This window comes from Gastrolobium bilobum, unplaced genomic scaffold (genome assembly GCF_033153095.1).
Source record: "Gastrolobium bilobum isolate Gb01-03AN ecotype WA unplaced genomic scaffold, APGP_CSIRO_Gbil_v1 utg17070, whole genome shotgun sequence".
Lineage (NCBI taxonomy): Eukaryota > Viridiplantae > Streptophyta > Magnoliopsida > Fabales > Fabaceae > Gastrolobium > Gastrolobium bilobum.
In genome coordinates this window covers 112795-184883 of record NW_026895873.1, presented here as the reverse complement: position 1 = coordinate 184883, position 72089 = coordinate 112795, and the positions used below count along the sequence as shown (strand labels likewise).

The following is a 72089-nucleotide window of genomic DNA, read 5'->3' as shown; positions in this document are numbered from 1 at the left end:
CTCAAGTTCATGCAGGCGAGTCAGCATTCATTCCAGACTCATATGATAAAGATGCTGACTGATATCTGTGCGGCCCAGGGTTTGGAGCCAGCTGTATTCCAGCCTGCTATTTTTCCACATTCTGAGGAGGAGGACGCATTTGAGACAGATGTCCGCACTTACTATGACACTCTGGCTACTATGGGTGTGACTACTGATGCTGCACCTCCTACCCAGCCTTCTGCTGCTGCTACTTCTGCCCAGACTGCTACTGATGCCACTGCTGATGATGATCCGATTGCTGGGATACTGCTGCTATGGATGAGGACAGGGATGCTGATGCTGAATACAACCCCTTACCTACTGCCGACCCAGGATCTGATTTGCTATTTTCTGATGAGGAGTCAACTGATTAGATTTTCTGTTTTCTGATTTTATTTTGGGTTATTTAGTTACATTTTCATATTGGTTTTAATTTTGTGAATTGGTTAAGTACATTGTAGTTCTCTGTTTTGAATGATGCACATTTTGAAATAGTACTGATGCTATTTGATTATATGTGAATGTGTTTCAGACATGATCAACTACTATTTTAGATTTAAATTAGTTGCTGGGGACAGCAACGTTTAAATATGGGAATGGGGTGTGAATGAATGACATGCAAAATTCCATGGAGATATCACACAGTTTGATGATGACACACAGTTGATGAGCCACAAACAGGGAAACATCTCAATCTTTTCTTTTTAGTTTCTTGTGTGATGTAGTTAGGTAGTGTAGTTTTGTATGTATAGAAGTTGGATTTTGAGTGATGTGATGTGAAATTTCATGAGTATAGGATAATCAAAGTTTTACATGATTGATCAAAGTCTAGGATACAATCCTGAATCTTTGCATGTGTTCTTAAATGACGTGATTGCATGACTCATTCTATGTGAAGAGTAGAGAGATCAGTTTGATGTATATAGAGGTAGTCAAGCATGCACTCTGAACTGTGAGGAATTGAGCCTATACAGAAATTTTTGTTCAGAGAGTACTTCGCAGCATGAGTAACTCTAGAACTTGCCCTGTTTCTTGTTTGAAATGGTTCATGATTTGTAAGGTAGATTTGATTGAGGCATTTCCCTTTTGAACCAAATGTTTCCATTGCATGAAAACCTTGAGCCTAATTTGTTGTTGATCAAATCAAGAGCCTGCATCTATTACAGTTTTCAGATTACATGTTCAGATAAGGGGTAATGGATGAAAGTTCTGTTTGGAGAAAAGGTGTTCCTGCAATGTATAAAAACACAAAGTGTTGGAAATTTGGAGAAAAAGAGGAAGAAAAAGGAAAAGAAAAGTAAAGGAACAAAGTGCTTGGTTGAGAAAAGGGGAAGAAAAGGAAACAAGAAAAAGGGGGAGTTAAAAACACAAAGTGTTTGGAAGAAAATGAGGAAGAAAGTTTAAGAAAAAGAAAAGTTGTAGAAAAGGTGGTGTAATAAATGAATGAAAAGAAAGAAGAGAATGAGAAGGATTAAGGAGCACATAGATAAATTCAATTGTGATCCTCCTCTTATCTGAATCTGATTCATCTAATCTGAACCCTTTTGCAACATTAAATCCTACCTTTAGCCAAACCACATGCCAAGATATTTCCCTCCTCCTATACAGAATCATATTCCTAGCCAAGCCATACCACCAAAGTCTCTTTTGATCTACTTTATGGATCATTCACTGTGGAGAGTGAGAAGATGGGCAAGCTTATGGTAGTTTGAGTGCAGTGAAGATTGCGTGATACGTACATCCTTAAACACTAGTGTGCAAGAGTGTTAAAATTCTCACAATTTTTGAGAAATTCCTAATGAGGGGGTGTTTTTTGTGTTGAAAGTCTCTGCATTTCATCTTACTGGTGTGTTGAAAGTCATGTGATGAGGTTGAGCAAGTCATAGGAAATGATAGATTGCTTGGTTGTAAGATTGTATCAATGAAGGTTGATCTATCATAATTCAAATCCATCCTCATAAGTTTCATGTGTAAAGAATCTCAATCCTTCTCTATTTTTAAAAGTTATTGCTGAGGACAGCAATATTCAAATCTGGGAATTGTGATAAACCCTTAGTTCATCAAGTTTTTGAGCATGAATTAGTATCAATTTGTGTGATTAAATGATGGAAAAAGAGGTTAATGTCCTAGAATTTCCTCAACTACAAGTTCAAGAAGCTTTATTGAGAATTTGTATTGTTCTTGTAGGAAAAGCAAGCTAAAAAGGCAGCTGGAGAAGGAAGCAGATTTTGAAGAGGAGAAAAATGCCTAAGTGTTGAGCGCTAAAACGTCCACACAGAACGTTTTAACGCCCTGCTGCAGAAAGAGGCCAAAACTTGCTGGTGCTGAGCGCTAAAACGTCCACACAGAACGTTTTAGCGCGCTGCTGCATTCTGAGGACGAAAAGTTGCTGGTCTTGGGCGCTAAAACTTCCTTCAACGAACGTTTTAGTGCCCTGATGTTGGAAAAAGCCTCTGGTCTCCAACGCTAAAACGTCCAAACCAAGTGTTTTAGCGCTGGAGTCAGTTGAGGACAGTTGAGCATTCACAAGGCATGGACGTTAAAATGGCCATTCATGAACGTTTTAGCGTTCAAGTTAGTTGAAAGCAGTTGGGCATCCGTCAAGCATGGACGCTAAAACGCTCATTCTGAACGTTTTAGCGCCCATATTAAATTTCTGTTTTAAATTGTAAAACTATATAAGACAAAGGCCTTCACAATTTGGAAAATCTGGAGTCTCTCTCTCTTGCCTATATCAGATTCTCTTATCTGACTTCTCTCTAAAATTCTTAGAACTTAATCTTTGTATTAGTTAGTTTCTCTATTGTAATTGCACTTGGAGATTAAAGATTCACTACATGGAAATGGAGTTTGATCTTTCTTCTCTTTTATCTTCCTTAGTTATGTCTGAGTAGAGTCATTGTAGTTTGAATTCAATGGAACTCAATGATATTCTTATGTATATTTGATTAATATGATGAAGTGTTTTTCATGTGTTGATATGAGATTTTCTGATTCAATTCTTTCTACTAAGGGAGGAATGTAGAACAGGAATGTTTACACTACTCCTATATCTGACAATCTCATCACCAGGATTATAGTACTCAAGGAATTGATGCTATAGTTCTGATGTAATCTTAAGACCTTAGTATTTCATGCATATATTAAGAAAGGAATCACCAAGGGATTGGGGTTTCTGATTAATCTATCTATCATGGTAGTAAGGGATTACATCTTGAGGATAAGTAAAAGGTTGATTAACATCACAGGAAAAAGAGTTCATCATATGATCAGTTTACATGAGTTTATTGTTGAGGAAAGTTGTTTTCTGACTACTTGTTTTTTATAAATCTTAATTCAAATTTTTAGTATTAAATTAATTTACTTTCAAATTAACTTTCTGGTGACAAAACATTCATGATTTTTACAAACCTTTGTTTAATTCAAATTAGTTTTCTATGGTTCATTGGTGTTTGAATACAAATCTTTGTGGGAACGATCTTTACTCATCATTTTATTACTTGTACGACTAGTACACTTGCTAGATACGCAACACAAACTGAATAAATTGGTAGTGATTGATGACTTTATCACTTGGGGTATCCTTTTCTGTTTGACGAATCTATTTGGGGGATCTTTTTATATTTCTATCTACTTAGTAGGTGAATCCAAGGCACCCTGACTTCAAGAGCAAGGATGGCAGTCTTTCCCTCTGGCTTAACCAGGCTCCAACATGGGTTTCATCTGAACTGGAAGGACTGGACTTTGATGATGCAGTTGTTAAATCCAAAAAAGCAAACAACTGTAAAGGTCTATACGAATAACTTCCTTTTTCATAAAGACCTTCCTGTGCATCAAAAGAATAATTGTGATGCATGACAGACTTGGTACAAAGAGATTCTCAGTATGATTGGGTTCATACCAAATTCAGAACAAACTCAATTTTTTATTTTTGTAGCTTGGAGATATTCTCCATTTTTATATTTTGTTCAACGTCTCATGTTTGTTTGGGCTTTTGCAATTTATTATTCCTCATGTCCTATTTCCATTTCATTTTTCTTCCTATATGTTTTATCACCATATTATGTTTTATTACATACATCCCAACTAGGTTTAGGTGATCAGTCCTGGAATGATTTGGTGGAAAATCCAACTGAATGGTTGGATAATAGATCAGATAAGGTAACCCCATTTTCTGCTTTGTCCTTGGGTTTTTAAATCTAAACAAGTTTATTTATTAGATTTTGTTTATTGAGTTAATGGTTCATATTGATCATAAGACAAATGAAAGAGCTCTTGATTTCAAGCACAAAGAAACTGGTCTAGATTTCAAGCTCAAATCAATGGTACAGATTTGTTATCAATTGTATTGGCAGACAGCTCACCTTAATTTGAATTTTGGAGTTCAAAAATTAAATTTCATTTTTTAAATCTGACAACTCATTTAATGTTCAGCTACTTTTTCCATTGGAATTGCTAAACATTTAAAAAAATATACAAGGCTTCTCATTGTTCTATGCGATTGTAAAAACACAGTCATTTTCTTGCTCCTATTGTCTAGATTCATAATATCAAATTCAAATTTCTAAATTATTTTCATCTTTGTGTTCACACCCACAAGAATTTGAAATGTTTCCTATTATAATAACTTTTCAAATTTTTATTTTAACTTTAAATTTAAAAACTCAATTAAGATCTCACTAACTCCTGCATTGGTATTTATCAGGCCTATTAAAATCCCACTAACTTTTAAAATTTGAAATTTAAACTTAATATAGGAGGAAAAAAGTTCAGCATTAATTGGTGGCAAACATTTATATTAATATCCACTACTTTTTCAAAATTCGAATTTTTTTTTTGGTAAGTGTATTTCAACATTTATATTAATATCCACAATATATATTTATAGGTGGGAAAATATTTCAACATTATTTAGTGGCAGACAATTGTATTAATATCTCATTATATTCTACATAGGAATGGGAATTATTGACTATATTAATAATATTTATTGAAAAGTGTATATTGTTTTAATACAAAAAATATGTTCAAGAAACCTTCTTTATTTCGTTGAAAAGTTCATTAATGTATATTGTAATTGTCTTGATTTATAATATCAAATTCAAATTTCTAAATTTATAATTATTTTCAGCTTTGTGTTCACCCTCACAGGAATTTGAAATGTTTCCTATTATAATAAATTTTCAAATTTTTATTTTAACTTTAAATTTAAAAAATCAATTAAGATCTCACTAACTCCTGCATTGGTATTTGCCAGGCATATTAAAATTCCACTAACTTTTAAAATTCGAAATTTAAACTTAATATAGGAGGAAAAAAAGTTCAGCATTAATTGGTGGCAAACATCTATATTAATACCCCCGCTACTTTTTCAAAATTCGAATTTTAAACATAATATAGGAGGGAAAAGATTTCAACATTAATTAGTGGCAAACAATTGGATTAATATCTCATTATTTTCTACATAAAAATGGGAATTATTAAGTATAATAATAATATTTATTGAATAGTGTATATTATTTGAATCCAAAAATATGTTCAAAAAATCTCCTTTAGTTCGTTGCAAAGTTCATTAATGTAGGTTGATGGAATAAAATTAAAACGATTACCAATTCCCTAAATTTTCAACGTTTGAATTCATTAATGATTTTGATGGTCAGATAACGTATGCTACAATTAAAGTTTACAATCAAATACAAGTGAATGCATTAGTATATATTCTCAATGGAGTTATATAATTGTGACAAAAATAATACAAAACGATAAGAAATTCCCATTAAAATAATATACATGTATTTTTTAAAACAATATTTAACATAAAAATTTTAAATATACATGTATAACCAATTAAAATAATATACATGTATTTTTTAAAACAATATTTAACATAAAAATTTTAAATATACATGTATAACCAATAACAAAAATATATAAAAATCATAAATTAAAATAGAAAAAAAATTATATAAAAAATATGCATAATTAATATAAAAAAAATTAAATTTAAATAAAAAATGACGTCTGTCATTCTATAAAAAAAATTATTAAAATTTAAGAACTATAAAAATGAAAATTTTAATTTAGTACATAAGAAAGAAATTAAACTTTCATTTTTTTATTGCAAGAGTGTAATTAACACAAATACTTGCAAAATATAATTATTTGTATAAAATGCTGACAGTTAGAGGTGAAAACTGGGCTCAGCCCGGAGGGCCGGCCCGCCAATATGTTTTTATAATTCAATTGAAATTTTATTTTTCTTCTTTTATAATTCAATTACTAAATCTGATTTCAATTTTTGTAAATACAAATTTGTGAAATTCCAAAGACTAACGACACTAATCCTTGCAAAAAAAATTATTTATATAAAATGCTGAAAGTTAGAGTGGAAAACTGGGCTCGGTCCGGAGGGCCGGCCGCTAATATATTTTTATAATTCAACTAAAATTTTATCCTTCTTCTTTTATAATTAAATTACTAAATCTGATTTCAATTTTTGTAAATATAAATTTGTGAAATTCCAAAGACTAACGATACAAATCTTTGCAAAAAAAAGTAATTATTTATTATTATTTTATAAATCTGATTGTAGTAAATGAAAGTTCATTTCTGAGATAAAATATAAAAACCTAGACGCAGCTATAAAAAAAAAATTTTTGTGGATAAATATAAAAACCTTTTACATGCTGATAGTTAGAGGTGGTAAATTGAACTCGGCCACGAGGGCCGACCCACAAACACATTTTTATAATTAAATTAAAATTTCATCATTTTTCTTTTATAATTAAATTCCTAAATCTGATTTTAATCCTTGCAAATAATAATAATTATTTTTTTAAATGTTATTGCAATAAATGAAAGTCTATCTTAAAGATTATTGTAGTTGTATGCAAAATTATTTATCGCTCTGAATAGCAGATTTTTGTTTGTAGTTGATATTTGCAAAGTTCTGTGTCAATGCTGTAATTTTTTCACCTGAAATATAGAACAAAATAACAACACAATTTTTTGTAAGTAAAAGGTTTGCAGTGTGATTAACCAACCACGACAAACGACAAAAAATTTGATATTTTTTTCCCGTGCATCGCACGGGTAATATGCTAGTAATTATAAAAGAAATACCATGACCATATAATAAAATTTTAACCTTGTTTGAAAACAAGAGACATTTAAATAATGAGGCAAGAGTAAAAGAAGAAAGTATAATATAAGTTTGATTTCCTTAGACGCTGTAACCTTTGCAAGTGTGTGCGGTAGGGTAAGAATATAGGATATCAAAGAGGTTATCTATGACGCAAAGACTTTTGTGGGGGTGCTATCTCTGGAAAATATTCAACTGGAGAAACAAGGTGTAGGTCAATGGTTTCCCATTGCTGAGTTTAATGCTTTCAATTTTCTAGTGTTTCTCAGTTGAATGGTTCTCATTTCTTCCTAGCTATCTAGTTTCTTCCCCCCTTAAAATAATGGAAGTAAATATCATGGAAGAAGACAAGGAATTTCAAAGAACATAAGGTTCAACTAATACTTTTTTTTTTTTTTAACATAAGGTTCAACTAATACTGATATTAATCAATTACACTAAAGAACTATATAATCGTTATAAACTCTCTTTTTTCCTTAGCTTTCCTATAAACTCGAAGTAGCAATAAATCACTCAAGTACTGCCTAGATGCTTGCTTATGCGGAATTCTCGCTTGAAATTATTTGTGTCCTCATGTTCATATCAATGATGATACAACCCTTCATAGGGTTGCTTGCCTGGCTAGAAAACAAAGTAACCAATTCCAATGAGGTCAATCACTACTCTAAAGGAGAGGAGCAGGTGCAGACCAGTGATGAAATAAACCTATTCTTTGAACACGATGAGGAAATCACCTTACCCGGCGTTGTCTGGGCAAACTGTGCTTGCTCCTTCTGTGGAAAATTAAGCCACATAACCACCAGATGCTCACGCTGCAAAGATGCTTTATATTGGTAAGCTTCCTAAACCTATATCTATGTGTTTCTGATTCTTTAATCACGTGATTCACTGCATATAAGTGGATCAATGATCTAAAATAAGTATAAAACTTTTTTATTCTTATATTAATATAAAAATAACTTGCCAACCTCAAAATAATATCGTTTTAGGGTAACAAGAGAAAATTTCTATCTCATATGCTAGGAGAAATATTTTTTTGAGTGCAGGATATAAAGTGATCTCCATGTTACATTGTTACAGGAGCAACAATATATATATATATATATATATATATAGGGCAGGATATTCTTACATCGGTGTAAGAGTTAGAAGTCTTACACTCAATCTTGACCATTGATCCACTTGTATCCTAATGGTTCACATTACTAAAAAATTTGAGCCCTTAGATATAAATGGGATCAACGGACAAGATTAAGAGTGTAACTTACACTGGTATAAAATGATCCTGACCCTATATATATATATATATATATATATATATATATATATATAGGGCATGATATTTTTACACCGGTGTAAGAGTTAGAAGTCTTACACTCATTGATTCACTTGTATTCAAATGACTCACATTACTAAAAAATTTGAGCCCTTAGATATAAGTGAGATTAACGGACAAGATTAAGAGTGTAACTTACACTGGTATAACATGATCCTGACATTATTTATATATATATATATATATATATATATATATATATATATATAAGAGAGAGAGAGAGAGGGATATTATGGTTCCGGTGTAAAACTAAAATTCTTTACTCCTCATCTCTGCCGTTGATTTTCGTCTATCTAATGCATGTAATTTATTTGAAATTATTAGTTAATTAATTTATATAACTCAATAAATTATAACCATTTGATAGACGAAAATCAACGATTAAAAAGTGTAACGCCCGACCGCTTCAAGAATCAACGACTATCTCCACATACTAACACGAGGCTTTTCAGTATGTTTTTTCCTCACCCGTACACTTCCCAAGAAAACTTTCCAAGAGGTCATGCCCATCCCAGAATTGCTCCAATTCTAACACGCTTAACTGTGGAGTTCTTTCGTTCCGGGCTACCAAAAAATAGATGCATCTTGTTAGTATAGGTAGTACCAATTAATTCTTATAAGTTATCTCAAACTGTGCAGTCTCACACCTGCACAGTCTTTGGACTCCCTCTCTTTCGGATATCGATTCGATTCATTCATGCATGTAACCCCCGCTGGAAGGCTGTCAGAAGTCACTCCTTGTCCATGCCCTTTCGCACCGGCGATCACTACCCGCCCTCGTCAGCGCCCCGAATGTTACAAAAAGCGGAATAAGACTTTTTATTCTTATATATATTGTTTGCTTTTTTCTCATTACATTTTTAGATGTCGTGTGAGATATTTCACCTAGTTTTGAAGTTTCATTTTAGTGATTGGTTTGATAGTGGAAAGAATTAATTCAACTCAAAAGAGCGTGGATATTGCACAGGCCCTGATTACCTTTGCTTACTTAATTCCATTAGAAAATGGAGACGGTTAGGATCAAACTCGTAGTCACTAAAACTCTAATACTATGTAAAGAACAATTTCAAACCAAAAGTTTAAGTCATTGAGTCAGGTTAAATTAATGATTTTATATTACTGTAACACAGCCCCTCATGCAAGTAATTGATCGAGACTTTGATATCATGTAAAGAACCAATTCAATTTAAAAGTTTAAGCGGCTGGATGAAGGGCTTTTTTAATGATTTATATTATTCTCTAACATGCATATGCATTCTTTATTGATTTTACCAGCTCAAAGTTGTGCCATGTTATGCACGCGAGGTTTTGGCATAAATACGAATGCGTTGAGATAGAAGCCGCAGAAGATGAAGAGGGATCACCTTCTCATGGAACTCGTTGCCTTTTCATGGAGCCTCAAAACGTACGTAATGTTACTTTCGTAAACTATCTTTTTTAGGAGCTTCAATGCTTCTTTGTTTCAATGTTGTCATATTCAAGTTGAAATGAATTCTGACTACCTCAACACAGCCATCGAAACTTTTTGTTGGGCTTCAAAAAATTAAGTTCTATTTAATATGGAAAATGATGTTGGTATTTGCTCAACAAGAATTCCATGTTGGCATTTAAGAAAAGATTACAACTATGTTGTTAATTGTATTTTATGCAAACTACTTCTAGGAGAGAGAGAGAGAGAGAGGAATTGGTTAATTATAAAATTATAGAAAAGGCCATTTCTTTATTTTTTAATTTTACCTAATTTAAAATTGAACATTTTGCAGGAAACCTCTGAGTACTTATTCAATGAGTTCAGCGATGAAACAGCAACGCATAGGCATGGCATTGTAAGTGGTTACGATGGTTGCGCTGTGTGTGGCAATCCAAGCTCTAAAAAATGCTCAAGATGCAAAGCTATAAAATATTGGTAAGTCTCACTATTTGCCTAACCTTGTCCACAGTCAACCCAAGTACCCAACTAAACCTTATGAGGTCAACTTAAAATCAAGTAAACGCACCCTTTCGTGTTTGTTTACTTATTTTATTCCTCTCAAGACTTATAGTTACAAAATCAAATCAAGTACAGTGGGTTATATTTGTTTAAATGAATGTGTTACAAAACAAGAAACCTACGAAAGCCTTCACCATTTCTTAAATCATATCATTCTTAAAATAATATTGTGAATAACTCTCGAGTACTATTGAATTATCTTAGCTGATTCATGAACTCATGCCTCTTAAATTTGTTGATCAACTAGATTAGCTAGGTTTTGATATTTGACTTTCATTAAAAATCCCAAACCACGTCAACTGAATAAAACTCAGTTCATCATCAAAACGTCATTCTTTAAAATAAAATAAAAAGTACAATATTGATACGACCAAGTTATAAGTTGACCGAAATGGCTGGATGGAACACATTAAAATCCGATTATTTCGGTCATTTTTTCATTCCACATCATATTGCCAGTCTATGCTATGGTTGCATTCGAGCGCCTCACCATTCACCAATCCATCTACTAGATTATTTAGTTGTCAACTATATTTATTCCTGTTTCTTAATATTTTTTATCTCGTTTTCTGTGTTGTAGATTTTTTTAAAAATTAAAAAAGGAAAAAAATAAATAATAAAAACGCAAAACAATGTGCAAGAGACCAAACAGAATAAGTAAGTGTTAGATACATAATATAAAACAATCATAATATAAAACATTCACTTACTAGCTTATGATTTGATCTTAATATCTAAAACAATCATTTCAACCAAATAAGTTAAGCCAGTAAGTGTAGGCCCATCAATAATATTTTATATTTTCTCTCTAATAGTAAATCATACTTTATTCACTATAAGAAAAACATTTATTTGTGACCAAAAAATTTCGTCATAAATTTTGTCACACATGACAATTTTGAACATAAATAATCAAATTTCCTCACAAATAAACTTGCGACTCAGAAATTTGTGACAAAATTTCATAAAATTTTGTCACTAATAAGATTTTTTCTTGTACTGATTCTTAAATGGTGTTTCTTATGCCATTATATCTTTGCTAAAATTCCCATCCAAAGTTAACATTTATATGTAAGCATTCGTCAATTTGTGTCATTTACCTTAGGAATTTTGTATACAAGAACACAACATAATTAGGATTTTAGGAATTTATGGTTTTCACACACATTAAGGTTAAGGGTACTAACGTTTGTATATGATCCTAGAAGATTCTTTGATCTTTAAAAGCCTCTTGATAATTGATCGATCTCCTGAATTTTTATTTTTTATTTTTTTATTTTTATTTTTTATTTTTTTTGTAACCCCCAAGGGTAGCTCAGTTGGCAACTGAGCTTCCAAGGGTTTGCTTGAGTCAGGGGTTCAAACACTGCCTCAAGCAAATTCTTGGAAAATCTTTGGGGGCCAGAGGATGTGTCTCTCTCCTCGATTGGGGGATTAGTCTCATCCTTCCTCCGGTAGCGAAGCTCAATGCACCCGTTGTTCCAATGAGGCGCTAGCCTACTGGGCCGTATCCCGAGGGAAAGGTGACCGGAGGAGGTTGAATGAGGATACCTCCAGGTTATACCAAAAAAAAAAAAAACAATAATAATATGTAAAATCTTATTCCTGGTGCATAATGGATAAGGTAGATTTTTATTCCAAACCAACAATCGCAAAAGGATAACTCTCAATAACAATGAGATAATTACTCCAATCAAGTGATTATGAAACATTTCCCAAAATCAATCCAAATTATCATTTAGCCCTTTATTAAATCATATACAATTACATATTTGTCGTTTATACCTGAGTTATATCTTGCATTGTCATACTAGACATTTTTTGTTTATAAAATAAATAAATCATATGTGTATCTTATTTTACGTTTTGCTTTAATACTTATGTAGAATAACATTCATGTATCTCCTATCAGTAAGACACATTTTATAGATTCATTCAATGTTCTTGATTTTCCTTTTAACTTACTTTCCATTAGATGTTTGACCAAATCCCTTGATTATGTGGTTTCCTTTATACATGTTTTGTTCATCATCTCAGTCCCGACTTGGATAAACTAGCTCCCAAGTCTCATAAATGTATTTTTCTGAGTTATCCTTGGTCTCAAAAGGGTTACCGTTACTACTCTTCGACTCTACGTTAATACTTTATCTCGCCAAATGTTTCCTTCCTTGAATCAGTTCCCTTTTTTGGGTCCACTAATGCTCTTATGGACTCTGATTCTATTCAGTCATCTCTCCCTGCCGACTCCTTTGAATACCTTCCGTCTTTTCCGGTCCTGTATTTGACTCTCCTTCGGTCACCTTTTCTCCTGATAAGTTACAACATGTTTCTCCAGATGTTTCTGCGGGCTCACATCTGACTGCATTTCCTCCCTCGACTTCGGTCCCACCTTCGACTAGTGACCTTCCCATTACTCTTCGTAAAGGTACCCGTGATACCCACCCTCTGGCCAAGTATACAGTTAATATTAGTTATCATCGTCTTTCTCCATCATATTATACACGTATTTCCTCTTTGTCTTCTGTGTCTTTTCCTAAGAGTATAGATGAAGAACTTTCACATTCTAGATGGAGACTGACTATAATTGATGAAATGAATACTCTTTATCACAATGGCACCTTGGATCTAGTCCCTCTTTCGTCTGGAAAATCTGTTGTTGGCTGCCGCCGGATTTACGCTGTTAAAGTTGGTCCCGATAGTCAAGTGGATCGCCTTGAAGTCGCTTTGTTGCAAAGGGTTTCCTCAGGTGTTTAGATTGGATTATGATGATACTTTTTCCCCTGTGGACGAAGATAACTTTTGTTTGCCTCTTTATTGCAATGGCTGTTATCCAGCACTGACCTCTTTATCAACTTGATATTAAGAATGTTTTTCTTCATGGTGATCTTTGTAACACCCCGTTCTAGAATCGGTTTGTTAACATTACGTATGGCATTAAGCGCAGTTACAAATACAACAATTGAATTAAAGTACGGATAAACTTTTTCCTTATTATTTATAAACGTCTTTGTTTAAAATCAATTTCGTAATTAAAACAATTCCCATAATGTGATTATAACTTAAACTATATGTGGAACACCTATTGTAAGTTTTATTTAGATCAGATGTTGCTACCATAGCGTGCCAAGTAGTCTCCTTAGACCACCAAGGCTTAAAAACTCGATTTTATTGTTATTCAACACTAAACACCTTTACCTTTTAGTTACCTACGAAATTTTATATTACTTATATGGTCCTCATGTTCCAATCTGTTATAGATCTCTTCGTTATCTACATGTAGGATCAAACCGCGCTCAAATCAGAGCACCGTAGCCCAAGTTATGAATTTTTTACGAAACGAGTGCTGAACCCACTGGGTCCCGCGGGATTTGTGCCATGAAACAGAAGCTTTCCAGACATATGGCGCAAAAGGCGCCAATCATTGTGCAAATAGCGCCGGAAATGCGTTTTCCCAATGTATCTTGGCGCGGTTTGCACCACCACGGCGCTAATAGCGCCAAAGTTTAGGAGATTACACATAGCCTTAGTATTTTGCCCCTAACTGGAGATGTACTTATCCAAATGACGCAATCCTGGTCTCGTTAGAAAGCTAAGAAAAAGATCTACAACTTCCATTTAGGCACAAGGGTCCAAATATATCATATAGGATATGAAAAATGGGCAACAAGACATGTTGTCTTTATTTTTAGATGGATTTTCAACCTAAAGGTCTTCTTTCACCTAATTGACATCATATAACCACTTCAATACATGACTCTTAGTTCTTTCAAGGTACCCATTCATCAAAAGAAGCATCCATGCTCTTCCATCATATATATACAATAAGCACAATATTACACAATCTCTAAATGTCTTCAATACAAAACCATGAGACTTAGCTGCAAAACACTATGATCAATCCTTTGGCTCCCATCAACAAAAGAGACACCAAAGGAGGTGAGCATAAGTCCATCAAAATAAAGCATGATATACATATAACAAATGGCTTTCAAATATAAATCCTATACATAGGAACTACAAAATGACATGCATAACCAAATTGATGTAATATCCTCATGCATCAATCTAATCCAAGTATGGCCACTTGCCATTAGAGGCTCATGTAGCATCTGTACATGAAAGGGGGACCCCACAACACGGGGTGAGATATATAAATACATCTCAGTAAACCAGGGGTCCTTGGAGCATCTCTCCACCCTATAGTTCACTCACAGTATAATAGTAATAATCAGCAAATAATGCAGTAAATACATATCCATGCAGTGTGTAAGAACATCTCTAGGAGACATCCCTCGAGCTCTTAAGGATACTCAGATGAAAAATATTCCTACTGGCCAGCTAAACTACCAAGTATGAATTACGCATCGTCATGCAACATACAAAACATAGGGAAACACCATCCTATGCCACACAAAATGCAAACACATTCGTATAACAAAGCATTAAACTACCTTATTGCGTATACAACGCTATTAATAACCACTACCCATTCCAGGTTTGGTGGAACAATAAATGGATCAATTCCCAAGGTTCGGAGGCTTACCTCAATTGCTTCCAATCTCAACCTTTGTTCTTCACCAACTCAAGCAACCAAGCTTTACAACAATACCAACAATCAATACCTACATCAAGGTACTAGAAAATCTATCAAGACAATCCAATGAATACCAAAATTGTCATCAACCAAATAAACATATTCACACCACAATAGGTATGAACTTACCAATTTAAGTGAGCTAATCAAGCTCCATGGCTTCATCCAACGGTTGGTCCTTCAATGTTGGTCCACGAGGCTCAATCCAAGCCATCACATGGACACAATTAACATCCAACCAAACCATTGTTTACCAATGCAAGAAAATCCACAAATCAAATATATAATCTTGCAATTTTCAAAGCATAATCAAATGACTAACTAAGTTCATTTCTACCATTTATTTATCATTTCTAACAACTTTTACAAAGGGCTTAAGCTTAAATCAAACCCAAACTCATACCACTCATCATGACACTATTCATCATCTTCCTCAACCATGCAATCTCCATGAAAACAAAGTTCAAGGAGTGGAAACTTACCACAAATGGTTGCTCAACCAAGGGATGTTGACCTCCTAAGCTCCCATGGAATGAACTACCTTTAAACTCCTGCAATCACCAAATAGATCGAATTTTGGGAGGAAGAAATCTCCCACCACAATGCTCCCCACTCAAAACCAAGCTAGGATAATGGATGATAGCAAGATTATGAGTGTTTTAGGCTTTCGAATCACTAAATTTGGTTGAGAATCAATGGACCTAGGGTTTCTCACTCTCTCCCCTTCTCTTTTTCTCTCTCAAGTTCAACGGTAGGAAGAAGAAGAAATGAAGCTTCTTCTTGTTATTTCAACTTAACATAGGTTAAGTTATTTCCAACGGGTAACAACTTATCTATCTATTCAATTTCATTCACCACCAAACTTTACCCAAAGGTCTGGAATATTTTTCTAAGAATATTTTCATTTTTATTTTCATATTTTGAGTACTTTTGTCTACACCAATTTTTACCCCATAATTTTCAGTGAGTGCACTTTTTACCTCAAAAGTGACCCTAAATCATTTAATTAGGCCTTATGCTTAATTTTACTCACTAATACATGCTTAATTACTTAATTACATGTAATCTACTTATTAATTAGGCTAGGGCTATTATAATCTTGCGCAGGAAGTTTATATGAAGAACCTCCTGGATTTGTTGCTCATGGGGAGTCAGGTCTTGTTTGTCAACTGCAATTCTCTATATGGTCTCAAACAATCTCTGCAATGTTGTTCAACAGTTTGGTATGACTCAGAGTGAGACTGATCATTCTCTCTTTTATCGTCATTCAGCTTCTAGGTTTATCTACTTGGTGGTGTATGTGGATGATATTGTCATCACAGGTAGTGATAATCATGAGATTACTCAGTTGAAGCAATATATGTCATTAGTTTCATACCAAGGATCTTGAGAAACTTCGATATTTCCTGGGAATCAAAAGATAAAGTTGTGATATCTCAGAGGAAATATGCTATGGATTCTTGAAGAGACTGTTTTATTGAATTATAAGTCTGTTGATATCCCTATGGATCCAATTGTCAATCTTATACCAAATCAGGGGAGCCCTTTTCAGATCCTGAAAGGTATAGAAGATTGGTTGGAAAACTGTACTACCTCATAGTCACTCGCCCTGACATTTCATTCCATGTTAAGAACACTGGAATGCTATCATTCGTATTCTCAAGTATATCAAAGCATATCTAGGAAAAAGGCCTTGAATATGAAGATAGAGGTCTTGTTAAAGTTGTTCGATGCTCTATACCAAGTAGAATAACAAGAGACGAAAGGAACATTGAATGAATCCATATATTGAATTGGTATAGAAGTGTACAATATATAGAAACACTAATGGGCTTAGCCCAGATCTAACCCGAATTCCAATGAAATATGGATTTACAAGTAATAAAGATATTCTTTCCAACAACTTATTACATTTTTTTTATTTGGGAAACTACACATATATTGACTTTATGTAGGGTTACAAATTTAATTCCCCTTATAGATAAATAAAATAAGGAAAATATATACCTACTTTTCTGGACAAAATGGTGTTTCTTTGGTGTAATAAAGTACAAATTAGAAAATTCATTGTAATCATCTCTTATAATCTTTATTCTTCAATATTTATGCATAAATTTATCGGAAAACTTGAAACAATTATCGTGTAATATGTCTCCTTGAGTTTCAAATAATAATACAATTCAGATATGAAATTGTGTCTTATTAGATTTCCAGGTTGGGTTTACTTCACTAGGCTTCAAGTTTTTTATGGTTCTTTTTCAGCTCACAAACATGCCAACACTTGGACTGGAGATCAGGGCATAAATTTCAATGTATTGTTGAGAAGGAAAATTCAACTCAAGGAAGGCCTGTTCATGGGAATGTAATTTTTCATTCTTAATAAAAATGAAAATGTCAACTGTCAAGGCTCTGTTCTTAGTAAATCCATGGACAAATGCCTCTTTAACCATTAGAAAAATGAATTTATTGAATAATAAATTTATCATTAAGGATTGTAAAACTTCACTGTTATAGAGCATACGATATGAATGATAAACAATCAATTCAATATAAAAGTTTAAGATAAAAGGTGACTTACTTATATTAAAAAATTTCACAATATTTAATTATTTTTATATGTAAAGATCGAACTCGTAAGTACTTGATCTGAAACTATATAAATAACTAACTTAACTCAAAACCTTAAGTTGTTAGGTGATAATATATATATTTTTTTTTTCAGAATTGAACACATACCACTGCACTACACACACCTAACACACCCCCCACATCACTGGGCTAACCCTAGTATATATCTCTAACAAGAAGTTTTGGTTTTTCACTCTTTCTTCGCAGGTTGTAATGCCCACAAATTCATATGGGGAGGAAGGTAATGCTCATTCGTCTGGTTCTCTTTGCTTATCCATTTTATAATAAGCGCTATCTTTTATGTTCGTATTTTGGTTTCATTCCAGTTTCCATTCATTTATTGCTGCAAATCTAAATCAGAATAGTTAATTGCTACGAAGCACCAATTCCGACGCGGCATTTTCGATACAACCGTTAATTCGTTGATACGACCGTTAATTCGTTGATACGATACAATGCGTGTTTTCGATACGCGTATCCAATGCGTTGGAAAAAAAAATTGGAATATCGGTGCTTGATAAGTTAATTGTAATACGGGTTCGTTGATTTTTACTTATATCTCTTTGCTTGGTTTGATGCAGAAGAAAACATCAACGCCAAGGCTCTGATTCTAAGTTCTCAAGTACGATTGACATTAGAACTTTACCTAAAAAGATAATTACTTGTGACTTCAACTTGAGTTTTAATGCAGGTAGCTACCAATAAACGCCATAAGGAGGTTGAAGAACAATTGAGAAGTCTAAAAGAAGAATTGGCAAAGATTAAGTACAGTTGTTATTTGTGATTCTAAATATTTTCTGAGTATGCAATAATTGTATAAAAAATCACAATCTACTTTTTTTTTTCATCTACTTTGATATAGTTTTCTTAGATAGAAGTGGAAAAATGAGGGGAGGAAAAAAAAGCATTTTCTTTTGTCATACATTTTATCTTATTTGAAAGTCTTCCATTTTCATTTGTTTGAGAAATATAATATACAAATTATTAGTTGACCTAAAAGCTTAAGTTTTGGTTTGAAATAACTTTTTACATAGCATTAGATCATCTGTGATAAAGAGGTCACCCCATTCCGTTAAAAAAATAATTATATATTGTGGAACTTTTTTTTTCTTTTTTTTTGAGTTTTTGGATTGAAAGGGTTATTTATAGCATTTCATGTAGTTGTACCAAGTATCCATTTACAGAAACTATAAAGCTTTCTGATGTCAAAATATTTGATCGTGTTCTCAGAAATGAGAATATTTCACTACAATCAGAGCGTGAAGAATGGGAAAAGAGAGCAAAGTTTGAAGTAGGTAGACTTTACAGCTTCAGAAAAGAGAATGAACACCAGGTGATTGCAAAGATATTTTAAAATTGAAGGGTGCTTGTACATTGCAGCCCTTTATAATGATTTTAAATGTTTTTTGTGTTCTCTATTTGCAGTTGTTTATTCTGAAGCATGAAAATGAATTGTTATCAAATGCTGAGAAACAAGCTCGTCAAATGATTAATAGTTTATCTCAGAGGCAACACTGCTTGCAGGTGATGGTTGAAAAACAAGAAGAATATATACATATGCTAGAGGTGAATTTTCATAATTGGATACTTGTCAGCATTTTCATTCTAATTTTCTTTGCTTCAAGTTATTATTATCCTTTGGTTATTGTTAATTTACAGAGTGAATGTTCCAAGGCTAGGACAGAACTGGAAGAACAGAACAAGTGTGTTGAAAGGCTTACACTGGAGCTTGCTGGGGCCACTCAATTTCCTATGAGAGGAGCTGAAGAGACAAGACAAAAGTTAGCCAATGGTTTTAGTGCAGTTGCAACTGCTGAGGTATTTGTTGGTGTTTGTGTAATTTTCTTCGTACCCTTTAGTTGGATTATGTTAGGAAACCACCTATCCGAAGAAGAATAACAAAAAGGATTTTCTATATCTGAGTTTCTATCATATTAGCTCTCCTGTTTTAAGGAATACGCCTTATTCTAGATGAACTTAACCATTGACTTTTAGTTCTCAATCTTGATTTGACCCTCCAAGTTAATCTCGACCATCGTAAGAGAAAAAATCACAAAACTGGATAAGGTGAATTTCCTGTCAAAATGCTCTATGTAATTAGCTGGCATTTGGAAGTGGAGTTCTGATGAGATGATGCCAATTATTTTGATCCAAATATTACTTGAATAAGCATCAGACCTCACATGACATGAGGTCCATTATTGTTAAATCATTCCTCGTTAAATCCCGACTAACGAGAATAACAATTAGCGTAATTCTTGTACGCAATCTTACACTTGTATTTTGCAAATATGTTGTATTTTGCAAATATGTTGTTCCTTGGATTTGAACCCATAACATTTTAATCACAAAGGAACAATTTTACCATTGCTCTAAGCTTGCCTTCTTGAGGACCATTATTGTTATCCTGAAAATTAAAAATAAGAGTAAATACCCTTTTTGCCAATACAACAATAAATGACTAAATAAAAACTAAATAATAACTAAATCAATATTATTTACAACACTCCCCCTCAAGCTGAGGAATAGATATTTATCATTCCTATTGAAAAGAAGTTTTTGTATATTGATATTGAATAAATTACATGAGTGAGTATTTATACAAGAAAGAATCGCTAAGAATGACTAAGCGATGACTAATCAATCCTATCACAATCCTAATCACAATCAATTCTAATCAATCACAATTAATCCTAATCAATCATAATCAATCATAATCAATCCTAATTAATAGGAAATAAAAACGGAAACATGTTTGAATTCTAATTTTCTACATTCCCCCTCAAGTTGGGAGGTAAATATTGATCATTCCCAACTTGCCAATCAAGTCTTCGAATGCTGGACGGTGTAGGCCCTTGGTAAGGACATCTGCCGTTTGCTCTTTGGTTGGAACATATATCAAATGCACACTTCCATCATCTAATTTTTCTTTGATGAAGTGACGATCAACTTCCACGTGCTTTGTTCGATCATGATGCACAGGATTTTGAGCAATGCTAACAGCTGCCTTGTTGTCACAATATAGTTTTATTGGTAGGGAATATGAAATCTTCAACTCTTGAAGAAGTCTTCTCAACCAGATTCCTTCACAAACTCCATGAGCTAAAGCTCGAAATTCTGCTTCAGCACTACTTCTTGCAACCACTGTTTGCTTTTTGCTTCTCCAAGTAACAAGATTTCCCCACACATAGGTGCAATAGCCTGAGGTAGATCTTCTGTCTACTGATGAGCCTGCCCAATCTGCATCAGTGTAGATTTCAATTGTCCTTTTATACCCCTTTTTAAAGAATAATCCTCTTCCTGGAGTATTCTTGAGGTATCTAAGCACCCTATAGACTGCACTAAGATGCTTCTCCTTGGGTGAGTGCATGAATTGACTAATCATACTCACCGCAAAGGCAATGTCAGGACGCGTATGAGATAAGTAGATTAGTTTACCAACCAATCGCTGATATTGTTCTTTATCCACCTCATTCCCATCTTCAATACCTAACTTGGTATTAGGTTCCACAGGTGTCTTAGCAGGTTTACACCCTAACATTCCTGTTTCCAACAAAAGATCTAGAACATATTTCTTTTGTGTTAGAGTGATGCCTGTTTTGCTCCTAGCAACTTCCATACCAAGGAAATATTTGAGAGTGCCAAGGTCTTTGAGTTCAAATTGAGCTGCTAGAAATTTCTTCAAGGTGTTCAATTCCTCAATATCATCACCTGTAAGAATTATATCATCTACATATACAATAAGAATAGCAATTTTACCATCCTTAGAGTGTTTGTGGAAGAGAGTATGATCAGTCTGTGCTTGAATGAAGCCTCTTCTTTTGACTGCTTGTGTGAATTTGTCGAACCATTCTCTGGGAGACTGTTTCAATCCATATAGAGACTTTTTTAGTTTACACACTGATTCATTTCCCCTTTCAAAACCAGGTGGAGGATCCATATAGACTTCTTCATGTAAGTCACCATTTAGGAATGCATTCTTCACATCTAACTGTTGCAGAGGCCAATCTAGATTGGCAGCAAGAGATAAGAGAACTCGGATGGTATTGACTTTAGCAACCGGAGCAAAAGTCTCATGATAATCTATCCCATGAGTCTGAGTGAAACCCTTTGCAACCAATCTTGCCTTGTATCTGTTGATGCTATTATCTGCATTGAATTTTATTGTAAACACCCATTTGCATCCTACTGCCTTTTTTCCTTTGGGTAGGGTCACTATCTCCCAAGTTCCATTTCTTTCTAAAGCATTCATTTCTTCAAAGACAGCATCCCTCCATTTTTTATCATTGAGAGCCTCATGTATATTTCTCGGTATCTTTGTACTATCCAACATAGTATTGAAAGCACGAAACCCTGGGGACAACTTTCCATATGAAATATGATTAGAAATAGGATGAGTAGTACAAGATCGAGTACCTTTTCTGAGAGCAATGGGCAAGTGTAGATCATTTTCACCATGACACTCAAGTATTGGGGTGCTGGAACTAGAACATGGTTCAGAATCCTGGCAGTGTAGAGGCTCTGGGTTATTCACACTTTGAGGAGGCTTTCGCCTGCTATAAACTTGTCCCCATTTTGAGGAGGCTCCTGATGGTGAGGATTCTGTAGCTCCCCCTGTTTCCAAAAGTAGAGGTAATACTGTGGCATTAATAGGTTCCCATGACTGATCTTCATCTACTCCTATAGACTCCCCCTGAAGAGAAGTCGAGGGGAAGAAAGGGTCATTCTCAGAAAAAGTGACATCCATAGAGACAAAGACCTTACGAAGAGAGGGTGAATAACACTTATAGCCACGTTGAGTAGGAGAATAACCAATAAAGACACACTGGAGAGACTTAGGATCAAGCTTAGACCGTTGATGGGAGGGAATATGGACAAATACAACACAACCAAATAACTTGAGAGGTAAGGAGGAGACACCTCGGAAGGAAGGGAAGATACGAACAAGACTAGAAAGAGGAGACTGAAATTTCAGAATGCGAGATGGCATTCGATTTATCAGATACGAGGCAGTGAGAACTGCCTCTCCCCAAAGATATTTAGGAACACTCGTGGTAAACATAAGAGCCCGAGCAACTTCAAGGAGATGTCGGTTTTTTCTTTCCGCAACTCCGTTTTGTTGGGGTGTGTCAGGACACGAGCTTTGGTGAAGGATGCCATGTTGGGAAAGATATTCTCCAAGAATAGAGTTAAAATACTCTTTGCCATTATCTGTACGAAGAATTTGTATAGCAACTTGGAATTGGGTTTGAACCATGGCATGAAATTTTTTAAACACGGATGCAGCATCGGACTTATCCTTTAGAAGATACACCCAACAAACTCGAGAATGGTCATCAATGAAGGTAATGAACCATCGAGTACCTGAAATATTTTTAACACGGGCTGGACCCCATATGTCGTTATGAATTAAGGAAAATGGGGAAGAGTCATGGTGAACTTTAGAAGGATAATGAGCACGAGTATGCTTGGCAAGTTGACAAATATCACAAGAAAACAAACTTGGACTTTTATTAATAAATAAGTTTGGCAACAACTTCTGAAGATAAATAAAATTTGGATGGCCTAGCCTACGATGCCACAGCATAACATCATTACATGAATCAAAAGGAAACATAGAGTTTTTTTCTACGAAAACAGCTTCATGAGTCACATCCTCCTCAAAGTAGTAAAGTCCACCATCCTCTCTAGCACTGCCAATCATCCTCTCCGAGTCCTGTTCCTGAAAAACACAACCATGTGGAAAGAATTTAGCAAAGCAATGCAACTCAGAGGTGAGCTTGCTAATGGAAATGAGATTACAAGTCAGAGAAGGAACATAAAGAACTGATGTCAAAGTAATCAGCTCAGAAAGTTTAATGGTTCCGTGTCCCGCAATCTGGGAAAAACTGCCATCGGCGATCTTGACCCGAGAAGGTTCAGAATATGGAGTGTATGAACAAAACAAGCCAAGATTACCTGTCATATGATCAGAGGCTCCAGAATCAAGGATCCAATGATTTTGACTATCAACATGGAAAGTTGTACCTTGCTGGACCACATGACTAGTGGCCTTAGGAGGTTGCTCGTGGTAATAAAAAGAGTGTTTTGAGGAAGCCATGAATAAAAAGAGAAGGGTTGACCGTTGATGAAAAATCAAGTTTTGTAAACTTTTGATCTGACCTCTGGAACAGGAAGGGGATAAGCCGGCGAGAAGGTCTGTGCAAGTCGCGACGGAAAAAAAACGTCTGGAAGGCGGCGCGTGGTGGCGCGTGCAGCGGCTGACGGCGATGGGTCCAGCGGCGGTCAACTCGTCGGATCCTTCTGAGTCGAATGGTCACCTCACTTTTTTGATCGGAGGTCAGTAAACTAGGTTTCTGTGTTGGACAGATTCAAGGCGGTGTTTAGGAGGTGTTTGACGGTGATGGAAGTGTTTGGATGGTTATTTCAGATTTGAATTAGGGTAGGAACGAACCCGCTTTGATACCATATTGAAAAGAAGTTTTTGTATATTGATATTGAATAAATTACATGAGTGAGTATTTATACAAGAAAGAATCGCTAAGAATGACTAAGCGATGACTAATCAATCCTATCACAATCCTAATCACAATCAATTCTAATCAATCACAATTAATCCTAATCAATCATAATCAATCCTAATCAATCATAATCAATCCTAATTAATAGGAAATAAAAACGGAAACATGTTTGAATTCTAATTTTCTACAATTCCCAGCTTGCTAGTAAGTTCTTGAAATCTGTCTGAAGGAAGCCCCTTTGTTAATAGATCAGTTAATTGACGCCCAGTGGGAATGTATGGAGTGGTAATCAACCCGCTATCAAGTTTCTCTTTGATGAAATGGCGGTCGACCTCAATATGTTTAGTCCGATAATGTTGAACTGGATTATGAGCTATACAAATAGCGGACTTATTATCACATAGCAGCTTCATAGGTCCCTCACATTTTATTTTGAGATCATCAAGTACAATTTTCAGCCACAGTAGCTCACAAATGCCTTGAGCCATAGCTCGAAATTCAGCTTCTGCACTTGATCTGGCAACCACATCTTGTTTCTTACTTCTCCATGTCACCAAGTTACCGCAAAGAAACATGCAATAACCAGTGGTAGAACGACGGTCAGTCACGGATCCAGCATAATCAGCATTTGTGTAGACTTCTAAAGATATAGATTGCCATCACGTCGGAATAACAATCCTTTACCAGGAGTACCTTTAAGATACTGAAGAATTCTCTCTACTGCCTGCATGTGTTTTTTCTTTGGATCGTGCATAAACTAACTGACAACACTAACAGCATAAGCTAGGTCTGGTCTAGTATGGGCCAGATATATCAATTTCCCAACTAGCCATTGATATTGTCCTTTATCAACTGGATGACTCTCTTCTTCATAGCCCATCTTGTGATTCTGCTCAATAGGAGTATTAGAGGGTTTACACTCGAGCTTTCCTGCTTCTTTGAGAAGATCAAGAACATATTTCCTTTGGCTGATAAAAATTCCTTTGCTTGAATGAGCTACTTCTATCCCTAGGAAATATCTCAGTTTCCCAAGGTCTTTGACTTCGAACTCAGAGGCAAGCCGTGTCTGCAGAATCTGTCTCTCCATAAAATCATCACCTGTGATAATAATATCATCAACATATACAAGGAGCACAGCAAGCTTCCCGTTTTGGGAGTGCTTGAAGAAAAGAGTGTGATCTCCTTGACTCTGTCTATATCCTAAGGTCATCATAACCTTAGTAAACCTTCCAAACTAAGCACGAGGTGACTACTTCAATCCATACAAGGCCTTTTTTAATCGACAAACTTTATTTTCCCCCTTCACAGAATCAAAACCAGGCGGGATTTCCATGTAGACTTCTTCTTCTAACTCACCATTGAGGAAAGCATTTTTCATATCAAATTGATTTATATCCCAATTGTAATGGGCAGCAAGGGACAACAAGATTCTCACTGTATTCATCTTTGCAACTGGAGCAAAGGTTTCTTCATAATCAATGCCATAGGTTTGAGTGTAACCTTTGGCGACTAATCGAGCCTTGTATCTCTCAAGAGTGCCATCAGAATTATATTTTAGGGCATAAACTCATCTGCACCCTACTGCTTTCTTTCCGTTGGGTCTATCAATAACCTCCCATGTTTTATTTTTCTCCAACGCATTCATCTCCTCTTGCATGGCTTGAGCCCAATTCCCATCTTTCAAAGCTTCATGTACAGATTTTGGGATTGAAGTAGAATCTAGTGCTGAAACAAAGCTTTTGTGCTGCACAGAAAGATTAGCAGAGGAAACAAAATGGGAGATAGGGTATTGAGTACAAGAGGGACAGGAAGAACAAGATTTCTTGGAACAAGATCTTTTTCCTTTTCTTAAAGCAATGGGTAAATCATCAGAAGCAGTAGTAATGGGTAAGTCATCAGAAGTATCATGATTAGAAATATGAGATTCAGGACTTACCAGTGATTCAGACGATTGAGGTTGCTGTTGAGGCAATGTGGGCTGTTTCCTTCTTTGATATACCAATTCAGGTGTTACAATCTTCCGTATCTCTTGTGTACTTGATGTATCAGTCATAGGAGGATCAGTCACAGGAGAATCAGACATAGACACATTAGGAACAGGAACAAGAGGAAGAGACACTGACATAGGTGAAGGAGTAGACACTGAAGTTTCAAAGAAGGAAGGTGATGAGTCTTCTGGTGAATCATTCTCCCCCTGAAGATGAGGACCTTGGAAAAAGGACTCAGATTCCTGAAATGTAACATCCATAGAAACAAAAAATTTCCGACTTCCAGGGTGATAGCACTTGTAGCCCTTCTTATCAGGAGCATATCCAAGGAAGACACATTTAAGAGCCCTAGGATCCAACTTACTGCGATGCTTTTTATGAATATGAACAAAGACAACACACCCAAACACTCGAGGAGGAAGACTTTGCAAAGTTGGAACAGAAGGAAAAAAAGAAGTCATGGAGTGAATAGGACTTACATGATCGAGAACCCGAGTGGGTAGACGATTGATCAAGAATGCTGCAGTAAGAATGGCATCTCCCCAATAGCATTTGGGTACATGTGTTTGAAACAATAAGGCACGAGCAACTTCAAGAAGATGACGATTTTTCCTTTCAGCAACCCCATTTTGTTGAGGGGTGTCTACCCAAGTAAGTTCATGAATCATACCTTGATTTTGTATAAATTGGGAAAAAGAGTGATTGACATATTCAGTACCATTATCTGTCCTTAGTCTTTTGATTTTTTTACAAAATTGAGTCTCAATCATTTTATAAAATTGAAAGAACAGTTTTGGTACCTCAGACTTTTCATGCATTAAGTAAACCCAAGTTACACGAATGCAATCATCAATAAAAGAAACAAACCATTTATTTCCAGAAGAATGAGGGACCTTAGAAGGACCCCAAACATCAGAATGAATAAGATCAAAAGGTTCAACACTTTTAGTAATACTAGAAGGGAAAGACACACGATGATGCTTAGCAAACTCACAAACATCACAATGAAAAGACTCAACAGACTTAGACAAAAACAAAGATGGAAATAAAGACTTGAGTAAACTAAATGGAGGATGTCCCAAGCGCTTATGATGAAGCCAAATTAGAGAATCAGCAGTTGACTGGCCATGTGACAGTAAGATGTGATCCTTAACATGAGTTGCAGGAGATTGTGACACCAGATAATACAGCCCACCTTGCTCTTTAGCACCCCCAATCGTCTTTCCTGTGGCGAGATCCTGAAAAACACAGTGAGTAGGAAAGAAGGTTACAGTGCAATTTAAATCTTTTGTGATTTTATGAATAGAAAGAAGATTAGTAGAAAGTTTAGGGACATGAAGAGCATCTTTGAGATGTAAGGAAGGCTGTAATTTTATGTTACCAGAACCCGCAACTGATGTATGGGAGCCATCAGCTACGGCTATCGTATGAGTGCCAATGGTAGGGTTATAAGAAACAAAGGGGTCAGCACAACAAGCCATATGATCAGTAGCACCATAATCAACAACCCAAGAATGTTTAAAATCAATACATGAAGTAAGAAAAGAAGAAATTTTGGAGCTCATACCAGTCATAGCCAAATCACTAGTACTAGATGGCTTACTCAGAGAATCAAGTATGGTCCGAAGTCGTTCCAACTCATCTGGACGAAATGTAGGTTGGGTCTCATTAGGTGTAGGAGCTATATCAGAAGAAGTAAAATGCGCTTGACCACGCATCCTTGCCATCTTTTCTAAGACGGTTTGTTTTCCATGGAGGCGATAGCATAGATCCTTGATATGACCTGTTCTTTTACAATAAGAACACCAGCGATCATCTTTCTTAGGTCTAGAAGATGCTCCATCAGAATATTTTGGAAAGGAACTCCTGTAAGTAGAACCATCCTTTTTTGTTGAAATCATAGCAGACCCATCAGTGGGTTTAGAAGCAGCACCATCTTTTGATGATAACATGACAGATTTATCAGGGTTCATCATAACACCCCGACGATTCTCCTCTCCCCGAACAGTATTGAAAACAGCAGAAAGGGATGGAAAAGTTTCTTTTCCAAGTATCTGAACCCGAATAGGATCATACTCGGAATTCAAACCAGCAAGAAAACCAAAAATATGCTCCTTTTCCACCTCCTTGGCTAAAGCAGTAGCATCTGCAGTACATTTCATCTTCAAACTCTGAAATTGATCAAGTTCAGTCCATAACTCCTTCAAGGTGCCATAGTACTCAGTCACGGATAAAGAATCTTGTTTTGTAGTGAATATTTTATTGCGCAATTCATAGCGCGCAACCATATCCTGTTTCAAGGAATAAGTGGAGCGGACAGTTTCCTAAATCTCCATAGCAGAAGACAAGAACATATAATGACGACCCACTTCAGGAGTCATCGAATTCCACAACCAAGTCATGATAAGAGAATCCTCATTATCCCAAACAGCAAAATCGGGATCCGTGGCAGCAGGAGCAGGGCCATCAAGATGAGCAATCTTATTGCGACTCTTGATGGTAGTACAAATGAACTGAGACCATGACAAATAATTTGATCCGTCAAATCGATAACTCTGATGTAGACTTGGAAGATCATTGTGACCAAGAGGGGTCACCACAGATGGGGTAGAATTTTTTTCAGATAAGTTTAGAGTTGAATCACCGTCGGAAGCGGCCATACTGCAAAACAACTCAAGGAATAGTACCAAGAAGCCAAAAAAATCACGAAAAATTACCAAACGAGGTCTGATCAAAGAGGTGAGCACAGATCCAGAACGAGCTTAGAGAGTCGATCAAGACTGCACCGGTCCGCAGCCAATAGCAACCGTCACGCGCTGGTGAAGCTGGCGGCGCGTGGGATTCACGCGCAGGGAAAGGAGCGGCGCATGGAGGCGGGTCTGACGTCCGATCGGGCTGGGCTTTTCAGGCGAAGGTCGTCCTAGGGTTGCGAACCTATCTGGGGCTAATCGGAGTTGAATGGCCGCCAGAAAGAAAGTCAATCGCGATGAACAGTGTTCTTCGTTAGTGAAAAACACTTTCTGTTTGGAGGTGACGTTGAACGGTTCAATTTGGGGTCTTGTTATTGAGGAAGATGAGAGAAAAACAAAGAGAAGCAGTGATCTCTCGGTCCAAGAGGTCCCCAGAAAATTTTTCCGGTGGCGGCTGATGGCAGCGAGAGATGGAAAACAAAAAAAGGTTTCGTAGGCGCGAAAGCAGAGCCCTCAAGATCGAGAGCTCTGATACCAACTTGAAAAAGGGTATTCTGATATATTTTAGAATTGTAAATAATCTGTACAAATGGTTCTCTATTTATAGAGAATATTTGACCTACTTTTAACCTAATGGGCTTGGCGCAATACAACAATAAATGACTAAATAATAACTAAATCAATATTATTTACAACAAGTATTGCAAAAGAATTCTATTTCAACAGAGAGGGAGGCATATGTTGTGAAGGAGGCACTTGCTGACGTGGCTGAACAAGTTAGTTGAGTGGTTATATGGGGGGTATGGCATGGGAATGGAGATAGGCTGGAATTTGGGACTGGACTTAGTAGAAAGTTGCACCTCTCGAATGTGCTGCATTATTGTTTCTTCCTTTTCTATAATCTATAGCACGTAATAGTTGTTTTGTAATTTTCTTGCTTTCATACTCTTAGTTATAATCTGTCTTTTACATAAATACAGAAAATCCAGATTTATCTGGGCCAAAATCCCTTCTTTCCTTTCGTTTTATGTTATTATCAGATCGAATCTTAACCTGCAAGAAAATAACATCATTCTGATCTGCAATTAAGGCGTTGGCCCAAGAGGGGTAAGGATATGTGGTAGATTCGATGTGGTCTTCTGCAGAAAAATATGAGGTACCAGAAATTTGGAGAGAACTGGATCGTTTGCTAGTGGAGTTTGAGGACATTTTCCGAGAACCAAGCGGTCTTCCTCCAGTTCAAAAATACGGTCATGCTATCAACCTCAAACCAGGAAGCCAGGTACTGAATGTGCGGCATTACAAGTATCCCCATTATCTGAAAAATTCAAATGCAAATTTGGTTGTTGCAGTCTGGGATGATAAGGCCTAGTGTGAGCCTTTACTCCACCCCAGTAATTTTGTTTAGGAAAAAAGAGGGTAGCTGGAGGGTGCGTGTTGACTACCAAGCTTTTTAAACAAATTGATCGTTCTAGATAAATTCCCTATACGTGTTATAGAGGAGCTATTAGATGAACTAGGGGGTTCTAACATTTTTTTCAAACTGGACCTTAAATTCGGATACCATCAAATTAGAATGAGGGAGGAGGATATTCCTAAGATGGCCTTCAAAACTCATGAAGGCCACATTTCAATCTCTCATGAATGAGGTCCTCAAGCCATTTCTATGCAAGTTTGTTCTTGTTTTTTTTTATGATATTCTCGTTTACAGCAAGGAACGAATTGATCATTTGAGACATCTTCATTTGGTGTTTGAGGTGTTCAGGCATCACTGTTTGTTTACGAATAAAAAAAAATGTAGCTTTGGGAAAGAGCACATTGAATACTTGGGACACATAATTTCCAAGAGGGGGTGCACGCATATCCTAAAAATATTAAGGCTATGACTAAGTGGTCTCCCCCTAAGGATGTTAAGGGACTTAGGGAATTTCTGGGGCTAATAGGTTACTATAGGAAGTTTGTGCAGGAGTATGGTAAGGTGGCTAAGCCATTAACAAACTTACTGAAAAAGGACAGCTTTTCTTGGACAGATGAGGTACAACGGCCATTTGATCAATTGAAGACAGCAATGTGCTCTGTTCCTGTTTTGGCTCTCCCTGATTTTTGTGTGTGTAGGTTATAGGAATAGAACACACAACCACACACTCACACACACCCTATTACACACACCCACACCACTAGGCTAACCCTGATTTTACCAAGCCATTTACAGTGATAACAGATGCTTCTGGTCGAGGGGTGTGGGATTTTTTGATGCAAGGAGATCATCCCATAAGTTTTATTAGCCAGAGGTTCTCACCTTGAGCCTAAGAAAAATCTATTTATGAAAAAGAATTAATGGCTATTGTTTTTGCTGTACAAAAGTGGAGGCCTTATCTACTTGGTTGTCATTTTATTATTAAAACTGACTAGAAAAGTTTCAAGTTTTTGACCGATCAGAGATTGCTGGGAAAGGATCAATAGAAGTGGATCTCCAAGCTACTTGGATATGATTTCAAGATTCAATATCATCCTGGAAGGGAGAACGTGCTATCAGATGCACTCTCTAAGAACCTACAATTAATTTCTTTAACTTGTGTTGATATTACAGCTTATGCACAAATCGAGAGTGAGTTGCACAGGGATTCAAGAATGGGGGGCATTATTCAGGATTTACTTCTCAACCCCCAGGCTCAACAAGGGTTCTGTTTCCAAGGAGGGCGTCTGTTTTATAAAGGAAAATGGTGCTAGCTAGGCAATCTACTTTTATTCCCAAGGTTCTACTGGAATTCCATGATTCTTGTATTAGTGGCCATTCTGGATTTTTGAAGACCTATAAAAGGATTGTTGGTGTTGTTTATTGGGAAGGTATGCGAAGGTGTATCAAGGACTATGTGGCTGCCTGTGCCATTTGCCAGCAAAGCAAGGCCCAAACTCTATTTCCAGGACTTTGCCTATTCCCTCACAGGTCTGGACAGATATCTCCATAGATTTTATAGGGAGTTGCCTAAGGCTCAAGGGGTGGATACAATCTTTGTAGTGGTAGATAAATTGTCAAAATACGCTCACTTTATCCCTTTGGCTCACTCATACATAACTAAGGAGGTAGCTTTACTTTTTATCAAAGAAATTGTTCGCTTGCATGGGTTTCCATCTTCCATTGTGAGCGATAGAGACCGAGTTTTTATCATCTCTTTCTGGTCAGAATTATTTCGCTGTAATGGCACTAAACTGAAGTATAGTACAACTTATCACCCACAATCTAATGGGCAAACTGAGGTGGTCAACCGCTGTTTGGAGAACTATTTGTGTTGCTTTTGCAGCCCAAAACCCAAAACTTGGCCCTCTTGGTTGCATTGGGCCAAGTTTTGGTATAATACATCATATAAAAGCTCCACAAGTACAACTCCTTTCAAGGTTCTGTATGGGTGTGATTCTCCCACCTTGTTCAAGTCTAGTTTCATGGTTTCTCCAGTGGTGAGGTTTCCCTATTACTGTAGGACCGTGACTCCATTCTGATTGAATTACAGCAACAGTTGACAATTGCTCAAAATCGAATGAAAGTTCAGGTTGACCAGCACAGGCATGACTTAGAGTTTGCTGTTGGTGACTGGGTGTATCTCAAACTTCAACCTTACAGACTTAAAAGCATCGCTAGAAAGGTGAACGAGAAGCTCAGCCCTCGTTTTTATGGGCCTTATCAGATTATTGATCGTATTGGTGCTGTAGCTTAAGTTAGCACTTCCTGATGACTGTCGAGTTCATAATGTGTTTCATGTATCCTTGTTGCAGAAGGCTATCTCTCCTTCCACGGTGGTGCAGCCTTTGCCTTACATGTTAGATGAGTAAGAACTACAAGTGGAACCAGAAGCTATCTTACAATGGAGAAAAACTACAATGGGCAGAGTGGAGGTCTTGATCAAATGGTTACACTTTCCTTCCTTTCAGAATTCATCAGAGGATTTGGCCCAGCTTAATTCCCAAATTCCAGCTTTCCACCTTGAGGACAAGGTGAAAGTCATGAGGGGGAGTATTGATAAGACACCTCTAAAGGTGTATACTAGAAAGAGGCGTAGAGGATCAGTTGGATTGGATGACTCAGCAGTGGGAGAGAATATTCTAGATGGAGTATTGCAAAGGAATTCTATTACAATAGAGAGGGAGGCACATGCTGACATGGCTGAACAAGTTAGTTGAGTGGTTACAAGGGGGGTAGAGCATGGAAATGGAGATAGGCTGGAATTTGCGACTGGACTTAGGAGAAAGCTGCACCTCTCGAGTGTGCTGCGTTATTGTTTCTTCCTTTTATGTAATCTATAGCAGGTAATATTTGTTCTGTAATTTTCTTGCTTTCATACTTTTAGTTGTAATCTATCTTTTACATAAATACAGAAAATCCAGATTTTTCTGGGCCAAAATCCCTTCTTTCCTTTCTTTTTTTGTTATTATCTGATCCAATCTTTAACGTACTGATTATTGAACCTAAGTCTATCTGATATTTTTGCAACCTATTTTAGTTTGTCATTTGTGATTTTACTTTGGATTTCTAAATTCTATTCAGGTGTCCCAGCCAATCAGTTTGAGCAGAAATCCAACCTTTACTAGACAGGTAACTTGAAAAAACAAAGTCTAAAAGCAGAATAGAATTTGCAGTGTTCCTGTTTATTAAACAGCTGATTGATTATACTATTGTGTATCGTGAGCAATGTATTTCAAATAGCTGATTCAAGAGAAATCACATGGCCTCTTTTAGCAACAAAATTTATGATTGTCTCGAACAAGAATTTAGTATACTAGGGATGATTACCATACAGCTCTGTTATATCTATCTATTATATTCAGAAGAGAGTTTTACTAAGAACAACTCTGTTTAATAATTAATCATATGTCATTGAAGATAACAAATCATTAAAGATTAATACATGGATAATTTTAAGAATAGATGACCAAATGCTATTTTTACTATGACTAGCTTTTGTAACGAAATTGAAGTTACTTTTACGCTTTTGTAGGCTTGTGCAATTTGCATGACCAATGAGAAGGACATGGCTTTTGGTTGTGGGCACATGGTAAGCTCCAAAAGACAAAATTTGTTTTTCCCTTTCATTTACATGCAATGATGATTGATTATTAGGTGATTAAAATGCAGACTTGCAAAGAGTGTGGATCGAAAATTCGCAAGTGTCATATATGCCGAAAGAAGATCACTAGCCGTATTAGGTTGTTTCCTGGCTGAGGGCAGAGTTAATAGACATTTCCAAAGAATGCCAGTTACATAATTTCTCATCACTATTACATATGCTTAATAATAGGATCAAATCTGTACAATAAATAAATAAATATTAGTATCAAATATTCACTATTAGACTTCACATACACACATGTATATACGGGAGGATTAACTTATGCCGTAATAAGTCTAACAAGTCTTACGTTAGTATAGGTTCATTCCCCGTCTATCTTTATATATGAATTTATATTATGTTGGTATCTATATATCCAAATAAATGTACAGCTTAATATTTTGTTGATATGAATAATAAAGCAGCAGAAGATACTACTGCATCGTACTTGCGAGTGTTAATAAATTTTATAAAAATATGTAATAAATATAACAATAGAAGTAATGTTATAATAAGGGAAAACTTCATTTTCACGAGATTTTGTAATTTATCATTTGATCCTTTTGATTTTAAATTTATCACTTAAATTTATTGTGCTAAAATAATTTATCATCCCATATGATTTCAAATTTTCACATAGACCCTCAGTGGTTACAAAATTTTTCACTTAGATCCTTTGTGGTTTAAAAAATAAATATTTAAAATAATTTTTCTCTCTTTTTATTTTTATTTTTTCGGTAAACACTCTTTTTTTTATTTTATTTCCTTGTGTAATGCATCTAGGGTTAAAAAATATTTCAAGTTATTTATTCTAAAATTAATTTATAAAGTATCTTAATTTTTTTATTTTAAAAATATATTTGAAATTAAAAAGTATTATTTAAGATAAATTAAATATGTATTATCAAAATAAGATATTTACTCTTTAGATAATTTTATAACGATATCGGATAAAAAATAGATTAAATATTATATTTAAGTGAAAAAACTTCTAACCATAAGATATCTAAGTGAAAATTTGAAATCATAGGAGATTAAATGATAAATCATTTGAGCACAATAGATCTAAGTGATATATTTAAAACTACCATAGATGAAAATGAAATTTTCCCTTATAATAAATATATAATTGTAGTTGAATGGTTATCACAGTTTTTATTAGGACGTATTCAAACCTTACTCATGGAATTGTTTCAAAAAAAATTTACACAAAATTCTCAAATTTTGTTCACCAAAAAGTCCGGTGTTGGATAATATCAGTTCAACCAGACCATTTATAATTTGGTTCTAGGGGTGTAAATGAACTGAGTCAGGATAAAATTTAATTTAAATAGGTTAGGTCTATATAAAATATTTTAAGCCTGACCTACTCTATCAACTTGGTGTAAGTTAAATTAGAGGTCCGACATTATCTATGTATATATATAAAAAAAAAGTCTAATTTAGGCATGTTAATCTATTTAAGTCTATAAAACCTTCAAAACCTATAAAAATTTATAAAAAATAAATGAAATAATATCAATATTGTCCTAAAAAAATATAAATATTGATATCTGGTTTAAAAAAATTTCTTTACATCAAAGCTTTACTACACTGTATACATTAACCCTGGAATTCAAATAGTTTGATCGGACTTAAATAGACTCTTCAAAATTAAATCACTCCATGTATTATATGCAAAATCATGACTGTAACAATCTGTACAAAGATAGCTAATTGCAACAGTTGAGTACTTTTATTTATTTATTTATTTCCAATTATGGTTATCCTATAAATATTGAAAGTGCTCGGGTATTATATTGGCATAAGGAGCTGTTATTTCAGCGCATGTTTTTAATATAGGGAGAAATGACCAGTGTACTGGCTGACCAAGGACCGGTTGAGATACCTTGAGGATCAACTAGTGAAGTCTAAGTAAAGATGTTAGATATTGTTTGTTAATTTTAATGTTTTGTATTCTTTAATTGCTTTATAGGAACTTCAATTTAATGTTTTCCCTTTTCTTTTGGTTATTGTCAGGAATGAGAATACAATCAGAGCGTGACAATTGGAAGATTAGAACAGAATTTATTAGCAAAAGATTTCACAGATTCATGAAAAAAATCTTATCAAGATCAGGTGAGTACAAGAAATAAGAAATGTCTCCAATTGAGTGGTGTTTGTGCTTTGTATCCATTTCATGTTGATGTTTGTTTCTTATACTGTCTTTTATTTGTTGTTTGTTTAGAAGCACAAACCGAATTCATATCAACCGATGTAATGTATAGTTTTGAGAAGCTAGATTTCATACATGCTATGTGACAAAATCAGTTGATCTATTTAAAATTTCTGCACACTGTAATTATATTAGTAAATGCATTTTTGTCTAATTTTTAAGAGCAATGGGAGTTACCCTCTATTCTAACTTCATCCCAATTTCCAGTAGGCCAAAGCTCAACTCAAATGGCACCTGTCATTTGATATCACCATTTAATGCTTCAACTACTGAAAGAGGCTACATAGTTTGAAGCTTGTTGATATGTCTCTGAATTGAGACTTAAAACACATACTTGTTGAGCTTAAAAGATAAAAAGGAAGGCATTAGAAGTTAATTTTAATCCATTTTCAATTAATTTAATATTTTGGGTAAACTGAAGTAATGGGTTATAATTTTGACATTTCAGATTTTTATAGCCCAAAAGTTTTGCATTTGAGAAACAAGTCCACTTATGCAAGGACCCAATGGTAAAGCTGGAAGAAGGAAGAAAAGACAAGTTGAGGGTAGAAGTGTAAATCAAGCAAATGGGTGATGATTAGAGTGGTAGACGTGGCTCAATCTAGTCCATAATCAGTATTGTGATTGCTAACTGAGCTCACTTTTGTAGATTGTCAGTTGTTTAGTTTTTCTTTATGATTGTAATTTTGAATTTTTTATTTTCATTTTTTTTCTATTACAATACTTCGGCTAATTAGTTTAAATTTCTCTTGTAGTTAATTTCTGTTTTGTTTGTTGTTATTCTTTTTTGTACCTTCATCTATAGCTTGTTTAATTTCTTTGGTTTTTTTTTTTTTTTTGCGTAGTTAATTTTTTTTTATATAGTTGGATTTTTTTAGTTTGCTCTTGTTTGTTAATTCTGTTGTTTTCTTTTTTAATTTTTTTTATAGCTTGGTTACATTTTACTGAATTTTTTTCTTCATTGTTGATAAATTGAACTGTGTTGGTTGCAATTTCTCTGCTGCGAATCTCTTTCTTTGGTTCAGATTTTTTTTCTTTTAAGTCTCTATTGATAGTACTTGGAAGTGTAAGAGTGACACCCTTTATCCTTCCGTAGAGGCTTTTGACCCTGAACCATAGAGGACTTTTAGGATTAGGAGGAGAACCCAAAGAGCAAATAGACAAATCCAGAATACCAATTTTGAAGAAATGGAGAACTCAGGAAATGAGAATAATAATGAGGAACAACCTGGGAGGATAGGGAACCAACCAATGGATGACAATGATAGGTCCATGATGGACTTATCATTCTAGCCTTGGATGAACTTGATCCAAGTATTGTTCAACTTGTCAATGAAGTGCCTTTCAAATTAGAACCTATCATGTTTACCATGCTGCAGAATACGGGGCAATACCATAGGTTACTTTTAGAGGACCCACACAAGCATCTTAGATATTTCATTGAAGTTGCTAAAACCTTTAGGAGGCCAGCTATCTCAAATGATGTTTTGAGATTGAAACCTTTCTCTCATTCCCTCATGGACAAAGACAGGGAATGGATGAACTCTCTTCCATCCAACTCCACAACAATTTGGCATGAGCTAGCTGAAAAGTTCATCATGAAATTTTTCCCATCCAATAAAATAGTGCAAACCATAGCTGAGATCACCAATTTCATGCAGAAAGATATTGAAACATTAGTGGATGTGTATGAAAGGTTCAAACTGCTTCTTAAGTAGTGCCCAAACCATGGATTACCGTCTTGGACCTTGATACAGACCTTCTACAATGGTCTAAGTTTTCAAAATAGAGCCTTAGCAGATTCTGCTGTAAATGGAATGTTTATGTCTAGGTCTTTTAATCAAGCTCATGAGATGTTAGAACAAATGGCTCAAAATTACTCCCAATGGCCCATGGAAAGGTCTCAGCCAAGAAAAGTAGCTGGTATGCATAAGGTTGACCCCATTACAGCTTTGTTTGCTAAATTTGATGCCTTGTCAACCTTAGTAAAAAACCAAGTTTCCCAACCTCAAGTCCAATCTGTTTCAATAATTCCCCAAGAGTCATGTGTCTTTTGTACTGGTTCCCATTTGTTTGAGAATTGCCCATCCAACCCAGAATCTGTCTTCTATGTGGGAAATCCCATTAGGAATCAATCTAATTTTTTCAATAATTTTAACTCAGGTTGGAGGCAAAACACTGATTTTCAACACTCTCAAGGGAAGGGACAACAGGTTGGTCCCTCAAATGCCCAACTAGACCACCTTTCACATCTCAAGGATATCAGCAACCACAAAGGCAACAACCCCCTTCACAATATCTTCAAAACCAACAACCTTACCAGCCTTCCTCTTCTCTAGAAACATTACTTAGAGAATTTTTGAATAGGACTGAAGCCAAACAAAATAGTTTGGAAGCTGTGGTATAGAGTATTCCTGCTTCTGTTAGGAATTTAGAATCACAGATAGGTCATTAGCAAATACTATGAGCATTAGGCCTCCTGGCACCTTGCCTAGAAATACCGAAGAGCCTAGGAGAAATAATGAACATTGTCAAATGATAAAGCTAAGGAATGGCAGATCTGTGAACCAACCTGAAGCTGTAATAAGGCCTTCAACATTAAAGAAAAAGGTAGAGGAAGCACTTCAACAAGAGAAGAAAAAAGAGAGTCCACACCAAGCTGAAAATACATCAGTTGGAAAGCAATCAGCAACCATGGAAAATAGCAATGAAGTAGGGGCTAATTCAAAGGAAAAAGCTTCTTTAAATAGCCAGTCTTCTCAGCCCATTGTTGAGACACCTGCTGTCTCTAATAGACCTCCTCACCATTTCCCCAAAGGCTTCAAAAACAGAAGCAAGATACTCAATTTAGGAAGTTTCTCCTGAAGGGAAGATAGAAAATGTTTTGGTCAAGGTGCATAAGTTTATCCTACCAGCTGACTTCATCATCTTAGATTATGAGGAGGATAGAGAAGTACCTATAATTTTAGGGAGAACTTTCTTAGCCATTGGTGGGGCTGTGATAAATGTTAAAGAAGGAGAGTTATCCATGAATGTTAATGGGGAACAAATAAAATTTAACATTTTAAAAGCCCTGAAATACCCAAAAGAGTTAGAGGAGTGTCCAATGCTAGACGTGATCGACCATGCTGTCCAGCAAAGGATTATTGAGGCAGAATCAGTAGACCCACTAGATACCAAAGTGTGTGAGAGCTTGGAGGCCAGTAAGGCAGACGTAGAGGAATGGTCGAAAATGGTTGAACACTAGGTGCATCCCCAATTGGAAAAACAAGAACTTTAAGTCCTTAGAGCTTACCAAAAGAGGGTTTAAAATTCCCAAACCTTCAATTGAAGAGCCTCCCAATTTAGAGCTTAAGCCTCTGCCTAATCACCTTAGGAAAGCTTACTTAGGAGAAAAAGACACTTTGCCAGTCATTGTGTCTAATTTTCCCACTGTTTTGGAGGAGGAACATATGCTGGCTTTGTTAAAAAAATTTAAGAAAGCTATAGGTTGGACCTTAGCAGACATTAAAGGTATAAGCCCATTCTATTGCAGGCATAAAATCTTTTTAATTGATCCAAACAGCAACTCTAGGGAACAACAAAGGAGATTAAATCTTGTGATGAAGGAGGTTGTTGAAAAAGAAATCATAAAGTGGCTGGATGCAGGTGTTATTTACCCAATTTCAGACAGCAATTGGGTTAGTCCAGGGCAGTGTGTCCCCAAAAAGGGTGGGATCACTATTGTGGAAAATGAGAAGAAAAGATTAATACCCACTAGGACTGTCACTGGTTGGAGGATCTATATGGATTACAAAAAAACTCAATAAAGCCACTAGAAAAGACTATTTTCCCCTCCCTTTCATAGATCAAATGTTGGACAGGTTGGCTGCTAGGAAATTTTACTATTTTCTTGATGGTTATTCTGGTTATAATCAAATAGCCTTAGCCCTTGAAGACTAGCCAAAGACCATTTTCACATGTCCTTATGGCACTTTTGCCTTTAGAAGGATGCCCTTTGGGCTGTGCAATGCACCAACCACCTTTTGGCTATCTTCTCTAATATAATAGAGCAATTTGTAGAAGTCTTCATGGATGACTTCAGTGTTTGTGGAGATTCTTATGAATAATGTTTAGAAAATGTAGGAAAAGTGCTAGAAAGGTGTGAGGAGACAAATCTGATTTTAAATTGGGAGAAGTGTCACTCTATGGTGAAGGAAGGTATAGTTCTAGGACATAGAATTTCCAAGGCTGGTTTAGAGGTTGATAAAGTAAAAATAGATCAGATTGAAAAGTTACCTCCCTCTGTTAATGTAAAAGGCATTAGATATTTCCTTGGGCATGCTGGTTTTTATAAGAGGTTCATAAAAGTTTTTTAAAAAATTTCTAAGCCTCTTAGCCATCTACTTGAAGCTAACACCCCTTTTCAGTTTGATAAGGCTTGTCTTGAAGCCTTTGAAGAGCTTAAACAAAGGCTAATTTCTGCTCAAATAATAATAGCCCCTACTGGTCATTTCGATTTGAGTTGATGTGTGATGCAAGTGATTGGGCAGTGGGGGCTGTGTTAGGACAAAGAAAAAATAGAGTTTTTCACTCTATTTATTATGCTAGCAGAACCTTGAATGGAGCCCAACTCAATTACACAGTGACTGAAAAGGAACTGTTGGCTGTAGTGTTTACCTTTGATAAATTCAGATCATATTTGGTAGGCACTAAGGTTAAAGTGTACACTGATCATTCAGCCATCAAGTACTTGGTAGAAAAGCAAGACTCAAAGCCTAGACTCATTAGATGGGTCCTTCTCCTCCAAGAAACGTTAGCAAGACCAACACTTGTGGTTGTGACAAGATTAATTGACTGTATTACTATATGATTATTCATTTTTTTTGTTTGCATGGGAATTAAACCACTCCCATTCAATACAGAGCTTTACCTTCACATATTTACAAAGAGATTATTTTTCAAATTTAAACTCGTGACCTTTCTGTCACAAAGAAATAATTTTTAACACTGCACAAGGCTCACCTTCTTTGCAAATATAAGAGCATACTTCAACTGAATGTTGTTTACCATTATGCCAAATTTCGAATGGCTATATTATGGACAACTATTCAATTACAAAATAACTGTGCTACGGCGAAGAGTGAGTTGCAAACAGAGAGGGAGCGTGTCCAGAAGCATTATACAAGAATTATATGATAGATTGCATGGAATTCAAGGTGTTATATAATAAAATCTTAAAGATTTGAAAATTGAGCTAATGGTTTGATATCTTGTTCATTTTGAAGGTAAATCCACAAGATTGGGTGCTAAGAAGTGATAAAGGAATCAAAACAAAGATTTGAAGCTCAATCTTTCAGCCCAATCTGCAGGATCTTAAATAAAAACAGAAACAAATCAAGATTTGATTAGGAATTGATAGAGATTCGTGGGGAGATTTGATGAAGAATTAAAAGATATGGCTTCAAATGTTATAAATAAGGAGATTGGGGTCAATGGAATTAACTCATTCACAGACACACCACGGGAAATACACAGAGACCCAAAGGAGAAATCCTGTTGTGGAGCGTTGGAACACTGGGGAGCCAAGTCAACATCACACCAATGGAGGTTTGGGGAACTATTTTCTTTCTTATTGCTTTTGAATTTAGTATGCTAGGCTAAGTTTTTCTGTAGTTAGGGGTAGATGAAACTCAATTGAATCCTTATGTTTAAGAATTAAATTGTCTCTGAATTATTCTCTTTTTATATTTGAATAGATTTATCTGTCTTTAATGCTTTCTATGAGTTTGCTCCTTATAGATTGATTTAGGAGAATTGTATGACAATAGGGATGTTGGTGCATGAACCTTGATTTGATAAATTTATCACAATCCTTGTGATCTAGGGATAGACATAGAGCAATTATGCAATCTTTAAATTCTTTATCTTAATACATGTTTTCTTGGGGAATAATCGGGGGAATTAGAGTTCTTTCAAGATCACATAGATTTAGGGTAACAAGGAATTAAGCCCTAATTAACTTAGACAGAATTTATTTCCATTATATTAAGAATAGATTCTTGACAGTTTAATTCATAGCATATAAAGGATATTGAGGGAAGTAGAAACCCTAACTACGCTTGTTTTTAATCTTTAAATCAATCATCTTTCCAATTGCTTTTTAATTTTGAATTTTAATTTGCATGTTATTAATTGTTTTCTTTTTAATTTTAATTTTCTTCATCTAAATATTGATTGTCCAACTAAACCGCGATTAGCGAACTAGTGTTTGAAACCCAATCCTCGGGAGAACGATCTCGCATTTCGGTACACTTTTATTACTTAACGACCAGTATACTTGCCGAGTCGCAACAAGTTTTTGGCGCCGTTGCCGGGGATTGGATCTTTCATCATTAGAAATAGCTAAGCATGTAACATCCGGGCGCTGACGATGGCGGAGAGTGATTGCCGGTGCGAAAGGGCACAAACAAGGAGCGGCTCCTGGCAGGCTTCTAGGGACGGGGGTACATGAATGAATCGAATCAACACCCGAAAGAGAGAGATTCCAGAGACTGTGCTGGTATGGGACGGTACAGTTGGGAATAGCTTATAAGAATTAATTGGTACTACCTATACTAACAAGATGCATCTACTTTTCGGTAGCCCGGATCGGAAGAACTCCACAGTTAAGCGTGCTTGACTTGGAGCAATTCTAGGATGAGTGACCTCCTGGGAAGTTTTCCCGGGAAGTATGCGAGCGAAGACAAAGCACGCTGAAAAGTCTCGTGTTAGTGTGTGGGGACAGTCGTTGATCCTTGCAAGTTGTCAGGCGTTACAAAATGCCTTTTAGATTGGACTTTTTATTTTTCTGCAATTTAAATTTTCTGTATTTATATAATTTTATTCTATTTTTTTTATTTTTTTTGAATTTTGAATTTTTAAAATGTTTTTTTATTTTTATTTTTTTCTATTTTTTCTATTTTTTCTATTTTTTATTTTTTTATTTTCTTTTATTGAAAAAAAAAATAGTTACTGCATTAATTTTTCTGCATATTTTGCATGCATTATATTTTTTTGTTTAAATTTTCTGTTTTCTGTTTTCTATATTTTTTGTTTTTCTGCATAATCTTTTGCTCGGAGTTTATGCGAGGTACCGTTAACCCACTATCCTTGCAGTTTGATCTTGAGATAGAAAACACAGTTAAAAAACTCGAAAAAAAAGCGCAAAAGAAAGAAAAGCAAAAGCATCAAGCTCGACGGAACCAAAGGAAGAAACTATGGCTGACAACAACGCGATTCAGAATCCTCCCAGAACTTTGGGAGATTTGACTCCAGCCCGAGTTCCGCAGACGGCGAGTAGTGTTAGACCAATGTGGGAGCTAATAACTTTGAGCTCAAGCCAGCACTATTGCAACTGATTCAAAAAGATCAGTTCGCTGGAGGAAGCACGAAGACCCTTACAATCATCTAGAGAATTTCTTGCTCTACTGTGACACCTTGAAGATGAATGGAGTCTCACGTGACGCCATCTTGCTCAGACTCTTCCCACGCTCACTAAAGGAAGAAGCAAGATGCAGTCACTGCCTCAAGGAAGCATCACCAACTGGGATGATTTAGCGACCAAGTTCTTGGCCAGATTCTTCTCAGCCTCAAAGATGGCAATGCTCAAAGCAGAAATTACTGCTTTTGAACAAAAAGAAAGTGAATCCTTGTACGAGGCATAGGAAAGGTTTAAACGACTACTCCAAAAGTTCCCCCAACATGGCATTGAAGCTTGGGAGAAAGGAAGAATCTTCTTCTAAGGAATGACGTCGAGCACAAGAACCTTGGTGAATGCTGCAGTAGGGAAATCATTGAAAACAAAAACTCCAGAGGAAGCACTGGAATTGTTGGAATCTTTAGCCTCTGAAGAGTTCGATAATGCTCTAGTCTCACAAAGGAGAGTAGGGAGCATAAAGATTGACGGCTATGATGCGCTGTTGGCCCAGAATGAACAAATATTACAAATAAATAAGAAACAACAAGCACAACTAGATGCTCTCACAAAGCAATTTGCCAGTTCTCAAGTCTCTTTTGTTAACACTCCTCAAGTTACATGTGGGTTATGCGCAAGTGCCCATGCTACTGAAGACTGTGATTTTATGCAGGCACCTGAGAATGCTGAAGTCAACGGAATCTATTATGATCAAAAGAACCAGAATAATCCGGGGAGGAACAAATATGGAAATAACTACAATCCAGGGTGGAAAAATCAAAATCAACACCCAGGATTTTGTTACAAATCAAATCATCAGTTGAATCCTCATCCACCAGTGCAACAGCAGCCTCCACCACAAGGTAACACTTCAGAGTGGGAGAAAGCCTTTGCACAGCTATCCAAGACCACCTCAGACTATATTCAAAATGCAAATGCCTTCAGAGATGAAACAAGAGCTTCATTCCGGAACCAAGAAGCTTCCATAAGAAATCTGGAAACCCAGATTGGCCAGTTGTCACGGCAGTTTGCTGAAAGAACTCAGGGCACCTTCCCGGGAGACACTATCATTAATCCTAGAGAGCACTGCAATGCAATTACCACAAGAATTCGAACAGTGATTCAGCCTATAGAGAAGCAGCCTGAAGAAAAGAAAAAGGATGAAGAAGCATCGGTTGAGGAAGAGAAGAAAGAAAAGGCAAAGGATATTATTGAAGTTGACAAAAACAATCCTGAAAAAGCCAAAAAGAAACTATTCAAGTGGGAGAAGAAGAAAGCTCTAGAAAGACGGAACAAGCCATTGGATCTCTCTCCATATGCTTGAATCCCTTATCCTCAGAGATTGAAGCAAGAGATTCAGAAGCAGCAATATTCAAATTTTCTAGACATATTCATGAGGTTGCAGATCAACATTCCTTTTGTTGAAGCTTTAGAGAACATGCCCAATTATGCAAGGTTCATGAAGGATCTGTTATCAACGAAGCGTAAGTTGCGAGAATGTGAGACAGTAAATCTGACGGAGGAATGTAATGCTATCATCCAAAAAAAGTTACCTACCAAAGTCAAGGGTCTAGGGAGCTTCAGCATTCCATGCACTATAGGCAAAGTGGAAGTGGATAACGTCTTATGTGATCTTGGAGCTAGCATCAATGTCATGCCACTCTCCCTGATGAAGAAGTTGGGGATCACTAAAGTGAAGCCAACAAGGACGATAGTGCAACTGGCTGACCGCTCTTCAAAGCAAGCTTATGGCATCATTGAGGATATACTGGTCAAGGTAGAAAAATTCATCATCCCTGTTGATTTTGTCATCCTTGATATAGAGGAAGATGCCACAATTCCAATGATCTTTGGAAGACCCTTCTTGGCAACTTCAGGAGCGCTGATTGATGTATTTAAAGGTGAATAGATCTTACGGGTAGACGGGGAGAAAGCAATTTTTAAGTTCTTTGACAAAGAAGTCCCGTCACCTATAGCTCAACTAGAAGATCAAGTCTACTATATTAGTGAAAAGAAAGGAGAAGAAGACAACAAAGAGAATTCTCATCAAGAAGGTAAGCCAAAGGTTAAAATGGAGAAGCCCAGGAGCAAAGAAAAGCATGTAAAAGTCAAGTTCAAAGTTCCTGAGACTACTTTACATCATCCATATGCTGAAGAGCACTATGGTAGGACACAATTTCTGAATGATGGAGCTTGGTCATCACCAAGATCATGCTTTGAGCCACCATGATCATAAGTCAGGTACGTCAAGCTTGTGACGTTAAACAAGCGCTTCTGGGGAGGCAACCCTAGAATTTACCGTTTTTAAATTTCTTTGTTAATTAAATAAGAAAATACAAAAAAAATTAGATAGAGACTAAGGTGATCAAGTGATAGTTGAAAAAGAGGAACACCAGCTGTTGAAGGGTCAGATCCGTCAGTAGAGAGTCGTCTGATTGCACTGGAGACTCAAGTGGGATTCATCCGGCGCAGGAATCGATATATGCAGAGGAGGCAGCTTGATTATCAGGCGTACATGAGCTCGAAGATGGCATATATCTGCATCAACCGGCCCAATGGACCACCAGTCTTCCATCCCGAGCCTTGTGATGGATCCGAGGAGGAGGATGCCTATGACGCTGCACTGAGAGGGACCAGCACGTTTTCGACCACTGAGGGCCAGGATGATGATGATGATGCTGGAGAGGATACCGTCATGACACACGCCATTGTGCGAGATGCAGAGGATGAGGAGCTTGATGACTGATCACTTTAGCTATTTTCATGTTTTATTTCAGTTTTCATTTTTTGAGATTGTTATTGTTTTTTTTTTTTGTGATATGAGATAACCCTGTGATGCAGTATGGTATTTCAGCACTGATGACTGATAGTGTTGATTGATGCTATTTCAGAGGAATCCACTACTTCCTAACTCTCAACGCGATTATTTTTTTAGATTTAAATCAGTTGTTGTGGCCAGCAACATTTAAATTTGGTAATGGGAAACGCATAGTTCATCAGTGGGTATTACTAAATGAACCAGAGAAACTGCATGAGTATACACGAAACATTCGGCTAGTACAAGGAACTATCTCAACTTTTTTCTTTTCCTTAATGCAACATTTTTTTAGAAATTGAAATTAATTTTTTTTAGAGTTTTAAGTAATAAAAACCTCAATCCATTGTTTTGTGAAAATTTGAAAGTTTTACTCAGTGCTTTTAAATGGAAGATTGATAGGAAATTTGATCATTAATTTGATTCAGAGCATGATGATGCACCTTCTTAATTTTCATAATGAGCATCAATGTAATGATTTTCATGATTCATTGAATATTCTCTTTAGTGATGAAATTTTTTTAAGATAAAGAATAGGGAAATTAATGTGCATTCATAGCCGTGAGGTTTTGAGCTTATACAGAAAATTCTTATTGAGTGTGCATCCCACTGTATGAAAGACTCTAGAACTTGCTTTGTTCTTGCTTGAATTGGTATATGATATATTCTATGGATATGATTGAGGCATGTTCTTTCTTTAAACTAGATGGCCAATAGCCAACCATTGCTGACATTCCTTAGTTAAACCCTTTGGAGCCTAGGCCTGTTTATTCTTTGAAAACCTATGAAGATGAACAAGCCACTTTCCATATAAATCCTCACCTTATTTGAGATTAACTTTCAGATTTGAATTGAGGAACATATGATAATTAATTTATTACATAAGTTGTGATGTATGGGAGTACAGGGAAGAAAGGAAAAAGCTAAAGAAGTAAGGTTAGTTAGAATGAAAAAGAAACAAAGAAAAGGAAAAAGAAAAGAGGTGAAAAGAAAGAAGAAAACTTGTTCTGAGAAAAGAGAACGACAAACAAGAGAAAAGTTCAAAAGAAAAAGAAGAAGAATGAACCAAAAAGAAGGAGAAAGTTGTTTACAAATTGTTAAACGATTGCACATATTCCTCTTTGAATCTGGATTTTAATCTTGGAACTCATTCTCTAAATTTTTCCTTCCTTTAGTCAGGCCAAGTTACAACCTGAGTAAAGACTTTTTGATCTGTTAGAGATGTCACAATAATTGTGGAGAGCGAGAATATAAGCAAGCCTGTGGTAGTGTTGATCCAATGGGATACGAGTGAAACATCAACCCTCTAAACAGTTGAGTGTGAGTGAATTGAATTCCTAATGAGGGAGTGTTTTAGAAAATTTTCGTTATTCTTGATCTTAAGAAATTTCGTTGCAGCTTTTAACTGATGAATTATGAATCTTGTTGATTGATGTATCATTCCTTAGAGTTTGAGTGCTCTGTAATCATGTCTCTGATTGAGTCATTCCTGTCAAAATTCCATGCAATTGAGGATTATTACTCCCTATTCCCTTAGTTTTATTCTGATTAATTGTTGAGGACAACAATATTCAAATCTGGGAATGTTTGATAAACCCTTGGTTTACCATATTTTTAGGCTAAATTATACAATAATTATATGGTAGATTGCATGGAATTCAAGGTGTTATATGATAAAATCATAAAGATTTGAAAATTGAGCTAATGTTTTGATATCTTGCTCATTTTGAAGGTAAATCCACAAGATTTGGTGCTAAGAAGTGATAAAGGAATCATAACACAGATTTGAAACTCAATCTGTCAGCCCAATCTGCAGGATCTTAAATAAAAACAGAAACAAATCAAGATTTGATTAGGAATTGATAGAGATCCGTGGAGAGATTTGATGAAGAATTAAAAGATATGGCTTCAAAGATTATAAATAGAGAGCTTGGGGTCAATGGAATTAACTCATTCACAGACACACCACGAAAAATACGCACAGACCCAAAGGAGGAATCCTGTTGTGGAGCGTTGGAGCACTGGGGAGCCAAATCAACATCACACCAATGGAGGCTTGGGGAACTATTTTCTTTCTTATTGCTTTTGAATTCAGTATGCTAGGCTAAGTTTTTCTGTAGTTAGAGATAGATGGAACTCAATTGAATCCTTATGTTTATGAATTAAATTGTTTCTGAATTCTTCTCTTTTTATATTTGAATAGATTTATCTGTCTTTAATGCTTTCTATGAGTTTGCTCCTTATAGATTGATTTAAGGGAATTGTATGACAATAAGGATGTTGGTTCATGAACCCTGATTTGATAAATTTATCACAATCCTTGTGATCTAGGGATAGACATAGAGCAATTGTGCAATCTTTAAATTATTGATCTTAATGCATGTTTTCTTGGGAAATAATCGGGGAATTAGAGTTCTTTCAAGATCACATAGATTTAGGGTAACAAGGAATTGAGCCCTAATTAACTTAAAAAGAATTGATTGACATTATATTAAGAGCAGATTCTTGACAGTTTAATTCATAGCATATAGAGGAGATTGGGGGAAGTTGAAACCCTAACTACGCTTGTTTTTAATCATTAAATCAATCATCTTTCCAATTGCTTTTTAATTCTGAATTTTAATTTTCATTTTATTAATTATTTTCTTTTTAATTTCAATTTTCTTCATCTAAATATTGATTGTCCAACTAAACCGCGATTAACGAACTAGTGGTTGAAACTCAATCCTCGTGGGAACGATCTCGTACTCCGATACACTTTTATTACTTAGCGAATGGTGCACTTACCAAGTCGCAACAGAGACCACACAATTAGGGGTGAAAGTGGGTTGGGCTGGGTCAAGCTTTGCCCCGAAAAACCTAAGCCTACGTCAAAAAAATTTCAATTTGATCTGGCCCAAGCCTAGTATGAGTCTAACTGTTAGCCTGGTTTGGCCCGTTTATAAAAAAAAAATGGCCTGGCTTGACCCGTTAGCCTGTTAATTTTTAACTTCCAAGCAGAACCATGAATCAACTTTACAAAGTACTCAAATTATGTTGCTACACCAAAAATCATAATTTTAACGCCCAAACACAATCATGAATCATAACAGAACTCATACAATATGCATTTAAGTCATTTTCAAAAGAAAAATGCTCAAACTAAATAACATATATTTCATCAGATCCAACAAACAAATCCATACTATGTAAAAAAAAATAACTACATGAATTCAACAAACACGTCATGATGCTTGTAGTAAGAATAACCTCTCCCAAAAAAAATTTAATATATTCATATACACAATCTAACATGTTGAGATGTTGGTTCCTCCTATATAAGAAATAAAATAAGATTTCTATTAAAATATAATCGAATATAATTAAGTTATAAATAATTACAATTGATTAAATTTATATCTTTTTTTTTCTTCAAGGCATACTTACTATATTTTAATTTATTTAAAATAAATAGTACAATATAGGCCGGCCTGTAGGCTTATAAGTCCGGCCTTTTGAAAGTGGGCCTACGGCCTTTTTATTAAACAGGTTTTTTTAAGGCCCGAACCCGACCTATTATACAAAATATACTAAGTCGGGTCTAACCTGATGTAGGCCGAGCCGTAAGCCCCTGTAAACCGGCCCGGCCCAGTTTCACCCCTACACACAATGCTATCATAAGAGTTGACGAAGCAAAACTTGCAGAGATGAGAAGACAAGAAAAATGCATCCGAAAGCTGATGGTCAGTTTTAAAATGCCATAGTAGTTAGTAGTTTGGGCATCAAATTGATTTGATTGAGAACAGTTTATGTGTTGGTTTGCGAATGGAAACTTGTTACCAAGGCACACAAACTCAATCTGAGATTTGTTTTGTGCACAGTTAACATTTTCATTAAAAGAAAAGCTTTTATGAAATTACTTAAGTAAAAATATATTTTTTTAGATTAATCAAAAATAATTTTAATAATCAATGCATATGACACATAACCAATCACATTTTAACAAACGAATAAAAAGTATGCTAAGAAATTACACAGCGGTGATATTAAAAAAAAAAAAAAAAAAAAAAAAAACTACATACTGTAAGAAGCCTAGAGAGAAGCATAGGAAAATAAGATGTCTTTATGAAGTAAAAGGGAATCAATAACAAATTCTAACTGGATTCCAACTCAGTACCTGTTAACAACTAAGGCTCCTAATCTGTTGACAGTAAACTAAACAATACAAGTCATGATTTATCAGTTATTATTATTATTTTGATTTCGCATGTTAATTGAACTCAACACAAATAAAAATTGCAATCCTTAATTTGCAGAGTGTGTTGGCCAAGATGAAGAGAAACCTACGAGAAGAGCGAAAGCATGATGAGACCAAACAAATTGCTCTTAAAAAAGTTGAAGAGATAAGCCAAGATTTGGCCAATGCCCGTATTGATCTTGCTTCTGCTATAACTAGAGCTGAGGTCGCAGAGATAGATGACACATTTTAGCAATCCAATAATCTCAAAAATAATAGGTGTTCTTCGTATGACAAAAAGTAGTTCTAATTGTATGACTACCTCACTCATTTTCAAATAACTTGTCATTCCTGGACCCTGGTTTTCCCCTCAGGCAAAACTATCCGATCTAGGGAAGAAAATAAAATTAACCGATGACAAGGTACATTTCCTTTATCATTTGCTTTATGAGTACTACTATTTCTTCCCCAGTGTTGTGATTTTGTCCAAGGCCAAAGTGGAATATAACCACGATTCCTTCATTGAAAGACATTTAAAGTTGAACTATTCAAGTTGTTGAGGAGAAAATAGTGCTACATAAATTTGTTGTAGACAACATTTTCTTGAGTAAGCATTAGAGCTTGCATACCCAAATGGCAAATTAGATTTGCATCCAAAATTTACTTACCGATAATGTTAAGGGAGAGAACAGCTTATACTTTACATGCTAAAAAACAGGTTGGTACTTGAAGAATCTAACATAACATCTGTTTCTAACGCAGCTAGTTTGTGCAATTTGCCTGAACAATGAAAAGGACATGGCCTTTGGATGTGGGCACATGGTAAGCTCTGCCAAATAGATGACCGATTTAACCGTTCCCCTTGTTTTATGTTTTATGAATAATAAAAAAGAAATTTTGATACAGACTTGCAGAGACTGTGGATCGGCAATATCCACATGTCCCATATGCCGGAAGCAGATAACCAGCAGAGTCAGGCTTTTTCCTGGGTGACTACATTGCAAACTGAAGTGAATATTCTATAGCTGTCATAACCTATTTGTGTACAATGAAAGTAACATATACCTCGCTATTCCCATATGTGCTTCCCCTCGCCATACCAAAATATCATCTATATACAAGTTCATATTTTGTCGGTCAAAATGGCAAAGGAGCAGGCTACAACAACATTACAGATAGAGAGGAAAATATAACTAATCCACTTTATAGCATTTGTAAAATATATTGTATATAGAAGGTGCAATGTGAATACACAGCATTATATAAATTCGATGCAAGTGTAACAGTTATACTCTCATAGTTCCAAGGGCTTGTTCCTCACATATAAACTGTTTAGGACAAAAGCATTCTAAAGGTTGGATTGGAAAGGATTTGTATTGAAAAGAGAATACTAGACCTTCTGTATGAAGAATTTGGTTAAATCACTAAAATGAAGTATAGCTAGCACTCAATTCCCACCAAAAAATCCAAGCTTGCCCATAAATAAGAGTTCATTGCATAAATAAATGCATCCAGGAATAAACACGAGAATAAACACGGACAAAACAGCATCAAGTTCATAATGAACTCAAAGAAACGTACATTCCCAAATTCATTTCTTCTGCTCCTTGTCAGCCGTGGTGTTGGTTTGTTCCGGAATTGGTTGAATTCTCACATAAGGTTTTCTGGTTAAAGTCTCTCCTCTTAGAGCAGCAACATAACGGTCATTGGTATTCTCCTTCCTCTGTAGCTCTCCAAGGTATTCTGCCAGTCTTTCTTTATTTACTTGTCCCATCATCTGATACAATACATAATTAAAGCAACCAGATTGTTAATATAGAAGAATTATTGCCCAAGGCAGTCATGGAGCGAGGGCACTTGCCTCCCTTCAAATTTATATATTACTTTAGTTGTAAGTTGTCATTTATGTTGTTTTCGGTTATATAGATAGTGATCGCCCTCCTTCAACTATATGGAAGTATTTAATTGTGAATATCATCTTAGTTCTTTTGCTCATATAGATAATTAAATATTACACTTGCAATTTTGCCCCGTTCACAAAATTTTCCTATTGGCCAGAGGAAATGAATCATCGTAGAAAATAGTGCAAACTTGATACTGACGACTATTTTGTTCAACTTAATAGGTTATAATATTTAATCCCTAAGATAAACTGCATTTCTATTCCAATCCAATACCAATAATGTTGATTACCAATGTAGATTTAAAATGATCACACTTAAATATCAATATGAAATATGAGGAATTGAAGACAGAATCAAGAACACTGAAAGAAGAGGAGTCACACTTACAGAAAAATATAAGATATTGTTTTGCACAAAAAATATAGGGTTTATCATCTATCATTTAACATGACCACAAAAATTTTCCTACACACAACATTTTGTGGGGCCCGCAGCAAAAAAAAAAAAAAACTTTGGCACGCAAAACGAATCTCTATAACATAACACGATCACTTTTCCTACAACATAACTCTTATAAAACCCAAAAATATAAGATGTCAAATTTTAAGATAATACAAAACACTTAGAAAAACCCCAATTTATTTTGTGGGTAAGAGTTACCAGTGATTCGGGTCGAGCGTTTCTGCGGAGATGGGATTCGAGGTTCTCGCTGCGGGTGTTGGTGACCTGCATCACGCAATAGCCTATGATTCCCGGAACGACGCCGCATATGGTAGCGAACGCAAGGAAGAACGGTTTCGACTCGCGAGTCCTTCGCACGATCCATTTCCACGCCATCGGCATCTCTTTTCCTTCTTCCCTCTTCACTCTTCCACCGCCCTTTTTATCTATGTTCGGTTTCACAAAACCCCCTCACTTAACACCCTACTGAATATAAAGTTTTATTCTCGTTTTTACGAAGTAGTTATAACTTATAAGGGATTATGAATTCTGTTTCGGTGGTAGAAAAAAAAAATTTACCACGAGACGAAAAATGATGAAAGAGAAAGTATAGACGAATGACAGAAAATAATGATGGGCCTAATTTTTCTTTCTGAGAAAGGATATTGTAATAATTAATTTGGGTTATTATTAATATTATTATCAATCAATTTTATTATAAGATTGATTATGTTGATCCAATGGTTATTTTATTTTTATATGATTATTATTCTTCATATTTTATATTTTATATTTATTTTTACCTTTGTATGGTTATAATTTTTCATATTTAATGCTTTCACATTAAATATGAGGTGGGGAATCAGAACCATACAAAGATATAAATAAATATAACCGTTGGATTCACATAATCGATGTAATGATAAAATTGATTCATAGTAATATTGATAATAACCCTAATTGATTGTTTCAATATCTTTTCTATTCTTTTTATTTCTTAGTGGTAAAAAAAAGTTTCAGTCGCTGAAGCAGAAATAATTATCCCTGGTTATAATTAGAGAATTATATTTGTCAACCAATTTTGTTGTCATGTTAAAAAAAGATAAGGTATGTAATATTAAAAAAAGTGATAGTACACTTTATTTAATGAATTGGTATTATCTTTTTCTTAATATGACAATAAATTTGGTTCCTATAACATGACCAATATAATTCCCTTATAATTAGGACTTCTTGAATTCTTGTTTTTAATAATTTTTATAATTATTTTTTTATGCGATAAGTTATTTTATCTATATTTTTACCATATTACTTTTTTTTTTATAATATACCATATTACTTTTTTATCATTCTTTAACATCGTTATATCAGAATCTCAGTTAACCTTTATCATTTCTCTCAACTCTTGAGATTTTGATCTAACGGTACAAAAAAATGGTGGATAAAATAAGCATAAAAAAAAAGTAGAATAATCTATTCTTTTTTTATTGTTAAATTAAAATTAAATTAATGCTTATTGTTCCGGGTTTATACGTCCGGGTATTTATAGCAAAAGAATGCGGTTAGAGGAACCCGGAAGGGGTTTTACCCGGATGGTTATCCAGTCAATCCAAGTAGTGGAACCCAAGGTGGGTCCTACCACGATTACATGACGGTATTAATAACTATCCACGTTTAGAATAACTACCTATGTAAGGGCTATATATACCAAGAATAATAGCCTAAGAAAGACAGATTTGAACCATACCATATCCATACTGATGTTCATCCTGAACATTTGGCGCCGTTTGTGGGAATAGGTAAAAAGACTCCTACGCATTTTCTTGAGTCATGGCAAGCCATTACCATGATGAGCGAGCGGAGGACGACGGAGGATACCAAGGAGAGGAAGATTCTTTTCGATCCATTGGAAGGAGTCGGTCTCTCAACACCATTGGAGAAGCTTTGATTCAGTTGGTGGAGGATATCAGAAATAGGCAGCATCAGGAAGGAGGGCAAAGGAGACGGGTGCAGAAGAAAGGCACCTTGTAGGAAATGTGCAGCAGTCCCCCAACAGAGGGGGGGATTCCTTGTCTCTTCTTCCTAGTTATATTCCTTTATCCCCCCCAACTGCGGGGGGAAATAGAGGAAATGAAGTAAGGAGAGAGCAACTTTGTCAAGAGTCAAGGAGTCCTCCAGAAAGGATGGGCTATCAAGGCAGAGGACGAGGAACAAATCCGAGGATAGAAGAACGGGCACATGATGATTATGCCCGAAGAACGGGGAAAGCTAGACAGTATCAGATTAGGGAAGGTGAACAGGTGGAAGAGGAAATATGGGAGGAAGAACAATATATGGGAGCTCGCCATGATTATACTCGTCAAGACGAACGAGAGGCAAATCGAGGCCAATACGAAGAGACTTATCAAAGGTGGAGGCCGAAGGTGGAAGAAGTTATGTTAATCATAGGGGCGAGTTCCAACGAGACGATACCAAGTATTATTACTTGGGCGGAGATCACGATCAGGGTGAAGGTAGGCGACAGGCGGGTAACAATCATATGAATTGGGGTTATCAACATTACGGACCAGGGCAGGCGGAAGATTTTGGTCCTCATTACTGTAACGGACAAATGACAAATAGGGAGCAAGCTATACTCGGATGGAATGGACAATCCAGAGGAGATCGACAGCGGATTCCTATACCCCCGATAAATCTAGGGCCATCAGGAACTCCTTTGTCTTGGAGGCTCAGAGCAGAACCAATCCCGGCTTGGTTTAAGCAACCAAATGACATAAAGGCGTATGATGGGAGCTTAGATCCAAAGGAGTTTGTGACAGTTTTTCGAGCAGCAATGTCCTTATGCGGAGAATCAGATTCTTTGTTATGTCGAACATTTCCTGTGTTTTTAAGAAAACAGGCTTTGGAGTGGTTTACGGCTTTGCCGGATAATTCCATCGAAAGTTAGGCAGACTTATTGTAACACCCCGTATATATCCGGTAATGTTATCATACTATTGTATTAAGCTGCGCTTAATTAAAAATGCGGAATATCTTTTTCTTTTCAATTATGATGCCATTATCATTACCAGCTTGCTTATTAATCAATTAATAAAACATCGCCTGTATGTACATTGCAATAAACAGCTAACTGAAATACCTCATTAATTAAATAGCATAAGTATGTCTCTAGTCACGGAACTACCACACGTAGACCAGACCAACTAGCGGTTTATACAACTCAACTCAAAAGTACTAACAACATAGTGGCATGGACAACTCTCATGCTCACCCAAATAAGGCAACAAAGCTCAACATGAGTCTCAACTCAATAATCATAAATGACAGAAAACATAAACAACATCCAATCCAGTCATGCCAGTATAATATGAACCGCACTAAACATCAACTAAGCTCTGGCCTCCTACCGCCAGAGGCATCAGCCCCCATACTACCTGAACCTGAAATAAGCATTCCCCAAACGTGGGGTGAGATCTCTAAACAAGAAATCTCAGTAAGACAAGGGGTCCTCAAGGATCTTCCACCCCAAGCTCACTTACATGTGCAATATAAGTTCAAAAGCAGTTCATCAATATCATTTCTAAAACAGTGCAATGCAGCAGATAATCATGTCATGTGTGTCAATACTATTCTACTGGCCAGAGAAATGCAAGATTTATATACGTCTAATACCCACAAATAGTGCAAGACGCTACTTGCATCCACCCCAGATCACCATCTTGTTTGACGCCACATAGTCAGGCTTACCGTCAAGATGGAACAACACATGCATATTAAAAGCCATTACACATAAAGCTCAACAGCATTTCAAATATCCAAAACATGTAACATAGCATGCATATAACCATACCCCCATGGGACATGGTGGAACCACAACATGGCTAAACTGAAGACACGAAAGCTTACCTCTTAAGCAATCAATCCAAGTCAAGTCCACACAAGCTCAGTGTCCAAACATAGTAGATCACAATCTGATTTAGGATTAGCAAGCATATTAACATTCATAGCTCAATAGCATAAACATAAAGACTACGTTTTCCTTTTACGTTTTACGTCTTAAGGCTTCCCACAAAGCCATAAGCCCTTAATCACTTGATTCTGACTTAGTTAAGTATTTACAGAAGTTCAACTTCATCAATCTAGGGTCCACAAACCCCCAATGGCCTACTGTATGAACAGTGCAGTTACTGTTCTTCGAAATCCCAGAATATCTGGATATTCGTCGAGGGCATATCCGGATATCAATATCCGAATATCTCTCTTCCAATATCCGGATATCCATATCCGGATATTCAGATCCCCATATCCGGATATCAATATCCGGATACCTATATCCGGATATTCACAACAAAATATCCGGATATTTCACGACATAACCCAGATTCTGCATTTCGTGAAAATCCAAACCAAAGGTCCAACTTTTACCGATTACAGAAGCCTAAACATGCATTTCTAGGTGTGTTTAACCTTAACCACCCTTAAGTTGTCAACTTAGCTCATTACATGGATCAATGTTCCATTTTTAAGCATTAAACTCAAGCACAAGAGTGGTGAAGCTTACCAACAACTCAAAACAGTGGGAAGAATGCTCTTGGAGCTCACTAAACTGACTCCACATTTCTGACTTGGTCCCAAAACGAAAATGACACACCAAGGTTGGTTCTTTCTCCACAAAGTTCACACCTTGAAGCTCAAAAAGCCAACTTCAAGGTTCCTACAACCCAAACTCACAAGGTCATCCCACTCTTCTCAAACTCAGAAGCTCAAACTCAACAATGGAGCACCCAACAACCTTACAAGACCAACTCTCACTCAACAATGGTGTTTAAGTGAAGGTTTCAAGAAGAAAAAGTGAAGACTTGGAAGGTTTTCAAGCAAGGAGACCAAGGTTGAAGAAGGCAGCAGTTGACCCTTCAGCCACTCACGTAGGAGGCAAAAAAATAACCTAGGATCATGTGCCAAAGTTGTATTTATAGTCGGTTTAAATTCAATCGCATTGTATTTACCTTAATTGCTACACTTAGCATTTTAATCCCAAACTCAGGATTCTTAAACTACTCAATTTTACAAGAATTATCATATTTTTCTTATATTTTTCGGAGTACCTTTCCAGTACGCGCTTTTCATAGCCAGTACCAGTTTCGGGCACCAGTTCTCATTATTTTAACTTGAAACTCGTTTTACAAGTCCTACATGTTATTCTAGTAGTTATCATGCACTTATTATAATTTTCCGGTATACTTTTTCGGTACGCATTTATACCGACTAGCAGAACCGGTATCTGCATTTTTCGTCAGAAAATCGACTTTCAGCATTATTACTCACTTACTATAATTATTAGAGCCTCATAATAATTATTAGGGTCAATTATGGAATTATCTCATCAAACTCATAATTAACTGATTAATTTCCTTAATTAACGGTGCGAGTTCTTACATTCACCCCAACTTTTTAGGATTTTGTCCTCAAAATCAGAATATACCTGTCTCGGAAATCGGGATACTGCCGGAGAAGCTCGTCATCTCGCTCCCAGGTACATTCCTCAGGAGTCCTTCCTAACCATTGCACTTTGACCATCAGAATGATCTTGCTCCTCAGCTGCTTCCCGCCACGATCTAGAATCTTGAGTGGTCCGACAGGAGTTTTCAAGTTCTTCTGAACCTCCACATCATTAAGTTGCACTACGTGCGAAGGATCCGCTACATACTTCCGTAGCTGAGACACGTGAAACACGTCATGGATGTTGGCCAAGTTCAGAGACAAGGCAAGCCGATAGGCAAGAGGTCCTACTCTACCAAGAATCTGATAGGGCTCAATAAACCGCGGGCTCAGCTTCCTCACTCCGAGTGCCCGTCCAACACCGGTGACAGGTGAAAGTCTCACAAACACGTGTTCACCCTCACTGAACTCCAGTGGACGATGCTTGACATCGTAGTAACTCTTCTGGCGATTCTGCGCCTGCTTCAGCTTTTCTCTGATCATCTGAATCTGCTGGGTAGTATCTTAAACAAAGTCCAAGCCAAACAACACTTTATGTTCAACCTCAGGCCAGCAGGTAGGTGTACGACACCTTCTACCGTACAATGCCTCGTAAGGTGCCATGCCCAGGCTAGCATGGAAACTGTTGTTATACGAAAACTCCACCAATGGAAGGTACCTATCCCATGCCGAGCCCTGCTCCAATGTGCCAACCCGCAACATGTTCTCCAAGGTCTGGATAGTCCACTCAGTCTGTCCATCAGTCTGAGGGTGATAGGTTGTACTCAATCTCAACTGAGTACCAAAAGCTCCCTGCAGCACCTCCCAGAACCGAGATGTGAACTTCGGGTCCCTATCACTGATGATACTCTCGGGCACCCCGTGAAGCCTCACGATCTCGCGAACATACAGTTTGGCCAACTGCTCAGTAGTGAAGCTCACCTTCACTGGAAGAAAATGGGAAGACTTCGTCAGTCTGTCCAAAATGATCCATATCGAGTCGCAGCCAACCTGAGTCTTCGGCAAACCCACAATGAAGTCCATGAAAATGCTCTCACATTTCCATTCTGAAATCTCAAGAGGTTGAAGTTTACCAGACGGTTTCTGATGTTCAATCTTCACCTTCTGGCAGATCAAACACTTGGACACATAAACAGCTATGTCCTTCTTCATACCCGGCCACTAGAAGTTTCTCTTCAAGTCTTGGTACATCTTAGTCGCACCAGGGTGGACCGTAAACTGGCCTTTATGGGCCTCTTCCATAATCTCTTCGGTCAAAGGACCTCGAGGAATCACCACACGCTTCTGAAACAATAGAAGTCCATCCTCATTCCAAGACACACCGTCTTGGTTCTTTACATAGTCGAGACACTCTCTCTTCACTTGCGCCTCTTTAATCTTTTCCATGAGCTCATTCTCCACTCTCACAGTCTCCATCTCGAGAAGTGTACCCCCAAACAAGGAAGTCACGGTCAAATCTCGAAACTGCTTAATGATATCGTAATCACCTATGGTCAAACTGGATAGACTCACGGATTTCCGACTCAAAGCATCCGCTACCACATTGGCCTTGCCAGGATGGTACTTCAACTCAAAGTCGTAGTCCTTCAGATACTCCATCCATCTCCGCTGTCTCATGTTCAGTTCTTTCTGATCAAACAGATACTTCAAGCTCTTATGGTCACTGAACACAGCAAACTTCATCCCAAATAGGTAATGCCTCCACATCTTGAAAGCAAATACAATAGCCGCCAACTCCAAATCATGAGTCGAGTAGTTCTCCTCATGAGGCTTCAACTGCCTCGAAGCATAGGCAATCACATTGCCCAACTGCATCAACACACAACCGAGTCCCTTCCCGGAGGCGTCGGTGTAAGGCTCAATTTGCTCATCAGGATCAGGAAGGATCAACACAGGTGCGGTAGTCAATCTCTCCTTCAACTCTTGAAAACAATCCTCACACTCGTGAGTCCACACAAACGGAGCCTCCTTCCGGGTAAGGCGAGTCAATGGCAGAACCATGGTGGAGAATCCTTTAATGAACCTCCAACAGTAACCTTCCAAACCCAGAAAGCTCCTCACGTCTGTTACCGTCTTGGGCCTCTCCCAATCTAGCACGGCCTCAATCTTGTTCGGATCCACTGCAACTCCTTCAACAGAAATAACATGCCCAAGAAACTTCACAGACTTGAGCCAAAACTCACATTTAGAAGCATAAAGCTTTTTCTCCTTCAGCACTTGCAAAACAATCCTCAGATGCTCTACATGCTCCTCCTCAGTCTTGGAGTAAATCAGAATGTCATCAATGAAGACAATCACAAACTGATCCAGATACGGCTGGAAAATCTTATTCATGTAATCCATGAACACGGCAGGTGCATTGGTGAGACCAAACGGAATCCCCAAGTACTCAAATTGACCGTATCTCGAACGAAACGCGGTCTTAGGGACATCCTCCGGCTTCACCCGAATCTGATGGTATCCGGACCGGAGATCAATCTTGGAATACACGCAAGCACCCCTGAGCTGATCCAACAGATCATCAATCCGAGGAAGGGGATACTTGTTCTTGATCGTCACCTTGTTCAGCTGCCTGTAGTCGGTGCACAATCGCATTGTCCCGTCTTTCTTCTTCACAAAGATGACCGGTGCTCCCCAAGGAGACACACTCGGTCGAATGGAATCTTTCACCGAAAGATCCTCAATATGCTTCTTCAGCTCAGCCAACTCCGGTGGCGACATCCGATATGGAGCTAAAGAAATAGGCCCCACACCAGGAAACAAATCAATGGAGAACTCTATCTCCCACTGTGGCGGAAACTCAGGAATCTCCTCAGGAAACACCTCGAGGAACTCCCCCACCACAGGAATGCCAGTGATATCCTCCTATTTCCCATTCACCAAACCTCCCAACATGACATAACCAAATGCCCCTGCTCTCAAGGCCTTCCTAGCATACAGCAATGAAATATATGGTGAGGAACTAGCTATGGAATCACACGGAGACATCACCACGCGTTTTGCACAGCAATCAATCAGTGCACAGTTTCTAGATAACCAATCCATGCCTAGAATAATCTCCAAGTTGGCCATCGGCAATCCTATCAGATCCATCGAGAACTCACGGCTGTGCCACTGAAATGCTACATCGCGATGTACAGTGGTAGAATCACATATTTCTCCGATGGCGGTAGTCACCCGCAACGGTGGAGAAAGCACAGACATGGGCAACTCAAGCCCCAAAGCAATCGGGGTAGCAACAAACGAATGCGTAGCCCCGAAATCAAACAATGCATCAACAGCAATACCACCAATAGACACAGTACCTCTAACAAGGTTCGGAGCGTGGTCTGACTGCTGTCTATCCAAGGTGTACAGACGCCCAACAGAAGGTGGCACCGCAAGTGCCGAAGTAAAAGCCATTGGAACCATCTGCAAAGGAACTGCCTGAACAGCTGCAGCTCTCGCTGTCGACGACGGACAGTCTCTAGAGAAGTGGCCCTTCTTACCACATTGGAAAAGATCAATTGACCCGAAGCACAACGACCAGCATGCTCCTTTCCGCACCCCGCACATCTCGGAGTGGAAGGAGGCCTAGCAAAACTCCCCTGCTGTGAAGCAGCCCTCTTGAATTGACCAGGCGCCTGCCTAGTCGCCAACTGTTTACCTTTGCCCTTCCCAGCAAACTTCCTATCCTTCCAAGAAGTAGGAGCAGGAGTGGAACTAACACTCCCCTTGGTCTCGTCGACCTTGGCCCTCTTGGCCTTGCTCACAATGCAGACATCCTCAATGTCCGTACACTGCTGAACCAGTGTACCAAAATCCCTCGAAGCAACTCCAGCAACATGCTCAGCAATCACCTCACTAAGTCCTCTGCGGAACTTAGCAGCCAGAAACATCGGAGTAGAAGGAACCATCCAGAAGTGCACAAACTTCACTAGCTCATTAAACTTGGCCAGGTACTCATCAACAGACATCGAGCCCTGAACCAATCTATCAAATTCCCCCTGCTTCCTCTCCTGCGCATCGTTGGGAAAGTACTTGCCCAAAAAGCATTCCTCGAAGAATGGCCACGTCATGACATGACCATGCATCTCATAAGCACGAGAGGTGTTCGTCCACCACTCATGGGCATCGCCCTCCAGCATGTAAGTCGAGAACATCAGTTTCTACGGGTCTGTACACTGCATGACCCAGAATATCTTGTCCAGCGCCTGTAACCATCTCGCTGCAACAATAGGATCCAAAGACCCATCAAACACAGGTGGCTTATGCTTCTTGAAAGCATTCAGCCGGCGATCAATCACGTCACGATCCTCAGCATGCCCTACCAAGGTCTCCATCGTCTCAGCGACATGAGTAGCACTGCCAATGTGACTCAGGCTCTCATCCTGAACACTAGGTGGAGGCGGCGGCGGCGGAAACTGACCTACAGCAGGACCAGCCCTCATCTCCTCCAACATGACTCTCATCATCGTCATGTTCGCCATCCTGTTCGCCTCGAAGACATCCTCAGTGGTCCTCCGGTTTGCTTCACAAACCTCTTCTGCGGCTATCCGGTTCGCCTTGCGAACACCGTCCATCATTGCCGCGTTGGCCAATCTAGTGGCCTCCTGATCGGCTAACCTAGCCGCCTGTATCTCAGCCAATTCAGTCAGGATAGGATCGGGTTGATCCTCAGAAGTCTCTCGTGTTCTCCCGGACCTTACCATGACTCTGCATAAGTTACACAAATTATGAGTTGATCAGGCCCACGCAATGTGATCACGTATGCATTATCATAATAGAATTCGACGGAGTAAACACACAAGACAGACGCAACCAAACATCCTAGCTATTGCAATACATACAGGCTTTTCCCTCGAACCATTGCTCTGATACCATAAACGTAACACCCCGTATATATCCGGTAATGTTATCATACTATTGTATTAAGCTGCACTTAATTAAAAATGCGGAATATCTTTTTCTTTTCAATTATGATGCCATTATCATTACCAACTTGCTTATTAATCAATTAATAAAACATCTCCTGTATGTACATTGCAATAAACAGCTAACCGAAATACCTCATTAATTGAATAACATAAGTATGTCTCTAGTCACGGAACTACCACACGTAGACCGGACCAACTTGCGGTTTATACAACTCAACTCACAAGTACTAACAACATAGTGGCATGGACAACTCCCATGCTCACCCAAATAAGGCAACAAAGCCCAACATCAGTCTCAACTCAATAATCATAAATGACAGAAAACATAAACATCATCCAATCCAGTCATGCTAGCATAATATGAACCGCACTAAACATCAACTAAGCTCTGGCCTCCTGCCGCCAGAGGCATCAGTCCTCATACTACCTGAACCTGAAATAAGCATTCCCCAAACATGGGGTGAGATCTCTAAACAAGAAATCTCAGTAAGACAAGGGGTCCTCAAGGATCTTCCACCCCAAGCTCACTTACATGTGCAATATAAGTTCAAAAGCAGTTCATCAATATCATTTCTAAAACAGTGCAATGCAGCAGATAATCATGTCATGTGTGTCAATACTATTCTACTGGCCAAAGAAATGCAGGATATATATACGTCTAATAACCACAAATAGTGCAAGACGCTACTTGCATTCACCCCGGATCACCATATTGTATGATGCCACATACTCAGGCTTACCGTCAAGATGGAACAACACATGCATATTAAAAGCCATTACCCATAAAGCTCAACAACATTTCAAATATCCAAAGCATGTAATACAGCATGCATATAACCATACCCCCATGGGACATGGTGGAACCACAACATGGCTAAACCGAGGACACGAAAGCTTACCTCTTAAGCAATCAATCCAAGTCAAGTCCACACAAGCTCAATGTCCAAACACAGCAGATCACAATCTGATTTAGGACCAGCAAGCATATTAACATTCATAGCTCAATAGCATAAACATAAAGACTACGTTTTCCTTTTACGTTTTACGTCTTAAGGCTTCCCACAAAGCCATAAGCTGTTAATCACTTGATTCTGACTTAGTTAAGTATTTATAGAAGTTCAACTTCATCAATCTAGGGTCCACAAACCCCCAATAGCCTACTCTATGAACAATGCAACTACTGTTCTTTGAAATTCCAGAATATCCGGATATTCGTCGAGGCCATTTCCGGATATCTATATCCGGATATTCAGATCCCCATATCTGGATATCAATATCCGGATACCTATATCCGGATATCAATATCCGAATATTCACAACAAAATATCCGGATATTTGGCGACAGAATCCAGATTCTGCATTTCGCGAAAATCCAAACCAAAGGTCCAACTTTTACCGATTACAGAAGTCTAAACATGCATTTCTAGGTGTGTTTAACCTTAACCACCCTTAAGTTGTCAACTTAGCTCATTACATGCATCAATGTTCCATTTTTAAGCATTAAACTCAAGCACAAGAGTGGTGAAGCTTACCAACAACTCAAAACAGTGGGAAGAATGCTATTGGAGCTCACTAAACTGACTCCACAGTTCTGACTTGGTCCCAAAACGAAAATGACACACCAAGGTTGGTTCTTTCTCCACAAAGTTCACACCTTGAAGCTCAAAAAGCCAACTTCAAGGTTCCCACAACCCAAACTCACAAGGTCAGCCCACTCTTCTCAAACTCAGAAGCTCAAACTCAACAATGGAGCACCCAACAACCTTACAAGACCAACTCCCACTCAACAATGGTGTTTAAGTGAAGGTTTCAAGAAGAAAAGGTGAAGACTTGGAAGGTTTTCAAGCAAGCAGACCAAGGTTGAAGAAGGCAGCAGTTGACCCTTCAGCCACTCACGTAGGAGGCAAAAAAATAACTTAGGATCATGTGCCAAAGTTGTATTTATAGCCATTTTAAACTTAATCGCATTGTATTAACCTTAATTGCTACGCTTAGCATTTTAATCCCAAACTCAGGATTCTTAACCTACTCAATTTTACAAGAATTATCATATTTTTCTTATATTTTTCGGAGTACCTTTCTGGTATGCGCTTTTCATAGCCAGTACCAGTTTCGGGCACCAGTTCTCATTATTTAAACTTGAAACTCGTTTTACAAGTCCTACATGTTATTCTAGTAATTATCATGCACTTATTATAATTTTTCGGGATACTTTTTTGGTATGCATTTATACCGACTAGCAGAACCGGTATTTCACTTTTCGTCAGAAAAGCGACTTTCAGCATTATTACTCACTATAATTATTAGAGCCTCATAATAAATATTAGGATCAATTATGGAATTATCTCATCAAACTCATAATTAACTGATTAATTTCCTTAATTAACGGTGCAGGTTCTTACACTTATCACAGCGGTTCGTGCAACAATTTGCTCATTGTGGACCTCAGCCCAAAACAACGCATAATTTGTGCGGAGTAAGACAAAAGCCCGGAGAAAAGTTGCGAGATTATTACGAACATTTTCAAGCAGAAGTAAGACAAGTCAAAGGGTTAGAAAATCAGACGTATTTGCTGTTGTTCACTACTGGATTACAACCCGGAGGGATAGCGAACTCGTTAGCCAAAAAGTGTCCGGCTACAAAGGAAGATTTGTTGGAAAGAATTCGAAAATACATTGATTTGGAGGAATTTAAATCTTCTCAAAAGCAAATTGAACAAGGTTTTCGAGAAACAACTCAAAGTAGGAGGCCGGAGAGACCAGCAGAAAGGGGCCAGTTTGAAGAGAGGCGGCATCGGTTAGTCGGAGAAAGATTTAGGGAGGCATACAGGAGAGAGTTTACACTGTTGAATACGTCTAGAGCTCAGATATTGAAAAAAGTAATGTCTACGAACATGAGAAAGGTCCCAAGGCCGCCACCCATTCAGTCAAGATACGTGCAGACAAACAAGACAAAATGGTGTGAATTTCATCGGGGATACGGGCACCACACAGACGACTGTTATAACTTGCAAAACGTTATTGAACGGTTGATCAAAGAAGGGGAGTTACAAAAGTATGTGAGAAGAAAAGGAGATGGTGATAACGAAGATAAATACCGGCGACAAGACCGTAGTCGGAGCCCGCCTGGAGGAAGAAGCCAAGATGCTAGTAAAAGAAAAAAATAAAAGCAAGCATCCCCCAATGCAGTCCAGATGAGACACATATGTACTATAGCCGGGGGGCGAGCAGGAGGAGGAGAGTCGAGTAACGCTCGCAAAAAACATTTGAAAATGTGCATGCTATTTCAGATAAGCCGCGTTTCAAAAAGGAAAGAAAAAAGACGGGAAAACAAGTAGTTTTCAAAGACTTGGACGAAGAGATAATAAATCCAGAGCATGATGATACTCTAGTGATTTCAGGATTGCTAGCAAACTATCGAGTTAATAGAATGCTGGTAGATTCAAGTAGCTCAGTGGACATTATATTTTGGGACGCATTTAGAAGAATGGATTTGGATTATGAACAGTTGGAACCATGTGGAGCCGAGCTGCTAGCCTTCACAGGAGATAAAATTAAGCCATTGGGATATATCCCATTGAGGTTGACTTTAGGCAAGGCACCCACGCATAAAACGGTCACCTTGTCATTTGCAGTGGTAGATTTGAGCTCGGCGTACAATATTATTTTGGGGCAACCATTCATGAAGAAGTTTAAGATCTTTTTATCGATTGATCAGTTGGCTATGAAATTTGTGGCCAAAGATGGGTCAGTGGCTACGATAAAGGCGGACCAAGTGGTTACTCGAAGTTGCTATAATATGAGTTTACGAGTTCCGCAAGCAAGTAACGGAGAAAGAATGATGGAGCCGGCAAGAAAAGCCAAAGAAGAAAATATGCAAGGAGAAAAGGAGGGAAAGAAAGAAGAACGGGTAATGGTAGTAGGGATGGATCCTCGAGAGGAAGATAAAGGAAATAGGCCGGATGTAACATCCCGTATATATCCGGTAGTGTTATCATTACATCGTATTAAGCGGTGCTAAATTAAAAATGCGGAATATTCTTTTTCTTTTCAATTATGACGTCATTATCAATTACCATCTTGATTACTTAATCAATTTTATAAAATAACGCCTGTACGTAAATTGCAATAAGACATCAACTGAAATACCTCAATATATAAATAAAGTGTGTATCTAAATCACGGTATTACATCTCGTAATCCGGACAATATCCTGATACATTATTACAACTCCCAAAAGACTCAAGACGAAACAATACTATGTGTCATGGACAATCCCCATGCTCACCAAATAAACAGCGTAAACAACAAGTCTTAACATAAAACTCCATAAACATGAACTGAAGCTATAAGCATATAAGCAGCATGCAAATCCAGCATCCAACATGTCAGCATAAATAACAGCAAATCTAACTCAGCTCCGGCCTCCTGCCGCCTGAGGTCTCAACATTACCTGATCCTGAAATAAGCATTCCCCAAACGTGGGGTGAGATCTCTAAACAAGAAATCTCAGTAAGACAAGGGGTCCTCAAGGATCTTCCACCCCAAGCTCACTTACATGTGCAATATAAGTTCTGAAAGCATTTATATCATTATCAGTTCCAAAACTATGTAGTGCAACAGATATCTATAGCATGTGTGTAATCACTATTATACTGGCCAGAGAAATGCAGGAATATGTCTATCTCCTACATGTAGTACAAGGAACACCACTTGCACCTCACCCACAGCCTCACCGTATTGTATGTTCTACATACTCAGGTTTACCGTATAGGTGGAACACCTCCATGCATATCAACAAGGCACTAACATACAATAACTCAACAACATTTCCAAAATATCAAAAGCATGTAACACAGCATGCATATACCATACCCCCATGGGACATGGTGGAACCACAACATGGCTAAACCGAGGACACGAAAGCTTACCTTGCAAGCTCACTACCCAATGCCAAGAGTCCTCACAGCTAAAGTCCAACACATAGCAAATCGCAATCTGATTAGGACCAGTAAGTGTATCAACATACAATACAAAAACATTAACATAAAGACTACGTTCTCCTTAACGATTTACGTCTTAAGGCTTCCAACAAAGCCACAAGCCCTTAATCACATGATTCTGACTTAGTCCATTAATTACAGAAGTTCAACTTCATCAATCTAGGGTCCACAAACCCCCAATAGCCTACTGTCCTCCCAGCACAGCTACTGTTCTTCGAAATCCAAGAATATCCGGATATTCCTTAGGTACATATCCGGATATGCAATATCCGGATATCTCACTGACCATATCTGGATATACAATATCCGGATATCCAGATTCCCATATCCAGATATCCAATATCCGGATATCCAAATCCCATATCTGGATATCACATATCCGGATATTTCTCGGGCAGATATCCGGATATTTCACGACAGAATGCAGAAACTGCATTTCGTGAAGATATCCTTCCAAGGTTGGGTTTTACTGATTCTAGACACTTAAACATGCATTTCTAGGTGTGTTTGACCAACCCCAACGTTAAGTTATCATCTATAAGCCTTTATATGCATCAAGGTTCTATTTTTAAGCTCAAAGACTCAAGATCAAAGGTGATGAAGCTTACCCAAGCTCAAACTCAGAAATGAAGGCTCTTGGATCTCACAAGAAACTCCTAATGGTTCTGTCTTGAACCAAAAACAAAAATGGTGAACCAAGTAAGGGTCTTTCTCACCAAAGGTGGCTCCTTGAAGCCACTCAACCAAGAACAAAGGCTCCTTCCCTCAAGGCAAAAAAACTCAGCCCAAGAACTCAACAAAACAGAGGCTGGAAATACAGAAAAGCACCTTCACACCCTCACAAAGATAACTCTCAAGTGTATGCAAGAAGAAAAGAGGAGGATCAAAGCCAAAGGTGACAACTTTGTTCAAGAAAAGGAGAAGAAAACCCAAAGGAACAACCAAGCTGATCAGCCCTTCCTCCACTCACGCACAAGAGGCAGTTTTCTAGGGCATTGTGCCCTTAAAAGCCATATATATAGCCCCTTTAAAATAAAACACACAATACTAGCTTTAATTGTTACGCTTAGCATTTTAATCCCAAACTTTGGATTCTTAACCTACTCAATTTTACAAGAATTTTCATATTTATATTATATTTTTCTGAGCACCTTTCCGGTACGCGCTTTTCTTAGCCAGTATCAGTTTCTGGCACTAGTTCTCATTATTTGGACTTGAAACTCGTTTTACAAGTCCTACATATTATTCTAGTAATTATCATGCACTTACATTAATTTTCTGGGATACTTGCTCGATACGCATTTATATCGACTAGCAGAACCGGTATCTGCATTTTTCTTTCGAAAAGCGACTTTCAGCATTCTTAACCACTTACTACATTTATTAAGCCTCATAAATAATTATTAGGGTCAATTATGGAATCATTTCCTATTTTTGCCTAATTAATTAATTAAATACCTTATTTAACGGTGCAGGTTCTTACACCGGAACCCGCTAGAGATATGGAAAAAGTTCAATTAGGGATATCTCAACAGCAGTGTACGAAGATGGGTTCCGAGTTGGAACCCGAGGTGGCATAGAGCTTGAAGGAGTTGTTGAAAAAGAATGCTGATTTGTTTGCATGGAAACCCTCTGATATGCCTGGCATGGATCTGGCATTGTCTTGCCATCGCTTGGCAATGACCCCAGGAGTAAAGCTGGTAGCCCAGAAAAAGAGAATATTTTGTTTGGAAAGGAGGAAGGCCATTGAAGAAAAGACACGAGAGCTTTTGGAAGCAGGGTTTATCAGAGAAATAGAATATTCTACGTGGTTAGCCAACCCGGTGTTCATAAGGAAGCCGGATGGGAAGTGGAGAATGTGTACAGATTATACGAACTTGAATAAAATTTGTCCTAAAGACCCATTTCCATTACCAAGTATTGATCATTTGGTAGATAGTGCATCTGGGTATAAAGTGTTGTCATTTATGGATGCATATTCCGGGTATAATCAGATACCGTTATGGAAAGAAGATCAGGAAAAAACAGCGTTCATAACTGAGAATGCAGTGCATTGCTATAATGTCATGCCGTTTGGATTAAAAACACAGGGGCAACGTACATGAGAATGATGAACAAGGTGTTTAAGGCACAGATGGGTAGAATGTTGGAGGTGTACATGGATGATATGATCGTGAAGTCGAGAGATGGTAAGACGCACTTAGAAGACTTGCAGGAGGTGTTTGAATAGGTCAGGAAGCATAATATGCGCTTAAATCGAAATAAGTGCGCGTTCGGAGTTCCAGCTGGAAAGTTTTCGGGTTTCCTTTTAACAGAAAGGGGAATTGAGGCTAACCCTGTAAGAACCCGCACCGCTAATTAAGAAAATTAATTAATTAAATGTGAGAATTAGGAAATAATTCCATAATTGACCCTAATAATTATTATGATGCTTTAATAATTATGGTAAGTGATTAAGAATGCTGAAAGTCGCTTTTCAGACGAAAAGTGCAGATACCGATTCTGCTACTCGGTATAAATGCGTACCGATGAAATATCCCGGAAAATTATAATAAGTGCATGAATATTCCTAGAATATTAAATAGGACTTGTAAAACAAGTTTCAAGTTAAAATAATGAGAACTGGTGCCAGAACTGATACTGGCTATAGAAAAGCGGGTACTAGAAAGGTGCTGCGAAAAATAAAATAAAAATATGATAAATCTTAGAAAAATGAGTAGGTTCAGATTCCAAAATTTAGGATTAAAATGTTAAGTGTAGAAATTAGCGATAATACTATGTGTTTAATTCCTAAGTGGCTATAAATACACTTATTTGCACAAAACCCTAGACATTCCTATTGTCCTTCGTGAGGCTCCTTGGGTGGCTGACCAGAAACACTATTCCGTCGGTCTCCTTCTCCATTTCTTGAGCCAAGTGGTCATCTTTTGCATTGATCCTTCTCTCCTTCTACTTGTAAACACTTGTGGGCTTCATTGTGAGGGTGAGAGGTAGCCTTTTGTGAGTTTCCAGCCACTGTGGGTTGAAGTTTGGGGGCTAAGTTCATAGAGTGGTTGGTGGAAGCCATTATCTTGGTGTTTTGTGTCTCGAGTTGTGACCTTTGAAGAGAAAGGACTCTCCTTGAGGTGCCATTTTCATGCACTTGGAAACCAGAATCTAGAGGAGCTGTTGTGGGAGCTCCAAAAGCTTTACTTTTCGGTTTGAAGCATTGGGTGATTGTCTCCAACCTTGATATTGAGTTTCCTTGCTTAAAAGATGAATCCTTGGCATGTTAATGAGTTAAACAAGTATGTAATCTGTATATGAACTTAAAAGAGGACAAAAATGCATGCTTTAACGTTGGTTTGGGTTAAAAACCCAACCTTGTAAGTGGTATTTCGCGAAATGCAGATTCTGAGTTTCTGCCGCGAAATATCCGGATATTGATATCCGGATATTGATATCCGGATATGGGGTTCTGAATATCCAGATATTGATATCCGGATATTTCCAGTGAGATATCCGGATATTGATATCCGGATATTCCCTCGACAGATATCCGGATATTCTGGGTTTTCGAAGAACAGTGGCTGCACTGTTCATACAGAATGATATTTATGGGTTTGTGGACCCATGATGGGTTATGTTGAACCTCT

General features: G+C 37.1%; 3 protein-coding genes and 1 non-coding gene across 4 annotated transcripts; 2 read left to right on the top strand and 2 right to left on the bottom strand.

Annotated features, from left to right (window-relative positions):
• Positions 1–43848: 43848 nt before the first annotated feature.
• On the bottom strand, positions 43849–43955 carry LOC133296550 (small nucleolar RNA R71). Its single transcript, XR_009749523.1, has one exon. It is a non-coding gene; the product is annotated as a small nucleolar RNA R71 (small nucleolar RNA).
• A 1165-nt stretch (positions 43956–45120) lies between these two features.
• Positions 45121–45891, top strand: LOC133296548 (uncharacterized). The gene is made up of 2 exons (XM_061495553.1): positions 45121–45562; positions 45638–45891. Exons 1-2 carry the CDS (start codon positions 45121–45123, stop codon positions 45889–45891), a joined length of 696 nt encoding a protein of 231 aa, XP_061351537.1.
• Positions 45892–51896: 6005 nt separating this feature from the next.
• LOC133296549 (uncharacterized) lies at positions 51897–53533 on the bottom strand. Its single transcript, XM_061495554.1, has 2 exons — positions 53257–53533; positions 51897–52469 (listed from the first exon to the last, which is right to left on the bottom strand). Exons 1-2 carry the CDS (start codon positions 53437–53439, stop codon positions 52284–52286), a joined length of 369 nt encoding a protein of 122 aa, XP_061351538.1. The 5' UTR covers positions 53440–53533; the 3' UTR covers positions 51897–52283.
• Positions 53534–66345: 12812 nt separating this feature from the next.
• LOC133296547 (uncharacterized) lies at positions 66346–70034 on the top strand. Its single transcript, XM_061495552.1, has 3 exons — positions 66346–66601; positions 66742–67361; positions 69930–70034. The coding sequence occupies exons 1-3, from the start codon at positions 66346–66348 to the stop codon at positions 70032–70034; spliced, it is 981 nt and encodes a 326-aa protein (XP_061351536.1).
• Positions 70035–72089: the final 2055 nt, after the last annotated feature.

What these genes read in the sequence shown, in the direction of transcription:
- LOC133296548 (XM_061495553.1), top strand. Translation starts at nt 45,121, where the DNA reads ATGAAGGATCTGTTATCAACGAAGCGTAAGTTGCGAGAATGTGAGACA. An exon ending in GCTGATTGATGTATTTAAAG is followed by an intron (nt 45,563 to 45,637) that starts GTGAATAGATCT and finishes CGTCACCTATAG; the next exon opens with CTCAACTAGAAGATCAAGTC.
- LOC133296549 (XM_061495554.1), bottom strand. Translation starts at nt 53,439, where the DNA reads ATGCCGATGGCGTGGAAATGGATCGTGCGAAGGACTCGCGAGTCGAAA. An exon ending in ACGCTCGACCCGAATCACTG is followed by an intron (nt 52,470 to 53,256) that starts GTAACTCTTACC and finishes GTATTGTATCAG; the next exon opens with ATGATGGGACAAGTAAATAA.
- LOC133296547 (XM_061495552.1), top strand. Translation starts at nt 66,346, where the DNA reads ATGAGAAAGGTCCCAAGGCCGCCACCCATTCAGTCAAGATACGTGCAG. An exon ending in AGGAAGAAGCCAAGATGCTA is followed by an intron (nt 66,602 to 66,741) that starts GTAAAAGAAAAA and finishes ATGCTATTTCAG; the next exon opens with ATAAGCCGCGTTTCAAAAAG. An exon ending in AGGGAAAGAAAGAAGAACGG is followed by an intron (nt 67,362 to 69,929) that starts GTAATGGTAGTA and finishes TTAACGGTGCAG; the next exon opens with GTTCTTACACCGGAACCCGC.